This window comes from Seriola aureovittata, chromosome 17, assembly GCF_021018895.1.
Source record: "Seriola aureovittata isolate HTS-2021-v1 ecotype China chromosome 17, ASM2101889v1, whole genome shotgun sequence".
Lineage (NCBI taxonomy): Eukaryota > Metazoa > Chordata > Actinopteri > Carangiformes > Carangidae > Seriola > Seriola aureovittata.
The window spans coordinates 8,095,337-8,164,621 of NC_079380.1; the positions used below are offsets into that span (position 1 = coordinate 8,095,337).

General features: G+C 41.2%; 7 protein-coding genes and 2 non-coding genes across 10 annotated transcripts in view; 4 read left to right on the forward strand and 5 right to left on the reverse strand.

The window, feature by feature from the left end:
• Positions 1-313: 313 nt before the first annotated feature.
• On the reverse strand, positions 314-5,835 carry ifi35 (interferon-induced protein 35). Its single transcript, XM_056402422.1, has 10 exons — positions 5,736-5,835; positions 5,372-5,398; positions 4,931-5,011; positions 3,897-4,055; positions 3,175-3,291; positions 2,949-3,093; positions 1,769-1,878; positions 1,490-1,673; positions 1,097-1,203; positions 314-979 (listed from the first exon to the last, which is right to left on the reverse strand). Exons 2-10 carry the CDS (start codon positions 5,384-5,386, stop codon positions 773-775), a joined length of 1,125 nt encoding a protein of 374 aa, XP_056258397.1. The 5' UTR covers positions 5,387-5,398; positions 5,736-5,835; the 3' UTR covers positions 314-772.
• A 1,572-nt stretch (positions 5,836-7,407) lies between these two features.
• Positions 7,408-10,911, reverse strand: rpl27 (ribosomal protein L27). Its single transcript, XM_056402424.1, has 5 exons — positions 10,842-10,911; positions 10,235-10,317; positions 9,178-9,347; positions 7,957-8,067; positions 7,408-7,492 (listed from the first exon to the last, which is right to left on the reverse strand). The coding sequence occupies exons 2-5, from the start codon at positions 10,313-10,315 to the stop codon at positions 7,444-7,446; spliced, it is 411 nt and encodes a 136-aa protein (XP_056258399.1). The 5' UTR covers positions 10,316-10,317; positions 10,842-10,911; the 3' UTR covers positions 7,408-7,443.
• A 638-nt stretch (positions 10,912-11,549) lies between these two features.
• On the reverse strand, positions 11,550-18,357 carry rundc1 (RUN domain containing 1). Its single transcript, XM_056402460.1, has 5 exons — positions 17,818-18,357; positions 16,044-16,202; positions 14,877-15,075; positions 14,674-14,769; positions 11,550-14,117 (listed from the first exon to the last, which is right to left on the reverse strand). The coding sequence occupies exons 1-5, from the start codon at positions 18,208-18,210 to the stop codon at positions 13,255-13,257; spliced, it is 1,710 nt and encodes a 569-aa protein (XP_056258435.1). The 5' UTR covers positions 18,211-18,357; the 3' UTR covers positions 11,550-13,254.
• A 1,726-nt stretch (positions 18,358-20,083) lies between these two features.
• grna (granulin a) lies at positions 20,084-32,245 on the reverse strand. The gene is made up of 16 exons (XM_056402019.1): positions 31,968-32,245; positions 31,183-31,323; positions 30,374-30,511; positions 30,145-30,273; positions 29,264-29,345; positions 27,566-27,672; positions 27,205-27,358; positions 26,954-27,085; positions 25,615-25,712; positions 25,279-25,515; positions 24,944-25,180; positions 24,592-24,828; positions 23,743-24,135; positions 22,500-22,736; positions 22,000-22,257; positions 20,084-21,011 (listed from the first exon to the last, which is right to left on the reverse strand). Exons 2-16 carry the CDS (start codon positions 31,321-31,323, stop codon positions 20,868-20,870), a joined length of 2,724 nt encoding a protein of 907 aa, XP_056257994.1. The 5' UTR covers positions 31,968-32,245; the 3' UTR covers positions 20,084-20,867.
• Positions 32,246-33,658: 1,413 nt separating this feature from the next.
• On the forward strand, positions 33,659-42,679 carry slc25a39 (solute carrier family 25 member 39). Of its 2 annotated transcripts, XM_056401190.1 has the most exons (12): positions 33,662-33,902; positions 35,991-36,096; positions 36,553-36,612; positions 36,827-36,877; positions 37,992-38,101; positions 38,225-38,292; positions 38,895-39,019; positions 39,702-39,875; positions 40,248-40,357; positions 40,897-40,978; positions 41,096-41,176; positions 41,259-42,679. In XM_056401190.1, the coding sequence occupies exons 2-12, from the start codon at positions 36,000-36,002 to the stop codon at positions 41,363-41,365; spliced, it is 1,065 nt and encodes a 354-aa protein (XP_056257165.1). In that variant the 5' UTR covers positions 33,662-33,902; positions 35,991-35,999; the 3' UTR covers positions 41,366-42,679. The 2 variants fall into 2 exon arrangements, with proteins under 2 accessions (XP_056257166.1, XP_056257165.1); XM_056401191.1 differs by lacking the exon at positions 36,827-36,877 and having other exon boundaries at positions 33,659-33,902.
• A 535-nt stretch (positions 42,680-43,214) lies between these two features.
• On the forward strand, positions 43,215-46,767 carry rpl3 (ribosomal protein L3). Its single transcript, XM_056401189.1, has 9 exons — positions 43,215-43,296; positions 43,801-43,993; positions 44,339-44,507; positions 44,877-45,012; positions 45,208-45,394; positions 45,517-45,779; positions 45,875-45,970; positions 46,189-46,308; positions 46,631-46,767. The coding sequence occupies exons 1-9, from the start codon at positions 43,294-43,296 to the stop codon at positions 46,673-46,675; spliced, it is 1,212 nt and encodes a 403-aa protein (XP_056257164.1). The 5' UTR covers positions 43,215-43,293; the 3' UTR covers positions 46,676-46,767.
• LOC130185937 (small nucleolar RNA U83B) lies at positions 45,046-45,137 on the forward strand. The gene has a single exon (XR_008830236.1). It is a non-coding gene; the product is annotated as a small nucleolar RNA U83B (small nucleolar RNA).
• Positions 46,416-46,547, forward strand: LOC130185935 (small nucleolar RNA SNORA54). The gene has a single exon (XR_008830234.1). It is a non-coding gene; the product is annotated as a small nucleolar RNA SNORA54 (small nucleolar RNA).
• An 11,554-nt stretch (positions 46,768-58,321) lies between the features above and the next one.
• Positions 58,322-69,285, reverse strand: part of cacng2a (calcium channel, voltage-dependent, gamma subunit 2a) — a 65,226-nt gene continuing 54,262 nt past the window's right edge. Inside the window, exons 3-4 of the mRNA XM_056401369.1 lie at positions 62,008-62,148; positions 58,322-60,360 (exon numbers count right to left, since the gene is read on the reverse strand). Coding sequence (XP_056257344.1) covers positions 59,825-60,360; positions 62,008-62,148 — 677 coding nt within the window. The 3' untranslated portion in view covers positions 58,322-59,824. The remainder of the gene's footprint in view (positions 60,361-62,007; positions 62,149-69,285) is intronic.

Sequence of the window (69,285 nt, forward strand, 5' to 3'; positions counted from 1 at the left end):
CAAAATGCCCCAAAGCTAACATGTTTTGTGTCTCCTTAAGTTAGGGCGTCCTGTAAAGAGGAATGGGGGGGGGTCTTTTAGCGCATTCATATTCTTCCGTCAGGCAACATATATGCTCAGGCAGATTTTGTTTTCCCTAAGGGAGGCTAGCTGCTCCCCCTTTTCTAGCCTTTCTGCTAATCTAAGATAACGAGCCTGTGACCTTTTCCTTAACAGACCAATAATCAATCTTCTAATCAAACACTCCACAAGGCAAATAAGTTTTTGTTTTTAAATTTTTTTACACCAACAACAAAAACTTGTTAGTCCTGTGTCATTTCATTTCTTACACCAGTTTAATTACACTGTGCCAAAATGTACATGATGTGTTACATTTTTATTCCATAAAGTTTGACCAGTTACACACAAAAAAGAACAGATAACTTGTTGATTAATGAGGTTATTGCATCATTGTAGCTACACAGTAAATATAGAGATTACTTTTAAGTTATATTTTTTAAATAACTACACTGAATTCACCCTCTGACAAATTCTATAATTCTCAGAATTAATATCACCAGGTGAAGCCTTCTTGAGGCAGTTTTATCGACACCAAAAAACATCCCTAAACAAGAACTTTACTCTGTAATGTACTGACGTCCATCACAAGAGGTATGAAAACAGAAATGGGACTAAAACAGATTGTGTTGACAGGGGTGTATCATTACATCAGGTAAATGGTATCACATTGAACCCGAGACGCTTCTTTTTGGAGGTTCTGCACACCTACAGTCTACTTCTCCTCTTTGTTTTTGGAGACGCTCTCAAACAGCGCGGAGGTCTGCTGACCCAGCGGGTTGTAGAGGAAGGCTTCGATCTCTCCGCCACCGTTGCTGCTTTTCTGGAAGTGGATCTCCAGCAGATCCTGCAGGGTCTCGTGCTCCATGACGGGATGGATTCCCGTCATAAGCACCGTCCGAGGACACACGGACATCTTGGTCTGGAAGGGAAATCGCCGCAGACAAAAGAGGGTGCTGCAACTTTATCTAGACTTATTTTAAAAACATCTCTGATGGTGGGGAGCCTTGTGCAACCCGGGCAACTGGCAAATGCTTACCTTTAAGTTTGTAATTTTTCCATTCAGAAAAGGAGTCACTCTCACTTTGTGGATCTTATTTTTTATCTTCACTTCATGGTACTCTGTTTCTGTCAAACCTCCGGCAACTGATAGAAGAAAGTTTTATTAGTGGGGATTAAGACTGAAATGGGGTTTAGACAGTGAACTTTACAATTGAAAATACATAAAGCTGTCTGTACCGTAGGAAATCTAGAGTTCCCTTTCAGGTGCATAGCCTGCAACTCATGTTTTATAATACTAATCGTGTTTCAAAATATTTAAAAAGAGCTGTAGTCTACAATATTCCCCATTACCTCCAGAAGTCCTCTCAATCTATTTCCACTGAATAACATTCATCTATAACTATATTCCAACATAATCTCAGTAGCTCACTGTTATTCTCCACGAATGTGAGGACCATAGTCCCAGAGTCAGGCAGCATCTCGCACTCTTCCACCTCTCCGCCTCCGTGTTTTCCCTTGGAGAAGTAGATCTCCAGCTTGTTCATCAACATCTCTGTGTCCATTTTGGGCAGGTCGGAGAGTAATATACGCTGAGGACAAACTTCAGAGTCGATCTGGAAGGAGACAGAGACGGGCACAGAGCAGTTAAAGGAAGTTATTGCTGCGACTGAAACTTCAGGCTGGGCTCACTCAGTCTCTTTGTTTGCACCTCCACCAGCTTGGGCATCATCAGTTGAACCGGCCTGGCCTCCACAGTGATGCTGCACTCTCCTCCCAGATCCACCCGATGCTTCTTTATGTCCAGGACCTTCTTGGCCACTAATGACAGAGGGAATATAGATATTCAGGATTTCAGAATAGCTGCCAAAACCGGTCCAATATAATAAAAAACATGTCAGTATTTCCTGTGTCTGAAGTCTTCAGATAAATCAGATGAATGATAATAGGGCCTTAAGGTGCATTTAACACCTAATGCCCATGGTCTAACCTAACACAGATTAGATGCTGCTTTCATCTGTGACTGACAGGTACAGTACTTAGAGATGAAGGGACAGAATCACTTTTGTTTCAGTGCCCCCTGGTGGTCTCATCTGGCCATGCAGGCAAAGCTGCACCCAGACATGTACTACCTGTATCTGCTTATAAAGTAACCTGATGTTTTCAGCCTCAGTACGACAAACAAATTTAGCAGTTAGTAATGTTACTTTTAAATAAGTGAACAGACTCAAAGAATCAGACTTGTCTCACAATTACAATTTACAAACAAACAATTTGAGCTGTGTTGTTGAGAGAAGCATTAACACTTAAGTACATGCAGCAGATGACAATATTGGTGTTTACTAGCACATAGGTTTACAATTTCCTTAAATTTTGATATAGAGTCCCTACTGACTTTTAAACAAACACTACAAACGATCCCCAACAGTCAGACCCCCACTTCCCTCCATGGATTCTACGGGAAAACGCGGAAATACAACAGAAGTCAACTTAGGTTTTAGTTGATTACTTTCTAAATTTTTCTGATGTTTTATTTTCTAATTCTGCACCAAAAGCCTTTGAATCTGGCAGCCATGTTGACGAGAGGAGATCATGCTTTTAATGCTTCAGCTCCAACACTGTGGAAACCCCCGACCCTTGGTAACAGATTATCTGTATCTCATCTAAAACACCATGTGTAAAGGTTGGCTTTTTTTTAATTCCTTTTTACTCCAGTGGTTTTATGTTTTTTATGTTTAATATTTAGTTTTCCATACTTTTGATCGCTCCCTGAAGTTCTTGTTGTATTTTATGTAAACCTGTGAGGCACCTTTAAAAAATAATATAGAAATTCACTACTTCTAATAAACACAGATGAATTAATTTAAACAGGGGACATCAGGCAAACTCACCGACTTCATCCTCAAAGGTAATGAGCGCCGTTCCCTCCTCCATCGGATAAACTATACGTGATTTCATTTCAAACGTTTGTGTTTGGGCTGCTTTTACCGTCTGCCCGAGGAAGACGACCTTCTTCTCTGGCACAGCGGTGAGCACCTGAAACCAACAGGTACAAGTTTACTGGACACGTCGTGGATCAAGCTGCAGAGAGCGGCGTGTGCTGCGAGGTTCACGTACATGAGTCTGCTGTTTCAGATGGTTGTTTGTGTCCTCTTCCTTCCTCAGGGCGGCCTCCACTCTCTTGATCTCCTGCATGAGTTCGAACTCCTCCCCCTTTAGTGAATCCAGCTTCGCCTAGACGACAGACATTCAGACAGTGATAAGGCAAAGAAAAAGCAACCTATTGTTTTATTAATGGGACCCACATTTGAAATGATCATATGTGGAAAAAACATATGAAAAATGCTTTTTTACAGTATTTTATCTCATTTTTTCTTTATATTTTCCTCCCTTTGATGATATTCTCTTTTGCCTTTATTGCTATTTTACTTCAAATATTTACTTTTAATGATGCATCATCTCCCTGAAATCATAAAACAGATCTTCTCGAGTCAGTGTCCAATGAATATAATGTGGCTGTGTTGATTCTTTACATGAGAATGAGTCCAGTGTCATTTTTAAACAAGTGAAACATAATGTGTCTTGTCAGAAAGTTAATAAACCTATTTCCCCAAACGTTAAACTATTCCTTTAAGCTAAATTTTGTTTTTAGAATATCATGTATGTTTGTGCATTTTATTTTATTTTATTGTTTTCAGTGTTGTCCTGTCCTTGTCCCAACAACGTGTGTGATACCCTCAGACCACGCCCCAATCAGTGGTATCACAGTGGGTGTTTCCCCAAAACTGTAAAAGATCAAGCACCAAGGATTCAGATCGTCCTCAAATAAAGAGCCATACCTTTTCATTTTCAATCTTCTGCTTGTTGGAGTTTTGTTCCCCGTCCAGATCCTGGCTCAGTTTGAGGGAGCGCTCCTTGAACTTCTGAATCATCTCCTGCTGTTCGTCTCTGGCGATGGCCAGCTCTTTCTGCTCCTCGATCAGCTGATCATATTTTTTCTATGGATACAGAAGCAAAGCTGCGTCCATGAGGGCTGCAACTAATGTCAGAAAAAAAAAGAAGTCCATCCCAGTTTCTCAGAGCACACAGTGAAGTCTTTAGATGTCTTGTTTTGTTGGGCCAGCAGTTAAAAACCCAAATATATTTAGTTTACAGTTGGAGACGACCAAAGATGCTTAAAAATGATTAAAACTTATTTGATTAACAAACAGTTAATTTGCTGTTGATCTACTAATAGACTGTCTACCTATAAAGTCTATTGACATAGCAGCCAAAAGCATGTATAGAACACGGCTTTTAAATAAATTTGATCTCTTCTCTTCTGTAATAACTTTTTTGCAGGTCTAAAATTACTTTCAATAACTAATTTAAAATCTCTCCTGTATTTATCTAAAACCACATCTGTATATTCTGTTTACATTCTGGGTTTTAACATCGTATTCCTCATTTAAATATGTGAATCATCTGTGAATATAAACCTGTTACTTCTTTGTTATTGCAACCTTCTAATTGTCCCAAAGTGAAGTTTCTGCTTTTTATTTTATGCTAAAAGAGAGACTTTGTCGACAACATGAACACTTTAAACTCTTTTCTCGACTTCATGGCTTCTGTAGCTACAGCTCTCGGCAGAGTATTGTTCCAGTTTTTTGGATGCCGTCATGAATGTGATAATTCAATTCCACGTTTTAGCACTGAGTCATAGTTAAAGGTGTGGTACTAAATATCATTATATCAGAGGTGTTTCTTATATTCTGCCCTTCTCATGTTTCAAAATAGGCACGATGAAATAATGCACTGAATTGCAATGTACTGTATTACCAGCATTACCAGTCTCACTACACCACTGTCAGATCAATCATGAGTTTCAGTGCACCTTGTAGTTGCTGATTAAAGTCTGGATCCCCTCCAAGGTGTCCTCTAATGGCTGTGGCTTGTCCACCACCAGAGAGAAATCCTAAAACACAAGGACACACGATTACCTCTCAAACAGAAAAACAGAGAGGAAAACCACCTCCATCTCCAGCACCACCACCATACAATCATCAAAGCACAGGGTTTAAAAAAACAAGGGAGCTGTGATTTAAATAGACAAGTTTATGAGGATAATTCAGTCATTTTATAAGTGAAACTAGTTTTACACTTGTGTAACTAAGACTAAAACCCAACAGGAAAGTTACAGTAGTTCCACAGAAAAAAGTGCTGTAACAGAAATATTACTGATGCATTTGATCAATTATTTTATTGTGTAATATTTATTTTTTAACAACATAAATAGAACGGAAATGACGTGACAACATGAAGAAAGACGTCTCACCTCATCTGAAGACATAGTGAAAGTGACCTGAAATAATATACAAAATATTGGAGCTTTGACATGCTGTTAAACTAAATCAGTGTTTCTTATTGTAGCGTTGTTAACACATGTACATACTGTATGTAAAAAAAAAAGTTAAACAGAACTTCTATTAATGTACTGTAGGCCCTGAACTCACATAAACAAATGGACGTCCTAGCAAATCTTTAAATACGTCAGAATGACTTCAGTTACATCAAATTACCCAAAACTAATGGCAGCTGAAAACATCCACGTTGTATCTACACCATTGTTCTGTTGTGTTTAACTAAACTTAGCGGATTTAATTTATTTCTAATTTTAAAGCAGCTCAGTGTAAACTCACCTCCTTTCGACGATCAATGCTCTGAAGTCAAATAATTCTTTCAGTTTCCATTTCTCGGCAGAAGGAAGCCCTGAACGTCTCACTGTTGTCCATCCGGGGGCGCTAATGCGCACCATGTGATGCCTCGTTCAGGTGCTGTTGGAAATATAACCTCTTTACGATGCAACAAACGCGAAGCACAAGAGGAAATAAGTACTCTGTGTGGAATAAAAGTTTAATAGCTGCACATCTGATTGATTTTATCTGTGAGGATTCGCAGATCAAACTTAAGTGGGGAATATACTTTTTTTTTTAAACTCCATCTTATAGCTATAGATTTTTTTCATATACACAGTGATGAAGAAATATCTAGACCTTTAACTTATAGTACCACCACATTAGAAGTAACCTATTATAAAAGTCCTGCAATCAAACAATAGAACAAACAAAAGTAATTACAGTGTCAAAACGCTCCAAGAAAAAGTGGCTAAAGTGACTGTTAGTATACATTACTGATAAATTTGTTCACTGTAAGTAGGATTTTACATAGTTAAGCTGAAGCTATACATTTTTTAATATACGATTTATTTATAGAAATTTCAACTAGCTGAAGCTATATTGAACTTGTTTAGTTTAGAACAAATATTCTTTGCATTATCATAATCTGAAAGTAACTGTAGCTGTGAGATAAATGAGTGAAAGTCTAAAGTAGCATAAAATATGAATACAAGTACCTCAATGATGTGTTTAAGTACAGTGTCAGAATTAATGTTTGGTTACTTTCCACCTCTCTTCATCAACAATCCCGTTTAAGCCATTTAAAGATACATGTAGTAGAGTATCCTTACATGAAGTATCCACGGCAGTAAAATATCAGTCAGCTTAAAGAAGCCAGTCATGTTTTTAATGGCTAAGCACACCCTCAGTGTTTGCAATTTTCAAGATTCAAAGCGAGAATTACTTGACCTCGATTTACTGGCGTGTAGTTTGCTCCACTCTAAGGTTAAGATGCAACTAAGCTTTAACAGGAGTCAGGGAAAAGGCAATAAGTTGTTTCTTCATTGTGGTATTCCTACATTAATACTAATTTGAGCAGCTCATATAATTTGTGCTTTTTCCAACAGTAAAATTACATTGTGTCCTTAAGTCACCATGTAAAGTAGAACCGTTAGGTTTAAGCTTGGAGCCAGTTAAAGGTTTATTAGCAAGTGGTCTGAGGTAGATCCACTGAATGACCAATGTAAGTGTGTGTAGAGAATCAACTTATTTGGTGAGAAATTATGGATGAGGTGTTTGGATGTTAAACTGTAAATCTGTCCCATTACAATAAAAATCTATTTCTTGTCAACACATTTTGCGAAAGAAAAAAGGTTGAATTCCCACACTTTCAGTGTGTTAGTTAGACAGACAACTGCCGACCAGGAGATTTAATAACATTTTGACTTCAATGTCACTATATCCTACCTCACTGAGATTATTAGCATTTGAAAGAGTGCTGAGGTATCAAAATGTAGGAACCAGACCCATGATCCTGCTCAGTCCACAGCACACCACAACCTAACTTTAACAATAATTATTCTCACACACAAAAATATATAACATTGACGGTTGGCACCACAGTAAATTTGGTTATATTCACAGGTTTTGTCAATTTCAATTCAGAAAGATAGAAATCAAAAAGAAATCAACAAAGTCCATTTTTAAACATTTATTGTGAAACCAAGTGAATTTAGAATCTGAGCTTCTGGAAGAACCACTTGTTCTTGCCCGTCTTGTACCTGGAAATAAAAAACAAAAAAAGTTTTAGCAAATACTAGAAAATTCTTTAAGCATAGTTCATGAGTGTACATCTTTATACAACAAGGCTGCATCAAGTCTAATCTAAAGCAGCAAACACGCAACTTGACACTGCAGCAGTTTGAATCCAACTTGTGTCATTACTGATGGTAACTCCTGCACTGCTACGTGACAATTATCCTATTACAAAAATCAACAATCATGTCACCCAACATGACTGGTGAGGACAATATTTCTGGCTGCTGGTTTGTACTGATATACAGTAGGTATATAGCATGTAGGTAAGTGACAATGTAGATGTCTGAATTGCCTTTCAAATACATGTGAAATTATCATTTCGGTTGTCTTTTTGGCCTTCCTTTATTGAAATATGAACACAGATAAGTGATGGTAAAGGAAAAAGAATCCAACAAATCTACATTTATTCTCATGACTAGGGACTCACCTCTCCTCAAACTTGATCTTGGCCTCCCGCCTGGCTTTGCGCTTGAGAGCAGGATCCCTGAAGACGTCCTTGTTGACAACAGTTTTGTCCAGAGGAATATCCACAGAGTATCTGAAGGAAAATAAGCACAACAACAAAAATTATGTTCATATCCTCCAGTTATCCTGTGAGGTGATAATGACCACAGATGTCTCTCTTGTGTTTTATTTAACTTTGTACAAGTACTCATTCATATCTGGAAGCTTGTTGACACAACTGAGCAGTTTCACTGTAGAAACTCAAAGTGCCTTGCACAAGAACAGCTAGAACAATGAGCTCATGATCCAACTGTGGACATCGAATATAAACCTGCTCATTGATTCTTGTGTTGTCAGTCCACAGCTCATACAGAGAAAGCTGCAGCTAATTGAATTAGCAGGCTTTTAACAGGCAACATCTTTACGCCAACAGCCATTTCAGGTATTTACAAGTATCATGGTGTAACGTTCAACATTGCTCCAGAACAACAACTAGTGTCCAGGGAAATTCAGACATTTCCTCACAAAAGCATCACCCAGTTCACTTCAAATCACATTTCATTTCTTATTTAGTCTCATTTCGACAACCAACTAAAACAGCCCAACATCTATCAAACATGAAATTAAAGCTGATTCCTGCATCTGGACTGAAACTAAACTGCTCTTAAGGAATCAAGTGTTTCCTCAACACTGCACAATACCTCCTTCGCCGGAGGAAAGGCACAAAAATCCTGATTTATTCATTTTTACGCAGCTCCAGGTAAAATGTCCAGAGACGACACAAACATGCTGTGGTCTCAGAAGTGTGTGTAAAGAGGCAAACTGCTGATATAAGCCAAATCCAAAATCCAGGCTAGTTTGAGTATATTGTGTTCACACTGGAAAAGTGACAAATTTAAGTGTGTCAAATAAGATAGTATGCACACTATACAGTCAATTTCCGAGTGTGTCATTAATGCACACCATTTTCCCACAATGCAATGCATAAAGAGCTGCTCACTCTGGGGGGAGAAAAAAAAATGTGGATGATGGTTAAAAACATATCCAAAAGACTTTTGTTAGTTTGGTCAGCAGACTTCCCCAGTTTCCCACATGCAGTTTGATGTCACATTAAACAATAACACAACACACAGACAATCAATAAGTCTACAGTATATACTGTATAGAACAAGCAAGTATTACAGATTTGTGTGGGTCGTCTCACCTGGTGGGCATGAGGTGGTTGTAGTTGAACACCTTGACAAAGGCCTTGATCTTGGACCTCTTGGCGATCTTCTTCTTGCCCATGGTTGTAGTCACCTTACGGGGATAGCGGTCGATGCCTGCGACCAAAGCGTGGCTGTAAGGGCGGTCAGTTGTGCCATCATCAATGTTCTGCAAACAGATGTTAACAGGTGACTGTGAGAAACTGCAGCCACAGACCATCCACAGTAAAAATAAACAAAAACACAGCTGTGTTACTTTGATGCAATGCCTGTTATTTTAAATGAATGCATCGGCTCAATTGTAAGATTTTTTTTCCCCCCTAGGATTATATTCAAAAAGTGGGGTTCATCTTATGGCCAAGAAGCAGACGTCAGATACTGTTTCTGAACGGAGAGAGTAGTGTTGTCATCAATAGTCGTTGGTAGCCATAATGTTGCTGGTAGGGTTTTCAGTCTGTTAATACTGATTCTTTCAAAACATACGTCAACACCCAGAGTGCTTCTGTCGTGTCTGAAGGCTAATATGACATGTTGCTGCCATGGAGGAAATAAATTCAAATGAGTTTTGTAAAAATGAGTGCTTAGAGTCTCAGCATCTTTACTGCAGAAATTAATTAGGGGGGAATATCTGCTGAACAGCCAAGATAAAAGGCAGATTGATAAATATTTGCTGTAATAAAATGATTGTGATGCTTCAATAGTCTGAAAGGAGAGATGGTGAGTCTGCAATCGATAGCCAAGATACACATGTGGGTTTCACAATGTAACAGTCTTTAATGTTTCACTTCTACAAAAGCAAAAAGTCTTCAATGATGAGGCATCTCGTCTCCTTGGATTAATCATATCTCAGGGAAACCTCCCCACCAGGACAGGTGTAAAAGTACTTTCTATGATCACAAAGTCTTAGATGTTGGAAGACATCCTCTGTTCCTCATTCAGGCCAACATAGCACTTAACATTTCAATGTGGTTAAACAGCTGCTGATTTTGAAACCAAGATGAACATAGGAGAACTGGCAGTGACTGGCAGACATGTAGCATCAGAGCTCTGGCTTACCTTGACGATGACAGCTTTTCGCCCGGCGTAGCGTCCAGCTAGGACCATTACCACCTTCCCAGGCTTCATGAACTTGCCCATGTCTGCCACAAAGAAAGCACGGTTAAATACTGTGGCACTACAGTGAGTTCAACACTTCACAGGCAACATTACTGACGAGAACGGGACAAAGATAAACACTTAACATGTGGGGGTTTTCCTATGGAGTTTGACTGACCATTACTGCCTGGCTAAGTTAGCATTAGCCTCGAGTCACTTTCTAGGGCTTTAAATTTACTTACAAGTTCACACACACAAACAAAATTACTACCAATGATCATTTACTTAACACGAGACCAAAAGGGGCATAATGCGCAGGCGAGATATTTAACAAAAGCCCCTTTCACAGGCAGTTCAGATGCAAACTGAAGCCGCCATGTTGAAATAAGCGCAACGAAGTGCTTGCAATAATTATCCCTTTTCTATCAAAGCCGATTGAAATACACGAAAATATCTATCGCATCTCGGATAGAGGAGTGATTGACACAAGCGTGGAGTGATAAAAACTGTAAATATGGCCAGATTTAGAGCGATGGTTGAAGATTGTTTGAAGGGAAGTTTCACTCACTGATGCTGTTCTACGGCCGCCGCTAACAGGAAAGGAAGTCCTGTAGGTTTTTGTCAACTTTGACCCCACCGATCAAGTACGTCACTTCCGGAAACATATATATTCTTTATTTTTATGAATCTATTTCTTTAAATTATCGACTGAATCATAATAATAACATTAAAAAGATTATCAGTGATATAGGTTCATCCCTCATCTGCCATATTGTACATTATCATTGTTTTTTTTAATCCTTAGCATTTATTCAATGATTATTCTGCGACAACAAATACAGTATACTACATTTTTTAATAGTTAATTTTATTTGTGTGAAATATTCAAATCTGATTAATTAATAGAAAAATGTCTGAAATGGAAATAAAAATCTGCTGCAAGACATCCTGCTGTTGGCGATGACCATGTTTAGACATTTGTTCTTGTTTGATACATGACAAAAAATAGAAAGTGGTGTAACATCCTATCAAATGCAAACAAACCAAGACTAGTTCTGTTCTTAATTATACTGCTTCAGCTAATGTGTTATTATGATAATAATTATTATTATTACAGAGAAAACAAAGGCGTTCAAACTGTTACTTAACTTAACATTTTGTTGATTTAAATTATTGGCTGTATCATATACTTGACTGCTAAGATATTCTTTGAAGGATTCTATTAAAAAATATAGATTTTTAAAAACGGACATAACGAAGACACATAAACATCACAGTGGGTCATTTATGTTTAATGTGTTTACAGCTGTAATTATACATTAAACATGATAAAAAACAAAAAAAACAAATTAGACCACAATTCATATCTCCAAAAGAGATTATTTTTCATTAAAGTGATTAAATAAAAATAACATCAATAGAATTTAACGTAATTTAAATGATCCAGTGTATCTACAGCTACAGTACAGCAGCTACCATAGTGTTCTGATATGTTCCACAAACTTCAGTGTTGAGCTAAAACATGCCATCAAATAAATAAATAAATGTCTCTGTACATAAATCACAATGTAACAGTTTAACAAAACACAACAAAAATGGGAAAGGTGAGCAAAATCCAGCATTATATGTACTAAACATAGCGCAGAACAGAACACAAATTTTCCATTAACATATAATAATATGAACAAGTTAATAATAAACAAATAAACAAGATAAAATGTGTATGCACATGCACGCAAGTCACAGAGTGCGCCAACATGGAATCAGGTTTTTATCTCAGGAAATACAAATGTAGTGAGCTTTTATCAGCACGCCTGCTCTCAATGGTTTGATACGTACATGTACACGTGGGCCCAGGAACACTGAAGTTTCATTCCCATAAACAGAAGGAAAACATACAGCACGTATAAAGTAACCTCAGTTTAATAGCATCTATGGTTTGTACATTCAGTTTTTTTAAGGACATGATTCGTGCAACTCAGCTGTTTCAGGAAGATAAAATCTAATTTCTCTGAAAAACAAACTGGACATAAAAGTAAACTTTTTAAATACAGCATTAAATACAGGATGTAAGCCATTACATCATGACATAAATTGTGGTCAAATAATATCACTGTCAGTTCATTTTGATTTTAACTCCACCTGGAACAGGAGAAAAGCAGCAGTTCATACAGGGTCTAAATGCTGTTCACACACCTGAACGCAACATGCAACAACTGATAACAGCTTCAGAGGATTAAAAATTTAAAATGGAGTTGAGAGCAATGTAAGTAAGTTGATAACTGCATATTTGTAGGCAACGTTACACAACACTTTAACTTCACACCCCGATGGAAACTGTAAGATTTTCTTCATTTCAAGTTGACCTGAGTGCTGATGTTTAGCTTCACGATCAACCAGTCTGCTACATGGGATTTACTGCCTCAATAATTCAGTCCATGACAGAAGAATGGAGCAGCACCAGGACCAATACATCACAAGCTCTTCTCTGCTCATTCATTTTCTTCCTAGATTGCAACCACGTTACAGTTCAGATTACTGTACAAATCCAACCTCTTTCTTTGATGCATAGGCCAGGAAACTATCACGTAAACAGGGGAATGATACTGTATGATGAGCACAGGTCGTAATGGTCAGGAAGGCTTTACTAAAGATGAGGTATCTATCTCAATCTCCCCTCTAAGGCAGGGTTACAGTACAAGTGACATTGTCCTCTCGTCATTTTGGCATCTTAAACGTAGTGGGATATGCCATTGATGGTTGCTCATGGCTGAAGCTCAATCAACATAATCATCCATGCATGTACTGTCGATTTCACTTCAAATGGGTGGCTGCGTAAACAACTTTTAAGAGGTTACCTACTTGAAGCACAAAGACATGCTTTTGGTCCTGAATGCAGGTAAGAGCTGTGTAGTTTAGCTGATAAAAGACTTGATTTTTTAGACTGGTGTTTCTCTATGTTTCATGGATTTGTTGCCTCCTCAGAAAGCATCCTTAATGTTCTTCAGCTGCCGAACAGCCAGGTCCACTGGGAGGTTGAATTTGAGGTGGCTGATGCGGCCCAGAATGCGCAGGGCCCCTTCGAAGCCGGTCTGGGCCATGTAGCTCCAGGACTGGTAGTGCGGGTGTATCAGAGTCCCTGACTTACACAGCAGATTGAGCCATGACACCAGCCGCTGCTCGTTCAGAGCCATGCACACCAGCGCTTTGAACTCTGTGTCTGGTCCTCGCTTATAGCGTCCGTGCTCCTTCAGCACAGTGTGGATGGCCCACAGCAGAGACTGTTTAGGGGTGACGGTCACCGGGCCGCCCCCCACAGGCAGGCTAAAGGACTGTGAAAGCTGGCGGGCTGGTGACTCCACAAAGGCCTTCCCGTTTTTGGAGTGGTAGTATTTGACAAAGAGTTCCCATGGGTGCATGGTCTGTGGGGCCGGTCTGTAAGGCAGCAGGCAGGAGATGGGTGCCAGCACTAGGCTCATGGTCTGAGAGGGCGAGAAGAGGCCGTGAGCCAACAAGTCTTTCAGAGCAATCGCCAGCTCCTTCCTCACAGACGACGTCAGCTCATCTCGGGGGCCCAGGGCCGAGTTGCTGGTGTAGTTGACGACATGTTCGAGGGAGGGCTGTCTGCGTGAGCCCAGCACTCGCACCTTCTCTACAGCTGCCTCCAGACGCTGCAGCAGGGGCCCATAGTCCTGTCCTGCAGACTCCTGAGGCCACATGCTCTGGGGGACATGGCCGGCCGCGCAGCCGAACTGGCTCGCAGCAAAGATCTGCAGCACGGCGAGGGCCTTCTGGATCAGCTGCAGGCCGGTCTCTCGCATCTTCTGGGCCTGTTCTGGATCCACTGCAGTGAGACATCAGAACATATTAACGTTGGACCACATCATTAGCTGCTGGTTTTAAACACCATCTCAAGTAAACAGGCCTTTTATATAATGTTTATTAAGAGCTTGCTAGTAAATAAATCTTTAAAAACAAGCTCTTGTCATTGGTATAACACCCTACAGGCGAGCAGACACTGTCTGGATTAATACAGATTTTGGCCTTGAACTGGTTGGCCCAGACTAATTTTAGAATCAGGCCGGATTTCTGCCAGATCAGCTGTCATCTGACGTGCGGTTGGAGAGGGTTCACAACAACTGATTAACAGCCTGAATGACCACAGATCTGGCTCTCAGACAATCGGTGGGATTTCTGGCAGGTCAGAAATTTTGTGTGTCTGCAGTTTGAATGTGCAGATTTACAGACAAATGAGTATTTCTGCCCTGACATGTGGCTCAGAAATGCATGGACTAATAATCTTTATGCACAATGCTGTAAGCCATCAAAAGGGATCATTACAGTACATTACAGTACATTACATTGTACTTGCAGTTGGAGTTTGATATGAACTGACTGACCTTTCCTCTTCTCCCCTGGAGTTCTGGCATTGGTCCCTGCTGCTTGTGGCTGCTGGCTGTGTCCAACATCTGACAAAAGAGGATTCCCCACCTCATCTTTTGGAGGAAAAGGCAAATGTTACATTTTAAAATAATTTTAAAAAAATGTCAACTTACAGATGCCAACAAATCACTGAAATCATGCTGTATAAAGGTTTGTGTACCCTGGATGAAGTTAATGAACATCTCAAGGTCCCTGATTTGGGTTTTGAGCTGCTCCACCAACTGCTCCTTCACTCTGGCTGGGTTCACTATCTGAGCAATGGCAGCGTCGACTCTCTGTCTAAGCTCCTCCGGCGACAAGTTCCCAATGTCTTCGTTCAGGTTCACATCCAGCTTTTCGATCAACTCGTCAATGATGACCTGAGACAGATTAAGGGTTAAAGGTTTTGTAGGATATATCACACATTTAAAGCAAATATGTCAAACTTGTTAGTAAACAGTTTCTTATTTACACATCCAGCAGTTACAGAGCAACGCTGATCATTAATTTGGAGTCATGTTTCCGTCACCTGATGAATATAAGTCCAATATTCACTCTATTTTAGCTCTGTTTTTGGTCTCCACTACTTTCTGAGGGAAATATCTGGCTCTTTAGCTGTTAAATGCTCCACTATATTCATCTGCTGGTCTCTAACTGTGTGTATCTGCTGTTTGCTACTGAGCAGGTAGAGTACAGTGGGTTCAGAGTTGTTTATGTCTGTTACGGCAACAACATGATGAGTGAAACAAAACAGTAAATTTATGGACTAGACAGTTAAAGAATGAGCTGAAGTTCTGAAGCTTCATGAAGCCAAGGCGAGCTGCAGATTCAGATGATAATTCGCTGAAGGTTCATCACTACGTGTCACTGTCATTGGATGCATTATTTATTATAAACTAACTGATTACAGCTGCTTTACTGTGCTTGTAGGAAGCGCCATCTCCCTATACTTAAGAGTTGGGTGCAAACAGCTTTGTTTTCAGAAGCTAATTTCTTATTAGCAAAGTTCTCAATGTAGAAGATTTTCCAACCACTTTTTATAAAGAAGGAAATAATAATACAAAGAGAGAGAGAAACACAAGAATATACAAACACTGTAAAGCCTGAAGCATTTTGAGGACAGATGTTTGACTTGTTACACCTGATCTAAAACAAGCAAACACCTCATTATGTGTTCAACATAACAGACACTTTGGATCTTACAAAAGCTTTTAGACTACAATCGTTTGGCTCTCTCATCTGGGATGTTGTAATCATTATTTATTCTCAGACACCAAACAGTTACTGAATAAACATCAATACGTCTTCCAATGGCGATTATCATACTTTTGCGATTCCACATTCCCACCTTCTGTCTCTCCATGACAACAGACTGCGGTAGCGAGTCGTAGCTGCCCTCCTGATAGGCGAAGCGCTCCAGATCATCCAGCTGTGTCTTCAGCTGGAAAATGAGATCCTTCTGTTTTTCCCTCTGAGCCTCCAGGCGCTCCCTCTTCTCCCTCTCAGTCTGACGGCAGAAGAACACACAATGATTTAATTTCTACAGACAGAGAGTGATAAATGGCCACAGTAACACAATAAACAGCGTGTACTAAATGTCAACCAATGTGGGGTTTTTGCTACCACTAGCACTATCAATATTTACGATTGTGAGGGAGCCGATTCTTTGCAAAAACATTTAATATTTACTTTGAAAGCTAGAAGCAGTTATCAGTTAAGAAGCAGTTTATCATATAGAAAGCTGCACCTTTTATCACGTGCGTCACAACATTTACACAAAAGTACACAAACCAAAATCTCAAAGATGCGTCAGGTGTCATACTCACCAGATCCACCTGAAAGTCAAGCATGTGACAAGGGAGAAATAAATAAGAAGACCTTTAGGTGGGATATATGATTAGCAATTATGCCATATCACATGCTAACAATGACCACAAGAGGCCGAGTCTTTACTTCAGTTAAGACTAAATGTAAAGAGGCCGAGAGTAAACAATCGCAGGAACAAAGCAGGCTGCTTCAACATTGCTGTGTACACAGAAGCCTTCATTAAAAAGATAGTGGTCTGCCAGAGGCATTTTCATTGAGCCTGAGGCGTTGTGAGTCACACACCTGTGGCAGAAAGCAACATTTTCCACCAGAGATAAGGGATCCCTGGAAACAAAACAGAGGTGGGCGCAGCAGCCTCGAGTGTGACGTAACAAGCACGCTTTAATCAGATTTACTCTGGTTCCTCACAGCCACTGAGGCGATTCATTTCAGATAAACTGACCAGGTTTAACACAACACAGACTCAAACGTGTGTGAGGCTATATGTATTTCTGTGCATCTATATCTGTTTATTGAACACTGTTTTTAACTTCAGATTTTTATGCGTGAGTGTTAATCTTTTCTGACCAGACCTGCAACTAACCACTACTTTAATTATTGATTAATATGACAAGTATTTCCTCAAATCACTGATTATTAATGGTTTAGAAATGTAAAAGGCCCTGTTCTGAATCCCTATGTAACACTTACAAATGATCCACCTTACAGTCTAAACCCCAAATATATGCAGTTAGCTTCACATAATTCAAGGAATAGCAGCAAATCGACAGTTACAATAAGAGACTCACTTTCAAGCTGCTCAGCAAAGACAGACACTTACAGATGATCATGGAAGGAAACACTACACTACAATCCTAAATCTACACAAAGATATGTAATAAGCATGGAGTGGGCCCACTGGGCACAGGTGCAGGGGCCAAAGAGGTCAGGCGGGCCCTGGACCACAGCTTTTGGATGAAGTGACTTAATTTTAGACAGCAAAATGACCAAAAAGAGACACAAAAGGGCAAAAAATGGCCAAAAACAGGAACAACTCATGTAGTCATTTCTTGTCTCTTTCGGTCTGGGGGTCCTACATAGGAGGGAAGTGGAGTCTTGTAGGCTATACCTGTGCCTGTGTCTTCTCTTATTCTGTCCATGGTAAAAATCTATATATACATATTAAACCAGGGATAACTAAATCAAAGATATTCCATAATGTCATGTTATTTGATTTAGACACCTGTCATCTTTCGCTGGTATGTACACTGAGTGTGTGGGAAATGTGTGGAGGTTATGTATTGAGGTAGTCTCACCGAATTCTCCAGCTGCTTTGCGTCCTGAGCTCTGCAGCCCACTACATGCGGACAGCCTCTGAAGGCGAACTCCTCCAGCTCGGCCAGCATCCTCTCCTTCTCCTCGCTCTGGGCGTGAACTATCTGCTTTAGTCGGAACTGAACCTGAGCAAAGTGGGAGGTGAGGGCGAGCAGAGAGGAGTTCAGCAGGTCCTGCTCCTCTTCCAGCTTCTTCATTTTGGTGGCCATTTCCTCCTCCGGTACAGAGGACGAGCCTCTCTGCCTCGGCTGGCCAGCGCTCCTGTTGCCGCTCTCATCCTCGGGACTGGCCACAGCGCCCACCGGTGCCCATCGCTCCCCTGCGCCGGCGAGGACAGCCTCGCTGTCCGAGGCTGACAGCTCCTCTGTGGACATTTTGGACGACGGAGTTCACTCCAGCTGTTTAACTATGCCGCCAGTTTATTAGGAGAAGTTTTACTTTCGGTTGTTGCGCAGACAACAATAAGGATCACCGCCGGAGAGACAGGTGTATCGCCATCTTGGGAAGAATGATTCATACGTCAAAGCGGAGACAGGAAAACACCGGAAGTATAGCACGCGTGTCTTCAAAATAAAAGCATCTCCATTGCATAAAAAGTCTCACCTAGGCTGAATTACCAATCGAGGAATAGGCCCCCAAATCCTCAGGGGCCCCAGAAGCCCCATATCATATGGGTATAAATAATTTGATTAACTGCAAAGTTGTTTTTAATTTAAATCAAAATAATTTATTTTAGTTTATAAAACAACAATAACAAATAATAAAAAAAATAATAACAATAATAATAATGAAAAGTAGATTAGAAATAAAGAAAGAAATTGTAAAGGCACTATAGGAAATCTAGGCATTCATAGTTTTAGTTCATATAATGCTCATTTGTTGTAAAGTTGTGTTTTATTGAATTGCTTACATGTTTTTCAGGGAAAAAACAGAAGACCAGGGATGATGGTGTAACTAGTTTTAGCTTCTCTACTCTGGCTTCAGTATGTTTTAGAATTGATTTTAAGATCTTAGTGAAGGCTATTTATGGCCTTTCTTCCTGTTACATTTATGATCTTTTAGTACCAGATGTGCCAGTAAGTAGTTCAAGAGCCTCAGACAGATCTCTTTTATCTGACCCCGAGGCAGTCTTATAAATCCTGCTCCTAAAAAGATCTTTTATCTTAGCTTATCTTTAGCTTAAGAGAGACACACTTCACCCTCCACATGGGGATGAGAGGGAGATTTAATTATATATACAGTATATACAGTGTATATACCTAGCTTTCTAATTTCTTAATTCATTTTTTTAATTTAATTTTTTTTTAAATTCTGTTTTGTCTTTGCTGAATGGATATTTTTTATATTATATATTTTAATTAACAGTCAAATAGAAAGGGTGGGCGGCTTGATGCCCAAAGTATCCAGACTATTCAATCAATACTAAGTGTTGTTTTAAACATATTCTAGCATCAATAGATACGATGCCAAAAGAAAAAAAAGGATCCGTCACATCTTAGATCACATCCTGGGAACACTTCCTTACAGGACAGTTGGGTGCTTTAAACAATAGAAAATGTCAATATCAGAATTGATATTGGCTGACTGGTTTCAAATCGAAACCAAATTTTGCGGTAGGCTATTGCCAGCCACGAGAATCTAATTTAGGCTTTTATTTTGAATGGCGTGACCGGAAGTTTTCATTTTTACTTCTACTGTGCTTTACACTGTTCACAAAGGGGAGGCTCCGGGTAAACCCATATGATAAACTACAGTGTGACGTAAAAAAAAGTTCAAACAGTACAACGTCAGCCTGAAAAGAAGGAATCCATGTCGGCAGAGAAGCTTCATGGATAAAGAAAAACAGGCAGCTAACATAATTTTGTCATCATATACATACATATTCATATTCTAGTTCACCTGTTTTATTTCTTTTAACAGGCATGGCACCCAGAAACCAACAGTCCACAAAAGAGCAACAAATGAGCTCAATAAACTGAAACAGTCAAGGTCTTAAAACTAGATTTGGAGTCACTAGTTTTGTGTCTCCTTTTTGTCATTTTGTGTCTTTTTTGGTCTTTGTTTCTTTTTACAACTTTGTTTGACAAAGGACTAGACACATTGCTATTCGGTACAAAAGAATAAAATATAATAATGAAGATTATTAGGAGGAAAAATTGAAGGATTCTAAACTAGTGTTTAATGAAGACAGTTCTTTTGACAGAAACCTTATTATAATACTCCCAAGAATGATTTGACAAGTTGTAATGTTGTAACATCATATCTTGTTTATTTGTTTTATGGAAAATATAGACACCTCTCTGACTCCTCAAGAGGTTTTAAGCTGTGCAAAGCAATTATATCTCCATGTCTGCATCATGGTGTGTGCTGAAACTCAAATTACCACAGAATGCACAAAATTAAAACACTTTTCACAAAGTGATCGAACACTCAGATAAACCAAGTGTCGCACATTTATGAATGTGTGAAAATGTCAGACTGAGCAGGAAAAAACAAAACTGCAACTTCCCTCATCACAAGGTGGAACCACACAGCAGTTCATATCTGTACCTTTCAAGATCATAAAAGGTGCTTCATTAAATTATGCCCAAAACTGATTATTGATGAAGGAGTGGATTTTGCCACAAAAGGCAGCTTAGCGCAGAACGTACAGTAACAGAATAGATGAGTGTGATCTTTGAACAAAATCACATTTCCTTTGGAGTGTTTCAGTTGATTCTTTTTTACAGCTGAGTAAAGTTTCAAATAGCAAACTGTGAGCTTGGAATAACAAGGATCTATCTTGTTTTTAAAATGAGTTGTGAACCTGTGAACAGTATATGTCAGACATGATACGGAGGCTTGTAGATAGAAACTCGCAACTCCAAGATCACAGAACCTCATAACCCGAAGTCCAATTCAATTTCCCCCTCACCATTTACCCACTGTCCTCAAAGAACAACACATTTAAAAATGATCATAAATCCCTTTACATTATTTTCCATTAGTGCAAGGCATGCAGAATCGAATGACAGTGCAGGGGTGATGTTTGTCAGACAATCAGAGCTCTCTTTTTGTTGGCGAAGAACTCGTGCCAGTTGTACCAGTGAAGCTTGGTGTTCTGGATGCAGGCGCCAGCTTCAGTGCAGGTGTAGCCGGTGGGACAGCAGTGCATCATGTCGCTGCAGCACACCGCCTGCGGAGAGGACAGAGGGAGGGAGGTATGCAACACTGTCAGCTGCTGGTGGAGGAAATAATCAAGGGCTTCAGTTGAGTATAAGTTGCAATATGATGATATAAAAATACTCTACTACGAGTAAAAAACTGCCTTTTATTTTTCTTAAGCAGGACTATAAGCACCAAGATGTATTTAAAGTATCAAAAGTACTCATTATGGCTCCTCTCAGAGTGTTAAATCATAACGTTACACTACTGGACTATTAAATGATGCATTAACATGTAAGCAGCATTTTATTGTTGTAGTTGGTCAACGTGGAGCTAAAAACCTAAATATCACAAAATTTGTGATTCGGTACCTCAATATTAAAGTTCCTACAGTATGTATAGGATTTGAACATATGAACAACTTAATCAATTTCTCTGCTATTCATTTCCATTGAAGACTGATCATATTACTAACACTGGTGCCTTAACATAAAAGCAGCATACTAATGATGCAGCTGGTTGAGGCGTTGTTGGGTAATTCTAGAAAACTCTAGAGAAATATATTATTTTCTATAAGATGATTTGTATGTAAAAATTCTATCTGCAAAATAAAGTTAGATTTTATCTTACCTTAGTTTGTATTTATCTTTGTTTTATTAGCGATGTCACGATTCTTTGCTTTTATGAAAAGAACTTTGTGTTTACGGCTGCAACTAACGATCATTTTCATTGCAGATGAATCTGCAGATTATTTTCTTACTTAAGCAACTAATCACTCGATCTATAAAACATAAGAAAACTACGAAAAAAAATGACATTGTTAAATGTCTTGTTTTGTCTGAACAAAAGTCAAAAATCTAAAATATTCAATGTGATACAATGTAAGACAAACCAAAAATGTTTGCAATTTCTGCTTTACAAAGGGACTTAGATTGCTTCCTTAAGACTGTCCTCAATAGTATTAGCTCTGCCTGATTGTTTAAGTGCAGCAGGATGGAAGATATTACTGTAACTCATACATTAGGAGAAGGACAGCAGCCCCATGTAGTGGCGGATGTCTTGCAGCAGGTCTCTCCATCTTTGCAGCTGGTCTGCTCATCACACTTGACGTCGCTGTGCTTTAAGGGCCTGGGCTGGGGCCGGTGCTCAGGCAGATACACCTGTGTAAGTGGGATGGTCTCCAGCTGCAGCATGATGACCTTCTGGCAGGAGTTAGAGGCGATGTTACAGGTGTAGCCCTCTGGGCAGCAGTGCTCCATATCTGGGCAGCACACAGCCTGCAGACACAGCATGCAGAAGGTGAGCGTAAATTACATCCATTATTTTACATAAGCAAAACCTGACAATGCTAATGTATACTGATAGTGTCTTTTATATTTTCATGTCAAAGTAGCTGCCCTTCTCCTACTAATCTCTCTGTACACACACACACACACACACACACACACACACACACACACACACACACACACACACACACACACACACACACACACACACACAGACACTGAGTGCTCACATTTTGCAGTGGGCAGCAGCCCCACTCTCCTGTGAAGAGCCGGCAGCAGGTGGTGTGCTCTGGACACTGAGTCAGACCTTCGCACTTCACAGCGCTGGGATCAGCCTGAACGTTGGTGGTGGCTGGAAGCTTGGTGTACCATGGGATCACCACTTCTCCTTTGACGCAGGAGGTCTGGTGCTCATTGCACTTGTAGTGGGTGGGGCAACAGTGGTTCCCATCAGCGCAGCACACAGCCTAGAGAGAAGTGAGAGAGGAAGTGCTACTTTCACATCATAGATCTTGATTTCCAGTTCTTCTTTCATCTGCAGTGAAATGAATAAACTTAAGACATGAGCAACACGATTGCTGCAATAACACATCTCCTCAAGTAAACCTGTAATATTTAGTTAGAGTGGCCTGTAGGTAACACAATACAAAACAATTCCAGCTTTAAGTAATAGGCAAAACAATGTCTGCTAGACAGAGTTCCTGAGGAGAATGATCTTAACATGCTGTCACTGTCAAACCTTTTATTTACTTTCAGCTTTTTGACTGATGTTAGAAGTTGACTGTTTGTTCTTTACACTCAACTGTCTACGGTTGGTGATTATTTGGTGATATTTCTTCATGTCGGAGACAATGAACTCCTGTAGAAAGGTTGATGGACTGTGATAAAACCAGGGACAACGATGGACATGAGTTTAGGACTTATCGTTCTATCTTTGACAAAATCTGATATGTTGTATTTTAAAAACATAATGGGGTGATGTCAATAAAAGTGAAACGGTAACTGAAAGGTCAGATGATTCCACCGCAGAAAAGGAAGTACATCCTCATGCCATATAAGGATAACATTGATGGCACATGCCATTCTGGTATTTCTAGTACCGTCCCCTCCGGCTGAACATTCGAAAGTGTGCGCAGGTTTGTCGTGTGGGAAGGGAACCGCAGTCAGAGAGCACAGACCTCTTTCAAGGCCAATGTCAAACCACTATTCAAAGAAAAAAATTCAAATTCATAGTAAATGATCCAGATCTGCCCCCAGGGTAATGGGTCCTTCCCTGGCTCATGCCCCATCTCTCCACCAAGTTTGGTGCAAATCAGTTCAGTGCACAAAGAAACGGACACAGGTGAAAACATAACTTCGTTGGGAGAGGTAACCAATCACATTGGATTTTTTAGCTGTTGTTTAGACAAAATATGCAGCTGGAAGATGACACCTTTATCTCAGTCACTGCTGATGTGAAAATACTTGGCTCACCTCTGGCAGCGGGCAACAGCCCCACTTTTGAGACGAGGCCATGAAGCAGCAGGTGGTGTACTGAGGGCAGCTGGTGTGGGCGTCGCACTGAATCGTGCCCATATTCTCCTCCTCTGTCTTCGGTGTTTGAGTCGCCTTGACCTCCTCAGGCTCCTCCTTAGGCTCCTCCTCAGGCTCCTCCTTAGGCTCCTCCTCCTCCTCCTCCTCCGTTTGCATTGTGGTTGATACCTGACTTTCGGTTGTAGGGGCCACTGTGGTGAGAGCCGGCGTGGTGAATGCAGGAGTCTTCTGTTTCAAGGGTGTTGAGCCTGATGGGCCCAGACAGCTGCCGGTGGTCAGGTCACAGGTGGTGCCGTGAGGACAGCAGGTTTCATGGTCGTCACAGCAGACTGCCTTTTATACACAATGACAACACTTTAAGACAACACACTAAGTGACAGTTGGATGTATGAATTTGGAAGAGAAATGCAGACAAAATCTGAGCTAAGGAGAGGGACAATGCTCGGGTGAAATGTTGTACAGAATAGAAAAGAGGTCAAATATATGATATAACTTATATATAACTTATTTTCATGTGCTACATTATTGTTGTTGTTCTAAATACACAGAGTCTGGAGCAGTGGTTCTCAAACACTGGCCCCTTTCAACTTAGATTCACTCCATATTTTCTATTTGTCTAGTAGGTGTTTCAAGGAGACAATCATTAGAAAAAGTTTTTCACATTTCCAACAGCTGAATAAAGAGCAGAACTTTATTTAAATGGAAATTGGCAAGTTATTTTGGGAAATGCACTCTAAAAACTGATGCTTTAAAAAGTGGTTATAAATCATCGTGTACATGTGTGTTTACCTCAGGTAGAGGACAGCAGGCCCAGAGACCCTCTTTGTTTTTACAGCATGTGGTTCCATCTGGACAGCTGGCGGTGGAGTCACATGCAACCTCCCCCACCTGTACGCCTTGTTTTGGGATCGCAGGCACCTTCTCAACCCACGGCATGGAGCTTGTGTCGCCATCACACGTCTGGGCAGCCAGGTTGCACGTCTTACCCTTTGGGCAGCAGTGTATAAAATCCTCACAACAGACAGCCTAGGAAGAAGATCAAAGATACAGAAAATCATTAATGCATCTGCAATACCTCTTAGAACAAAGTTTTATACATTTCAGGAGGGAGTTTAAAGAAAAATGACAGCTATAATTGCACCTCTGGTAGAGGACAGCAGGCCCAGCCCCCCTCTTTGGTTTTACAGCATGTGGTTCCATCTTCACAGCTGGTGGTAGAGTCACATATAACATCCTTCGACTGTACGCCCTGTTTGGGGATCGCAGGTACCTTCTCAACCCACGGCATAGAGCTTGCGTGGCCATCACACGTCTGGGCAGCCAGGTTGCATGTTTTACCTTTTGGGCAGCAGTGTAAAAAATCCTCACAACACACAGCCTGGGGATGATATGATCGAACAGACAGAAAACCGTTGATGCAAAGTTTTATACGTTTCAGGAGGGACTTTTTAAGAAAAATGACAGAAGTAATTGTACCTCTGGAAAAGGACAGCAGGCCCAGCCCCCCTCTTTGGTTTTACAGCATGTGGTTCCATCTTCACAGCTGGTGGTAGAGTCACATATAACATCCTTCGACTGTGCGCCCTGTTTGGGGATGGTGGGCATCTTCTTGACCCAGGGCACAGAGCATGTGTCATCCTCACAGGTCTGGGCAGCCATGTTACATTTCTTACCTTTTGGGCAGCAGTGTACAAGATCGTCACAACAAACAGCCTGGGGATGAAACCATCAGACAGAGGGAAAATCATGAATGCATCTGTAACCCCTTTCACATCAAAGTTTTATACATTTAAATAGGGACTTTTGTTGTACCTCTGGTAGGGGACAGCAAGCCCAGCCACCGTCTTTGGTTTTACAGCATGTGGTTTCATCCGCACAGCCTACTGTGTCATTGCAGGGGATAACATTACCTGAAAAAAAAAAATCCAAACCTGTTTCCTGCTTATCTGAAATTTGCCCTCATGTTCACTCAAAGAAAATGAACAACAAAAGCCTCAGTTGGCTGAAGCTAGCAAGAATTGCAGCAAAAAGTAGCTAGCAAATGTGCATGTAAACAAAGCAGTATTAAAAGGATGAGGCTGGTGATTTTCTTCATTTTTCTTATTGTCAACAATTCTCATGAAGAGACCAAAACAACAAGGAATGTATCCTCCTAACAAGTGCTGTCTTTGTATGCAAAACCTGAACAGTAGTTCATCTATAAACAGCTCCACAGACTAACTCTTACAGTCAAGTGTAGTTCCTGTGAGGCAGAGCTCACTGCACAGATACTGTGAAGGTGGTCGTCGTTATAAGTCTGCATTTTTTAATTTTGTGAGACATGTCACCCATTGCAACAGAGTGGCTCACTGGAAAACAATGGAGATACGTGAAACAGTGTAATAAGCTAAATCAGGTTTTGGATACACAGACAATACTTGTCTAGGAAACATTTGTTGTTTTGAGGTTTTCATGTTTTTTTTTTTTGACAATATCAAAATAATAAATAAATCGCCAGAAGCTTTATCCTTTAAAATATTATAAAAACGCGACTTTGTAAACACAATACTTTGTGGGGAAGAAAATGCACTCAATGCACCTCTCAGAACTTAAGGACACACACAATGTGTTCTAGCGGGAAAAACTAAATACAATCTTACATAATAATAATAATAATCTTACATTAAATGTTAAAACTAAGTCTGTCAGCATTGTAGCATGTTGATAGGAAGAAATGCAATCTGGACAAACTTTTAAAAAGTTGTTTTTGCGTCAGATTATCAAAATATGATACATTACTGAGACAAATACTGATGCTAAGCAGTCAGTGGTAATGGTACAATATTACTATCATACAAACTGAATGCTGTAAGAACTGAACTTAATTTTAGCTTTGATAAATTTTCTGCAGAATTTTGTCTTTTCAAAGTAGGAAATGCTGTAACTTATAACATTAACATTTAGCTGTGCCAGTAAGCCATGCACTCACTGACACACCTACATCCCGCCAGTATTAATGTCATTAAACCAAAATATCTATTGGTGAATTTGTACTTTTGAGGTGGATGAAAACATACGCATCTGGCCTCATTATGTACATTTTTTGATATATCCGTGAAACTCTTCTACTTTTTGTAGAAGGAGCTGGATAATTAGATGCCTGAAACCTCACCTCCAGCTCCCTTAGTGACAGATGACACAGTTACTTCTTGCTCTGTCGGGGGAATTGTATTCGCTGTGGTGACTTCTGGGGCTTTTTCTGTTACACCATCATTAACTGTCTCTGCAGTCACTGGTTCAGCTTCTGAAAGTGGAAACGTGCACAGATGAAGCTGCGTGAACACACACACACAGATTTAGACACTGACTCATTAGAATGAGGAAGTAAGTTGGCTTTTTTTTTTTTTCACAAACTAATCTGACCTTTCTTGTTCTCCCACTCTGCTCTGATCCTGGCAGGCAGTTTGGCCCACATTGGCATCTCTTTCTTTGTGGATAAGGAAATGCATTTGGAGTGCTCCACATCACATGTGCTCTCTTCAGGGCAGCAGTGCAGCTTGTCCTCGCAGCACACGGCCTGTTCAGACAATTAAGACACACATGGAGTATCACCTTCAAACCTTCGATAAGACACCATAAAGTCACGATAACTGGTCATGGCAGCACATGCAAATCCATCATTTGACTTTTTACTCATTCATGATCTCACTCATGCTATGGAGGAACAATAGTAGTTTAAAGCTGTCACAATGTGAATGCCCATAAAGGAAAGATTATTTCGCACCTTTGGTATGGGGCAGCATCCCCAATTGCCATCTGGGTTTTCACAGCAGGTGGTTTGATCTGGACACTCTGACACTCCATCACTGCACAGAACCGTAGTCACAAGCTCTGCAGCAACACAACAGGAACATCCGAAACTTTTAAAATAGTGTGAAATAACTTTAGGGACCTGGAGATGAAAGTAAACCCCTTAGAAACACATGGAAACATAAAAAATATGTTGTGCAGAAAGGCTGCTTTAGTTGTGACTCTGGGAACAGTAAGCAGACCTGTCCCAGGACACTGGATGTTTCATAACAGTAATGTGGTGGATATTCTGGTGAAGCACTGGACACAAACACAGAAATGAAAACATAGACATTGACTGACTGGAGATTAATTAAAAAAAAGACTATTATAATATTGCTTTCACGTTATTTTGAAATCAGTTCTCAGGAAGCCAGTGCAGCATTTTGAGAACTGAACTGATGTTATCCACTTTTTGGTCTTTCTGGTCTTAGCGAGGACTGTCACATGCTTTATGGCTGTTTTTGTCTATCTTTCGACAATTGTTTCCTGAACTGTGTGTGAGTACAATGAGGGCAACAAAAAACAGAACTCAAATTCAAACCCTGAGCTTCAGCTGTATATACGTTTTAGAGAGACCTGCGAAGACCCCCAATACAGTAGTCGAGCAACTGAAATGGGCAACTTTTTCTAAACCCTGCTCAGACGTCAGTCCTTTTATTCTTGATATATATAGAAGGGTTTCTGAGCCAGCTTCAGCTTCATCACTGATACGTGTACACAGACCGGAGGCAGAAAACGGCCCAAATTGACAGAGAGCTTATGAGAAGATCAACGTGAAAAGTTGAACAAATTGCAAAAGTAAGAGGAGGACCTCAAGAAGGAAACCTGCCTGTTAGCTCAGAGATGAGAATTAGCTATTAGCACCAGTGATCAGAGAGAGAGAGGTCAGAACTCTGGATTTTATGAAGGCTGTGGATGGTTTTACACTGAAACTGAAGGAATAGACTCCAGCTTTAAGGTCAGGAAGCTCACACTGTGACTGTGTGTTTTTGGCTGGTTAATAAATATTGCTGAGACTCTGTGTTTGATATGGGTTTATAGCTTCAGTTTGGGAATCTGTGACAGCCGATAGAGGAACTTTGGATCGAAAATGTGTCACGTTGCTATTCAAAGTCTGTTTTCACGATCCCGTGTGGCTGATCAGTAATACTGATTAAATCTCGCATTGACAGTTTGTCACGAGTGAAGCTCGCAGTCATCTCTAATATGAGTTTTTGTATTAATATAGCAAATCTGGCATTTGTCCAGTGTCTTCTACATGATGAGGAAAGAGCAGGGTTTTCCTACATGCTAATGGTACGAATATAATAACAGCAACAAACAGCATGACAACATTAGTTTTGAAAGCCAACATTTTGCTTTTAACTTTAACTCCTGCTGTCGGTTGATTTCTTTCTACCTGTGGATATAACTTGGAGTTATCATTTAGCATTATCACTGCTAGTAGCTGCTGTTTCTCACAGGACTATGTATCATGTTAGCAGAGCTGACAGGTGTCTGTTAAATGTGGTGTGCGATTAAAAAATGCAAAGGATATGACTCACATACAGTTCACCCTATGACAGAAAGTCTCAGACCGCTTTCCAGTCTGTCGAGTAATATGTTGTGGTTGTAAGTAGAAGAGATTCACCTTGTCTGATGCAGGACCGGCTGTCTGCACTGCACTGATGGCTCTCTGGACAGCAGTGTTTGCCATCAGAGCAGGGGACTCCCTGTCAGTGGTCAGGAAATCAAGAACACTTCACTTCACAAATACAATACAAACTGAATAGAATGACTTTTGCACTCCCTCCTGAAATCAGTTTTACTCTATAATTCATTAATGAATAGTTTTAAGACCAGGGAATTTAGAATCAGGGTTTCAAACTCCAAAATTGGCAATTAGAAATGTGAAGTCTGCCTTAACCTGTCTCTGTGCTGCATTGTATATTGCTGCTGTAAAACAATCAAGCAGATAACTTTACAACTAAAAGCAGGAAACTGCTGCCTGTTCTTTCAGTGCAAACAGAGCTACAGCTTCTATGTTAAATTTCACACAATGACAGAAATCATTTCCAACATATGTATTGTCTTCTGTAAAGTCAAACATCTTAGCTAGTAGATCAAAGAGCCAAAGGTTTTGTTTGTGACAGGAAGGAACTGCGTTTTTGAAAAGCAAACAGTTTTTCATAACATACAGTAAGCACTAACACCACTAATACCACAACCAGTATTACTCTACCAGTGGACTCCATCATAGACTTGGGTTTGATCTATATTTTCCTGTTTTTACATCTATTTTTCTTTTCTGTTTCTCCAGTTTGTCACTTGAAAGACCTTTAGTAATTATTTTGAAAGAAACCCCCCCTCCACCCCCCCCAGAAAAATTACATTCATCAACACAATCTTTGCAGTTATTGTCGTTTTTTCCCTCAATACTTCTGCTGAAGTATCAACATTATTTCAAAATGTCATACTGATAATTGAACATGCTACAGGTTGCATGTTTTCTGTTGGACAACGTTTGAGTACCTGAGCTAGGGGACAGCAGCCAAACTTTGTCAAGGCCTTCAGACAGGAAAACTCAGGTGGGCACCGTGATTGATCAGGACAGATGTTGTCATCATCCTCCCCCATGTACGCCTTGATCATCCTGAAGGACTGCAGTGGCAGGGTGGGGAAGAGGGACAGCCTTACTGAGGGTATTCACTTTAAATATGTCAAATTGTGATCTAGTGTTTCATCTGTCTGTTAATCTTACTTTGGAGAGTCTAGGTTGAGCAGCAGAAGCTCTTTCCGCCCAGGGGATGGACAGAGTAGCGTTCACACAGCTGGATTTGGCTGCATCGCAGATTGTGTCGGCAGGACAGCAATGGGTGTGATCCGAACAGCACTCGGCCTGTGGAGACAGCAGTAGTAGAAACACTTTGACTACCAAAGTTCTAAAATTCCTATCGGCTTTTATCTGGCTCATAAAGTAGTAAAACACCCCTGAGGATGAATAGTACCAGTGTACAGTCTTAATTCTTTTAATTTTAGAGTATATAGGAATGGTTATCTCATGTATACATTTAACTATATGATGTACAAGAGGGTCAAAGTATATTACTGAAGCCAAAGTGCCTCGACTATGTTATCTCTTTACAAGGTTAGCTCAATTGTGAGAAAACCAGGGTTTAAAGTTTTCAGGCTGGTGGCTTTAACTGGATTTGGTGCTGTTGCTTTAGCTTTGTAGCTGCCCGTTTGATTTTTAGTTGTGTTTTGTTGTTAATGCATATTTAATATGCTATTTCCTTTGAAATTGTGTCAGTGTAACTTTTTAACTTAGACACTAAATATGGATTAGGTTAAATAGAACTGTGCAAAAAAATGATGCACAAAGTACACCCATCACTAAAATACATGGCATCTTCACTTGGGAATATTTCTGCTAAATGATTAACAACATAAATGTATTCACACAATCCAAAAAGTAGTGTTTCTACAAAAGAGGAACTGTTGTGTTTACTCAAATTCAGTGCTTGGCAGAAGTGTCCTGCTCAAATGATATCAGGTGATACAACAATCTACCTGATCAAACGGGCAGCACTCATAGCCGTCTGCCGGGTCGTTGCAGCAGGTTTGACCTTCTCCACATCTCCCTCCATCTGGACACTCTTCAGCAGCAACCAGGGCCAGGAGAACCCAACTGACCACAACCCACTTCTGCATCTGCTCACAGGGGGAAACACACACACACCCACACACACACACACACACAGTGCATCAATAAAAGGAAAGAGGAAAGTGAAAATGTGCATGTGGAATCCCCCTCTTCACTCAACATCAGAAATAGTGTTTTTGCATTGAATGCTGCAGACACTGGTGTCACAGAGAGTATAATAAGCACGCTCACATCATTGTACATGCCCATATGTCCGTAAAACCTAATATTGCCTATCTGATGATTAAAACGTCTTTTTTTTATAATTTACTGGAACTGAAACACACTAAAAGTCAGAGAATTTCGTTTATTTCCTGAACTCTTTAAGACATTAGAGGTTTGTTCCTTTTTCTTTAATTCGCAATGATTAAGCAAGTCAGACAAGGTAGGGATATGGATGAAATGAATCAACTCACTTTCAGTTTCGTTACCTTGTGTACAAGGAAACGCGTTTGATCTAAAAAATGAATAAACTGGACATTTTACAAAAGAGGATGACAGTCTGCAACCCATTTAAAGATTTAAAAAAATTGATCTAAGCAATCTCAAGCGTAAAGTAGTTTAAATGTGAATCACCTTCTTTGCAATTCACTCACAGAAAGTATAATATCAGATTCTCCAGGCCAAAAGAAGTGGTTTATTTTGCTCTTACCTTGTTAAAAGATTGGAGCGCTGTTGTGCACAGTCAGGTGTTTCACAAATGTCTCACCACAAAGTAACACAAATGATATAGACATGCACTGTGTTGAACACGCCCCCAAAGAGAGAGAGAGAGAGAGAGAGAGAGAGAGAGAAAAGGGAGGTGGTTCACAATTTCCCTAAACACCTCGCAGCGCCTCTCCTGGTCTCATCTACTCAATCCGATATATATATTTTTTTAAATGTATAAGACTGATAAGGTTTAGTGAAACTTATCCTGTTTGTTCGTATACTTCGTTGTAAAGGCTGCAGTTCACCGACGGACAAACATGTTTACACGCAACAGCTGCAGTGCACCACAGTGTTGCTGACGCTGAAGTTAGATTCCGATTCGACGTTAAGGGGAAAGTTAAGGGCAACTTAAGCCAATGCATTGCTGTTAAACGGTGTTAGGGGTCCTGGTTAAAGCCTTCACGCTGTTTAGAGTCTACATGTGTACTTATCAACCTGGACTTGATTAACAAGGCGACTCCGGTAACTGTTGACAACAGGGTTTCATATTTGTGAAAACCTGTGAAAATATGAGGGCAGGTTCAGTGCTTTCTCACATCCAGACCACATCAGACCAGGTCTATGTCAAAAACCACTGTACTTCTGAAAATCTGGACTAGATTAACAGGAAGTGTGTAAAGACAGTTTAAAACGCAATTTCAAATTTGTGAAACTTATTCTATTTGTGCAAAGAAAAAAAAAAAAGGCAGTTTCAGTGTTTTTCTTCCTTTCTAGACCAGATCACATCAGGTCTAGATCAAGACCTGATCGCAAAGAAGTCAAAGACTGATTTTCATATTTATGAAACCTTTATTCTATACGTGAAAACATGTAAAAAGGGCAATTTCATTCTTTTTTCTCCCCTTGACCGCATCAGATCAGGTAAAAAACACCCCTCTGAGACCTGTCAGATCTGGAATATATTAACAGTGAGGATGTAAAGACAGTTTAAAAAAAAACAAAAAAAAACAATGTTTCAGGTTTGTGAAACTTATTCTCTCAGCAAAAACACACAAAAAAAGAGATTTCACTGTTTTTCTGTTTTCCACTCATACCACATCACACCAGGTCTGTATGAAAAAACTCTAAACTAGGCTTGTCAATTATGGACTAGATTAATAGAGAGGGTGTAATGACAGTTTAATAGTTTCAGATGTGAAACTTGTAAAAACGTTTATTTTATTTGTAAAAACACACAATTTCCCTTTTTTCCCTTCCATCCAGACCACATCAAACCAGTCCTGGTAGGATTCACAGATCTTCACTTAATGGAGTCCATCAAGCACTGATCCGACAAGTGTAAATATGCTTTGTTGCTTTTTAAACCAGACCTGGTTTGATGATGTTATCTGGACAGAGAAAATACAGTAAAAACAGCCATTTTTAATTAATTTTTTTTTGATTTCATGAATTTTGAATCAAATAAATGTTTCACAGATCTAAAAGTTGGTTTTGTCTTAAACTATGATGTCAAACACATTCACAATAATGCATGGATGAAAAAAGAATAAGTGGTTCATCATTATTTTCCCATGTCCTTAACTGTCGAATCAGAAACTAACGTCATGGATGCTGACGTTGTACCACTGATCTTCAAAACACACGCACCGGGCTCTCTCGGCCAGTCAGACACGACCATCGCTGGATGTAGTGTTGTACAGATCTATGAAGTATGTGTGCAGCCTGGGCACATATTGTGACTTGTATCTATAAACGACCCTGACCAGCTCGGTCCAAAAACATGTTTACGGCTTATCTACCCACCATGGAGGAACCGAGCGAGCTGCGTCGCGGCAGAGAGGCTTAACGTTAGCTCCTACATGTAGCAACGTGATGCTAATTTAGCTGAAATGGGTGAAGACGCCTGCATTTCACGACACTGGCAGCTAAAGTAAAGGTGAGTAACGTTAGTGAACTCGTGATCTTAAAAAACGCAGTGCCTGAAAAGCTAAGCTAGCTACCCGTCTAACTGCACTCATGCTGACAGTTACATGAAAATATGTCTCGACACATTTGACTCAGTGTAGCTGATAAATTCATTGACTACAACCTTTACTGCTCTTCTCCAGTGTGAGCTAAGATATATTAATTTAGTCTGTCAAACGAAGTTAGCTAGCTAATGGTTGGTTCAGAGTACATGATGTGACAACACTGAATTTCACACAGTGTCCTTTAGGTTGTGGCAGGGCATCTACAGGTATTGAAAACCCTTTAAAAAAGGGTCTTAGAAGATATATGTCGTTTGTGAAATTCTTGAGTATGTTTTCTTCTGTTCCTAATGAAAAATCAATGTGTAGGCATGTCATTGATTAATCCATATTTTTTGTGCTTCTCATCCAGTTCGTGTGAAATGACTAGAAGTTATTAGAAATTACATACTTCTGGGAAGTGTTTACAAAATATATATATATATAAAATAAAAATAAATAGCTTTATGCACGTGGTAAGTAGTATTACTCACTAAGTGCATGATGATATTTTTCATACTTTAATGAATCAAGTATTACATTACATTGCATTCAAAAAATGTTGAGTTTAACTTGGTGAACCCTGTTTTTGAGTTGCAGGATTCAGTGAAACGTTAATCTCATGTAATTTGAAGTTAGTTAATGTGTCCCTGGTTTTTTTTCATTAACTTGTGTCCTGTCAGTGTAATGTGGGTGTAAAATATACAGCATGAGATTACATGATGAACCTGCTTACACTGTTGAGTAATTTAGGTGAAGGTGACAGAAAGAGTCCCAAACATCAAACTCTCATTTTAGGACTCTCATTTAACTTGAAAACGTGATTGTTTTGGGCTCTCCTGTAGTAAGTTAGAAGGGCACTTATTTGGCAAAGCAGCTTGTTGGCCAGATCAACCTTGAGGGCCAAGTGCCTATAACTGTCACACTAAAGTGTCATTAACTCCTGAAATAGGATGAGCCAGGAGAAAACTACAGGCAACCACGCAGGTAGAGAAACAGGAAACTTTGAGATGGCTCAAATGACAAAAATCCTCCACAAAGAACATTTCCTTTAATAATATCCAGTCAAACCATATTGGCTGGTAATGATAGATTTGTTGTTGTTATTATTGATCTTCCCTGAGGGAATCTCTTGATTTACCGTCATTAGTTATTGTTCCGTGTCACTACTGGCTGATTAAATCTTTATTTATCTGCTACTACCCACTTTCTCATTCAGGAATGGGTCAGGAGGTGAGACTCTCACTGGCTGTCTGGTGAGATTAGAGACATGCACATCATAGATAAGCTATCATAATGTTTCAACGACCCCATTATAACAACTCCGCCTACACTCACCCAGCTCACTTAAATGAGCAACGTGTGCTCTGACTTTTAGGGCTGCAGCTAAATATTATTTTCATTATTTATTAATCTGCATATTATTATCTCCATTAATCTAAACCTATAAAATGGCAAAAATGAATGAATGGCCATCACATTTCCCTGAGCTCCGGGTCACACTTTAAATGTCTTGCTGTGTCTGAAAAAACAGACCCCAAAGATATGCAGTTTAAAGTGATATAAATAGAAAAACAAAGTCCTAGTACCTTGCTTGAGAAATGACTCAAATGATTAGTTAAGTAATCATAATGGTTGCAGAGTCGTTTTCAGTCTAATTGATTAATAGTTTAATAATATTTACAGTAATGATCAGTCTGAGCTTTCAGTGTTTTAGCCTTTCTCTTCTAGTTTGTGTTTTCATGACACTGAGGTGGAAGCAGGCGTCACACACTCAGGGTTCTGACATAACAGGACACTGACCCAGCCACAAACTTTTGGTGTAAGGTTGCCAATCCTGTGGGACACCAACAATCCGTCTTTAGTTGTTTTACATAACAGGGAGACATAGACACCTGGCTGCAGCAAACAGGGCTGAACTGCTGTGTTTAACAGGGTCAGAAAACACCAGTGAAGTTTAGTTAGAGTACATAGTGTTCTCAGTCTGACATGGTGTGGTGTTTCTCTTGGTGGGACAGGTGGGCAAGATGGGGGAGCGGGCCGTCAGTGGCCCCGTGGCTACGATCTCTCCAGTGCAGCAGATGCTGGCCTCTGGCACCGGAGCCCTCCTCACATCTATATTTGGTGAGATATGCAAACAAAGTCTTGCCATTTACACTAGCTAATGATTTTTCAGTGGATTGATAGTTTATAAAATGTCAGAAAATAATTAGCAATGTACGTCTCGGTCCACAGTGACATCTTCAAATGTCTCTTTTTGTTTGACCGACAGACCAACCCCAAAGATATTCAACTTAATCTAATTTAAAACAGAAAAATGCTTCAAATTTAAAAAAAAAAAAAAAAAAAAAAAAAAAAAAAAAATCTTCAAATTTGAGAAGCTGAAAACTGCTGTTTTTTTCTATTAAGTTACTTTATCGATTTGAGTGTTTATCAAAATAGTTGCAGATATTTTCAGTCGAGTCACTAATTAATTAATCAACTTATTGTAACAGCTCTAATTTTCCCCCACTTCACTTTATTGTTACCAAAGTCTTACGTCATAAACATGTTTGACTCAGTCAGTTTATTTGTTTGCAGTCACACCGCTGGACGTTGTGAAGATCAGGCTGCAGGCTCAGCAAACACCGTTCCACCAAGGTAAGACGAGGTCTTCATCTGTTGTCGAACATTAGCATTGATACTGAAACACTGACTTTCGTTTTACCAGCTGCTTGTGGATGCCATTTTTTATCCTGATGCTTTTCTAACCTCACTACACCTGTCCTTTGTGCTTTTTGTGCTGCCCTCACCTCTGGATTATTGTGCTCTGTCTCTTTCTTTTATCTGTCCTGCCTTCTGGTTTGTTTCACAGCTTTAGCTTGTGAGTCTGCTCCGTGGGGCGGCGTCATCCGCCCTTCCAAGTGTGAGTATCTGACCTGCCGTCGCTGCATGCTAAAACTTAAAAACACACTGTTGTTCAGCACATCTTCGTGTGCATGGCCACGTGCTCGATTAACAAACATTTCTTGCCAATAAAACCAAACAAAAAAAAAAGCTTGTTGCCTTTACGTCCACGTAATTGATGAAAGTTGAAATGTGCATGTTTTTGTTTCACTGCTTGGTACTGTGTCTTATTCATTAGTTGATGTTTGGCCTAAAAGCTACAAAAGTAATTACAAAAACTAAACCAAAGCCAATTCATTCATTTTTTAATTAAACTAAAATGAAAAGTCCATATTTTAGTATCAACTGCAACAAAAGTCAGTACGACCTTCATTAGTGAGATGTTATTGTTAAAATGTTAATGTTTTGTATGTCCACCTTTATGTCCACTTCATACCAAATTTATTTAGCTTTCATCTGACCATCATTGTGCTGCCAGCGTTCATCAGGTCTCTCTTTCTTCTTCAGGTTCTTTTGCAAAGTGTAATCTTGCAGTTTTAAGAGCAGTGGTTTTCTTCTTGAACACAGTCCTTAGAGGACGACTTTGTGTAATATCCTTCACACGTATTAATGATGTTGCACAGGGTTGTACTCAGGTTTGTTGTTAACTTTGTGTCCTACTGCTCAAAATTCAACCTTTTAGAAGATTTTGCTCACCCGTGACACCCTTGCATGATGGATATTATATTTTTGTTTGCTGTGATATTTCCATGGGGTAAAATCTGTAGTAGGAGTTGGTTGTGAAATTATGCTTTTTTTCTTAGAGTTTCTTTGAAAGTTTTGTCAATAGTCTATATTTAAACCAGCGATAAATAAACAGGCAGAGTAAGCAGTGACAAGGACAGCCTTGATCTTATCTGAGTGGCTCTGCTGTCATTGCCTCCACGTGTCATTAGTCACTCTCGTCTGTTCAGGATTGTTTAGCTCAGTTTAGAAAACATGAAAACCCAATAGGTTCACGCTAATCTCACTAATGTGAGATACCTGTTTCATTAATGGGTTTGTTTTTAGATTCTGGACTTTGCTGGGGTCAGGTAGTTGCTGTCTGCTTTTGTTGATGTTTTTAACTCTCCTGGCTGCTCTGTCTCTCACAGGGAAGTGTTTCCTGTATTGTAATGGACTGATGGATCACATCTACGTCTGTCAGAATGGAACCAGCTGCACCAGCTGGTACAAAGCACCAACACATTTCAGCGGCACTCTTGTGAGTTTTAGTGCAGCGGCTGGAACCACTGGCAGCTTTACTTTACATTTTTGTCCCTTTTTAAAGTTTATAAGAAATATTATAAGAAATATTTGTTTGTTTGTTTGTTTGTTTGTGCCACAGGATGCTTTTGTGAAAATCAGTCGACATGAAGGACTGAGGTCTTTGTGGAGTGGGCTCCCACCGACACTGTGAGCCTCTAAACTCTGATCAAGAAAATGTTTAAAATACTTGAATTGAATATCAGGTTATGGTTTTAAATATAATGCATCTTCAATCCATAACAAACTGACGTGATTGGCCAACTAGGGTTTACTTCTCATATTTATTATTTTAGCAGTTCTTACTTGCTGTGTCATAATCACTAGGATAAATCATTAGCTCTGTAAATGTAATATTTTCTGAATATAAACTTTAGACTCATTCATTTTTTGAGCGTTAGATGACGGGTAGATTTTTACCTCCACCAGTTATTTTTTTTAATTAATTCACATCAATTAACAAAATGTCTTTAATAAATGATTACAGATAATGTCTCAATAATTTGGGTTGTTGTTAGGCAGCTGCAGTCATGCAAACCTTCATCTTAGCAGTAAACAACACTGAATATCAGGTGGTGAGTTATTTCATGAAAGGCAGTGTATCTAACCTTCCTGCAAACTACTCAGTCTCACTCTCTAGTGACACATTTACATGTTTTTTGTTTTTTGTTTTTATATGAAAATGTTCTACTGATATGGCATACAGTGTTTGAAACGTGTGTGTGCGTGCGTGTGCGTGCGTGTGTGCTCAGTGTTATGGCGGTACCTGCCACTGTCATCTACTTCACCTGCTACGACCAGCTGCGAGACTTCCTGAGATACGGTCTGGGTTTTCAGGGCAGCCACGTCCCTCTTGTTGCTGGTGGTCTGGCGAGATGTAAGAGCATGGAAACACAAACATCTACAGTGCAACATGTTAACAGTGTTCAGGCTACCTGCAGTGTTCACTGAAGTACATTTAAGACTTTATTAATGCTGCTTAGAATGTAATTCAATACCTTTTTCATGGTCGTACAAAGGGTAGAAAACAAACGATAACAAAATATTATTTATTTCTTTATAACAATAAATAAAAACAATTGCCATAACAATAATTCCTAGTAATGTTATTAATTAATTAATGTGACCTGGACCCATCTGTGGTTTACAGACCCCCTGACTCCCTTGGGCCCCCTGAAAGAGCTCAGTTAAAAGACTACAACGACGAAGAGTTGCAAAAAGACTACAAAGACACACAAAATGTTTTTCATTTTCTGTCTCTTTCAGTCTGGGGGTTTTACAGAAGGGCTGGGGGTCTTTTTACTTGTCGATGCCTCATAATTCTTTGATAAAATCAACAATAACTTAGCTTCCTGACCACTGTCTCCTGTCAGCCAAAGATAATAACTAATGTTACTGTCTACAGCAGGAGAGAAACATATTCAAGACCTTTTGTTAATGAAATTTAAGACTTTTTAAACCTGCTCAGTCCCTTTTCTTAAAGGAAGCTGAATTCAATGCTTTTTAAGTCTTTTCAGGCTGTCTTTTCTTGACTTGAAGCGTGTGTTTGTGTGTTGTAGTGGGGGCTGTGACGGTGATCAGTCCTCTGGAGCTGGTCAGGACTAAGATGCAGTCCCGTCGGCTGCCTTACAGCGAGCTGCGAGAATGTATCCGCTCTGCTGTGGCCCAGGACGGCCTGCTCTCTCTGTGGAGGGGCTGGGCACCCACTGTTCTCAGAGACGTTCCCTTCTCTGGTAAGAGCAGCACCACAGAATATAGTAAAATATGATATAACGTGGAAATCCTACAGAGCATTGAGTTGAAATATGGGCGTATAAAAATCTCATCTGTGGGTTTATCTTGACTTCATGTTGGTTCCAGTGAAGGTGGAAAATACGTTTCCAATCCTCCATATAAACTTGTCAAACCACTCCTGCAGCATATTTCCTTGTTTCATCAGAACATGGCTGTAACAGATTTTCAGGATGCAGACAGCACAACATGGAAACAGAGGATGAATCTTTTTGTCACAGTGCTTGTTACTTGAAAAGTCTAAGATGACTGACTGTAAGCAAAGCAACAAAATGGTAAATGAACCCTCGCTTTATGTTTATGTGTCCTTGCAGCTTTGTACTGGTTCAACTATGAGCTGGTGAAGGCCCAGTTATGTGAACAGTCCCGAGTGCCTCAGGCCAATTTCTCCATCAGCTTTACTGCAGGAGCTGTGTCTGGAGCTGTGAGTACTCAGCATTTATGTTAACACACACCTGCCCTCTGCTGTAATAATTAAACATGTTTTAATTATTGCTTGGTAACACTGACTGTAGCATTGACATGACCAGTAGAAGGTGGGACGCTATAATTGTTAGTCTAGCACCCTGATACGATCATATCAATGACTGGATGTAATCAAAGCGATTTTCTGCTTCAAATCTAGTAAAATAAAATGAAGCCTTGAGAGACGTCGACGCTTTCTTTGACACACTGACTACTGTTACCTGTACTTGTGTAAATATATCCGAATCACTTCACGACATTCAAATATTTGGTAACACGGACTGACAATAAGTGCATTGTCAGAGGTACGTTCAGAGAGTCAGGCCAGTGTTTGACCCACATTTCAAATTGCCCTGTTTCTTGTGCAATAATTAAGCAAACTCCCTTCCTGATATGAGTGGTTATTCTTCACACATTGATAATATCTAAGATCTTGACGTGTAACCACTGGCTGAACCTGTCCAGGATGTGACTGTTGGGGTTTTTCATGGTGTTTAGATTGCTGCAATCCTGACGCTGCCTTTTGACGTGGTGAAGACTCGGAGACAGATCCAGCTGGGAGAGATGGATACTCTGGGAGGTCTGTGCTTATCCATGGTGATGTGGGCAGCGTGTCAATGTATTTAGTCAATGTATGTACTTACTTCTTATACAATATGGAATATTCTAACTAGTATCTTATGCCAATTCCTCCTAGTTTCCTTTAAGAGAACCACATCTACATGGCACATAATGAAGGAAATATGGGCTGAGCTGGGCTACAAGGGCCTTTTTGCAGGTAAACACTTATGCCGTCTTAGGTGAAATAAAAATAGTGTGTAAGATTTACTCAGAAGTGAAAACATGTGAATTTTCCCCAGGTTTCATGCCGAGGGTGATCAAAGTGGCTCCAGCTTGTGCCGTTATGATAAGCACATATGAGTTTGGAAAGGCCTTCTTCCAGAAGATGAACCTTGATCGAGAGTGACTGGCATCCTGAGGGCTGTTTGTGTGGCGCTGGGTGTTTCTCAGAAGCACATGCAGACATAATCATCAGGAGACTTTGTCCCAAATGCCTGTTTTCAGCTTGAGGAACAGGCGGGTTTGGATTTGGTTTTGAATGAACAAAAAAAGATGAGGATTCCTGCACATTTCAGGGATGTCACTCCCTGAAAATCTGTTCTCTTGAAATGTTCACAGACTGATAAGACGGAAATATATCTACTATAAGGAGCTTTGACAACAAGCCTGGATAGTGAAGGATACACTGGGGCCACAGACTTCATGTGTTGATGATTCGAGTAATCTTTTTGCATTGTGCAGGAAAGTTGTAAAAGGTTTAATGCTTAATGGGAAAATTCCAACCCTCTTAAAGACTTTAACTGCATCAACACTGTAGTGCGAGGAAAATGTTCTCATACCAATACGTTGCATTGCCTGACAAACTGCATGGTGTGTACATCCCCATTCAATACAGACGCTAGATAATAAGCTGCATTGGCGTAACTGCATCATCCTGCATTCCCGTAGCAGTAAAGCATGACATTTTTGACATTTATCTGCCGAGTAGATGACTGACAAATCTGTTTTGTATGCTGGATAGATTTGACCATTTGTAGCACTTTACATTTGCAACACAACTGTGAAATGAAACCATAAAAAATAATTACAGGTAGGTTTTATGTTGAATGTACTCCTCTTTTCTGTCGTCATAACTGGAGGAAAGCCATAGTTTAAGAGACACAGAAGGTCTGATGGCTAGATTGGTGCATGATTTAATTTTTTACATTACAAGAATAAAGTATAGGGGCACTCAGAGGACACAGACCTCTGCCATGGCCAATGTCAACCAACATACACCAGAGTTCAGAGAAAATGATTCAAATTCATGGTAAATGATCTGGAATTTAATAGTTTCTTCCCTTCAGTGGAAATCGGTTCAGTACTTTTTGCGTAATCCTGCTGACAAATAAACAGACACGGGTGAAAACGTGACCTCCTTGATAGAGTTAATGACTATTTGACTTTTCATCATATGTGAAAACCACTGCAGCCAGCTTCCCAAAAATCCCACAGGTTTCCTTACGTTTTGCCAAGTCTTATTACTTCTACCTGCTGGCTTTCTCATTATGAAATACTTGTTCAGTCCTCATTAGACATAACATCAAAACTTGTTACAACACTGGGACATAAAACAAAATATTGCTGCCTTAACCTAAAAGGTGTAAATGTATGTACTTGTCTTTTCTTTCTCTTTTCTTTTTTAAAGAATGAAGTGGTAATAAATGTTATGACAGCTTGATTTGATGCTATGTGTGATTTATTTATGAGGGAGTTCTTTGATGGACCACCATTATTTAAAAGAAAAAAACTATACTTTGGAATGGGTATTTATTATAGGACATTAACAATAATGAAAAATAAGAAAAATGCACTACAAAAAAATGTACATTTAGTTGCATACGTTCATTTAAAGACAATCTTCTGTTTAAGTGGAAAATAAAATCGTACTCTATTATAAATTGAAACTGAACTGTGGAAGAACTAAAATGCATATTATTTCCATTAGTCACAAATATAATTAAACTGTACAGTCATCTTTTGACTGGTGCTGTATTTAAAGACATACAATAGATAAGATTTACATAACCTGAATTATATAGATATTTAGCCATAGACTGTTTGTTTTAAATCAAAGGTAAACACTGAAAAAAAGTTTTAATAACTGTAACTCAATATTACGCTGTAATGTTTTAATTGTAAACAGCGACATCTAGTGGCTGCTGAGTTTAATACATCTGCAGGGTGAAATTCCGGGGGAGGGGCCTAGCTGAGGATAGTCTCGCGATATTTGGTTGGGTATAAATCGGTGGTTTGCCCCTCAGTAGGCCTCTTTGAATACGGACTGGCGACAAAATGGTGAGTGAACAAATCGAGCAGCAGAAACTCCGGACTTCAATCAGTGTGTTATCTGAGCAATCAGTTACCTTTCACTGACTTCAGACACTATGATTACTTTTATAGACATTCTTTACTTAAGTTTAATGTTTATTTTTATGATATTCAGCCTGAAGCGCAACCTTTAGTGCCAACACCGGCGACCAAAATGGCTGCTTGACGTTGGCTGCTTCTTACACGCTGTTTTAAATTATCTGTCTTAACACCCATTTTTACAAATGTGGTATATAAGTAAAAGTGATGACTACTTGAAGTCAAAATTTAAAGCTGAGGGTTTGCGTCGTTGGCTTCAACCTCGTGACCATGCACGCTGGAGGCGGCTAACCACGCTAACATCGTGGTGAACTCGAGGCCTTTTTGCAGTCTTCATTAGCTATAATTCACATAGACTTGTATTAACTCTGCAAAGAAAAGTTTTTTACTCTGCATAAGCATGGACCAGCTGACAGTGTCTTCCCTCCACAGTCCCACCGTAAGTTTTCGGCTCCGCGCCACGGATCCCTGGGCTTCCTGCCCCGCAAGAGGAGCCGTCGTCACCGCGGTAAGGCCAAGAGCTTCCCCAAGGATGACCCCAGCAAGCCCGTGCACCTGACTGCCTTCCTGGGCTACAAGGCCGGCATGACACACATCGTCCGCGAGGTCGATAGACCCGGCTCAAGTGAGTAAAGTCAGGCTTAAACATTGTAGTTTGAATGATTATAAAATGTTGTAGACATTTTTTGAGTGAGATAGAAGACTCATTTTTCACAGTAGATGTTTTGGCTTTTCACAAGAACGTGTTTCCGTTTTGATTGAGTAAAATGTCTGCTGTGAAAGGTCATGTTTTCAGTATGGTGTTCTGCCTGTGATGAGACACTCGACGGGCGGACAGAATGGGTTTAAACCCCTTGCTGAATGTCGAGCACTGAGCGCAGTCTATACCATAAAATGGTCACTGAGTGCGTTAAGCAAGAGTTGAGATTATGATGGGTGTTAAACTTAATTTCTTTCTTTCCCCCTTCAGAGGTAAACAAGAAGGAAGTGGTTGAGGCCGTGACCATTGTGGAGACACCTCCCATGATTGTTGTTGGAGTTGTGGGCTACGTCAACACTCCCCGCGGCCTGCGTTCCTTCAAGACCATCTTCGCCGAGCACGTCAGTGACGAGTGCAAGCGTCGGTTCTACAAGAACTGGTGAGCATTACATGAAACGATAGCCTAAACCGTAGTGTATTAAGTATTTGAAGCAGATGTTAGTTGCCCAGTGGAAATGAAATGAGTCCTATGTTTTCACTGAGTGAGTCTAACATTTCGGTGGCCACCTGTGGCAGCTCCGCTCAGGTGCCATGTGCCCTGATGAGCTCCGGGCTCCTCTGGCCAGTGGAAAGTGCTTCTTAGAAACTGTGCCATGAGCTGAAATCTTCATTAGCTGATAGAGCCCATCCACATGGAGGGAAGGGCGAGCAGCTATGCACTGTGTTCTTCCGCTGGCCCTCCGAGGTTATGAAGGACCTGTGCAAACCTATGTGTCCTCTCTCCCGCTGCCACGCTGCATGCGCTCAGGTACAAGTCCAAGAAGAAGGCTTTCACCAAATACTGCAAGAAATGGCAGGATGAGGAGGGCAAGAAGCAGCTGGAGAAGGACTTTGCCGCCATGAAGAAGTACTGCCAGGTCGTCCGCATCATTGCCCACACACAGGTTAGTACGTTCGATTTAGTTTCTTATTTGCTTGTCTGTCGGTGATGAGACCACGGAACTTGCGTCAGGCATGGCGCCCGACACGTATGAGGATATCTTCCATGCTGCCTTCCTTCTGAGACTACATAGCTGTCATCATTCCACATTTAAAGTCTTTTTATGTTTTGTATTGACTTATTTTCTGTTTCTGTGCAGATGCGTCTGCTTCCCGTGAGACAGAAGAAGTCTCACCTCATGGAGGTGCAGCTGAATGGAGGCACCATCTCCGATAAGGTGGACTGGGCCCGTGAGAAGCTGGAGCAGGCTGTTCCTGTCAACACCGTCTTCACTCAGGACGAGATGATCGATGTCATTGGTGTAACCAAGGGTCACGGATACAAGGGTAAGAGCAGTTGCAGTTTAGGCCTGTCAGAATTCAATCGTTCGACATTTAAACCAGTTTTCACACGTCGTATGTATAGATCAGAACTTTATCTTGACTCTTACCAATGTGTTATCTCCTAGGTGTCACCAGCCGTTGGCACACAAAGAAGCTTCCTCGCAAGACCCATCGTGGTCTGCGTAAGGTGGCCTGTATCGGTGCCTGGCATCCTGCCCGTGTGGCCTTCTCTGTGGCCCGTGCCGGTCAGAAGGGCTACCACCATCGTACAGAGATCAACAAGAAGATCTACAAAATTGGCCAGGGCTACCACACCAAGGATGGAAAGGTGGTGAAGAACAACGCCTCCACTGAGTACGATCTGTCCAACAAGAGCATCAACCCCCTGGTAAGTGATGTTCATGCGCCCTGTAAGTGGGACTATTGGATGCCGTCCTGTCTTGACACAGATGTAATTCAATTGTTTTTTTCTTTTCTTAAAAGGGTGGATTTGTCCACTACGGAGAGGTGACCAATGACTTCGTCATGGTGAAGGGCTGTGTTGTGGGAACCAAGAAGAGGGTGCTGACTCTGCGCAAGGTGAGGGCGAAGTTCAAGGCCTTTAGTTATGTTAGTTATTGCAAATTGTAGGAATTGCTTTGTCAAACTGATCTAGTGCAGCATGGGATAATGTTAGTGTAGGTGTTAACCATATCTGAGGAACCGGCTGGGAATATTCAACATTTTTCCAGGGAGATCACATTATTTTACACATGTGTAGACTTGAATATCTAAATGTTTACTTTCTGTTCCTTCAGTCTCTGCTGGTGCAGACCAGCCGTCGTGCCCTGGAGAAGATTGACCTCAAGTTCATCGACACCACTTCCAAGTTTGGGCATGGCCGCTTCCAGACTGTGGAGGAGAAGAAGGCGTTTATGGTAAGACGTTGTACTTATAGTTTTGTATCTGATCTTCAAAATTGGAATGCAACTTGTACAACATTTAAAGTCACAGACACTGTCGCTTACGGTCGGTTACTGTTGCCCCGCACTGTTCGTAACCTGGTTCAGTCTCCAGTGTGAATTTGGGTTCCATTCCAGTGCCATAGTGAACTCCAGTGAGGCAGGGGAGCAGTGCCTGTTTGTGCTGGCTCCCTGTTCACTCTCTGGGAACACTGGCTGCCCTGAGCCAACACAGACTGCAGGTCACAGCCTGTTAAGTATTGACATAACTGACTTGTCTTATTTCTGTTTTCCACAGGGACCACTCAAGAAGGACCGCATTGCCAAGGAAGAGACCGCTTAAAGTCCCTGTCGACAAACGCCGTCTCTGCTGCATTTACTGTCACCATCACTATTGTTCTGCAGTTATTTAATAAAAAAATTTTAAAAAACTAATGTGTTTGTGGTGAGAATTTTGGCTGTTAATGCAGAGATGGGAGGAAAGCTGGTTATTTGTTGTTAACCCTGTAGTTTGACTTGAGTTGGCATTGTTGAAGATGCAGGTGACGGCTTGGTCAATAGTTTATTCACAAGTTAGTAATTGGTAAATTACAGAAGGCATTTGAGGCACATTTCAAATGTCATGAAATGCACAAGATACTTTATTGTGCTAGTTATCTTATAAACAAAAGCCACAATACTACTGAGGTTTTTAATATACAGGTGGGGGTAGAAGCCAGATCCTTTTTTAAAAAACAATGTAAAAGTTTTGCATACAGATACATTTCTAAAAGACCCCTATGAATCTGAGGCTAAAATTTAAGATTTTTATAACAGATCAGTTTAAGAAAATATTCCTGACTGAGCGCATAAGTGGCCTTCAGTTTTTTTTGTTTTTTGTTTGGCTCAACAGCTGTCAGTTGAGTTTACTGACAAGAACAAGCAGGTCATATTTTTTGCATGAAGAGACAGTAGTTACAATTTTTTCTTTTATTTAACCAAGAAAAATCAGTTATTTTTCAAGAGGATGGCATTTGTTGCAACAAATTGAGTAGAGATTGCACTCACACACTATAAAGGGTGAGCACACTTCAGCAGAAATGTGAGGATGAAATGAGACTAAAGGCAAAATCCTGTTATGGAGCAAAAACAGACAGTTATCAAAACAGTCTGAAATACAGTATAAATGCATTTGCTAAAATCAGTAACCTATTAGTTTTAATTTTCCATACATCCAATGAGTTCTGCTCTTAACTTTATATAGTGTTTTGTAAAACTAGTTTGACCTATAACAGCGTGTCCTTTTATATAAGCTTGTCACATGTTTGTAAAGTATCTAAAGTTGTGTTCGGCTGTAGCAGAGTAAACAGTACATTCCCTCTGAGATGTAGTGGAGCGTGAAATGAAAATACTCAACAGCAGTACTATTACCTCAGATACCTGGTGTGAGTGTAGATATATACATTCCAGCTCGGAGCTTGTTGAACGTGATTGGCCTCCGAGCCCGGCCTCCTGTCTCGCAGCTGAAAAGGTCGGCGTCAGCTATGATGAGAGCAGCCACCTATGCAGAACTGATGGACAGCCGCTCAGTTTAGCTAACATTGCATGTTTCAACAAGGCTATATGTGTCCTTGAGCTGTAAGGCCTGTATTCGGCTGACACCAGAACTCCAGCAGTCACAGCACAGTAATTAAGCCCCAACATCATCCATTCTGACTCATCACTGCCAAAACTAAAACCTCCACTTCAGCAGGTAATGAGGAAGACCCTGAGAGGGCTCTACAGGCCATTTAGATGTCCCGCAGAACGCCTCTCCGAGACATCTCTGCATAATATTCAGCACTCTTAGCAGAAATGTGGATTTCCTGTAAGGATTTTCAAGGTCCCTCCTACCTCCTATTAACCTGCAGTCCAGGGAGTTGAAGGACAATTGTTCTCTGTAGAGCCGCACTTCAACAATTTGACATTTTCTCTACCAAAGCAGTTCTACAGCGAAGAGAAAATATCCTCTAAAGGACACTTACGGTAAACTGAGCCTTAAAAAAGAAAGGCCTGCTGTACACCGAGGCAGCGGGAGGAGGAGGAGGAGGAGGCAGGGTGAAGCCCCGCGTCACTGTGGCATGTTTTCATTTTTTGGTCAGTTTGCTGTCATTTGTCGTCATTTTGCATCACTTTGTGCTTATTTTGCAACATTTTGTGGTTTTGTTTCTCCTGTCTTTTTGCATCGTGTCATCTTTTTTTGTGTCAGTTTGTGATTGTTTTACATCATCTTGTGGTCATTTTGCATCAGTTTTATCCAGTTTTTGTCTCTTTGTGGTTGTTTTGTGTCTTTTGTGATCATGTTTACACCACTCTATGGTCATTTCTTTTGTCTCTTTGGTTGTTTTGTGTCTCTTTGTGGTCATATTGCGGTTGTTTTACACCACTGTGGTCATTTTTGCATCAATTTATTCAGTTTTTTGGTCTCTTTGTGGTTGTTTTATGTTTGCGGTCATTTTGTGGTTGGTTTTGTCTCACTTTGTGGTGGTCTGGTGTAGAAAGTAGAAGCGGCGGGTGGAGGAAGCAGGGTGAAGCCCTGTGTCACTGTGGCCAGAGGACAGTCATGGAGATGGCCCTGCTGTTACGTAATAACCTCCAGAGGCTCTGACCCCTGCCCTGCTGCAGCACAAGCAGAGCTGCAGTTCAAAGCTCCCGCAGAGCTCTGTTTTACATAATGCCCCCTGCCTGCTAAATGTGACAGTTAACAGTCCAAAATTATGCCATTAATTGCTCCCTCTGTCCCGTTCAGGTGAGGTTAGGTGTCCCAGCAGGTGCTCTCTTTATGACCCGCTGCATCTGCTCAAACAGCATCTCTGTGCACTTTTCATAAAGGCCTGTCCACATCATTCCACCCTATTAGTTCAGTCCTCCATCATCTCAAATGAGCTCCTCACAGCCAGGGACAAATGAAGCAGGGGCGGGTTCAGAAACCCTGCACGGAGGGCTCAGATTTAAAGAGAGGGGGCACGATGTTAAAATAAGAAGAAATGTGTTAAGACTCAGACTTAAAACGTTGATTCTTGGCAATAATAAACTGCACATTATTAATCGTTACATTATTTATTCAGTGTAATAAATCAGCCCCAAATAATCAACTTTAAATATTCTAATGTGAAAGAGAGAGACACACAACTTTGCATCATTTTCATGGTCAGTTTGGGTCTTTGTGGTTGTTTTGCATCACTGTGATCATTTCACATCATTTCATGGTTGTTTTGTGTGTCTTAAGTTGTGTCATTTTGTGGTTTTGTGTCTCTTTTTAGTTGCTTTGAATGACTTTGTGCTTGTCGTTGTGTCTCTTTGTGGATTTGTTTGATTGACTTTCCAACCAGAAATGTTTAACAGTCACTTCATACAGAGGTTTGGTCGGAGGGCCCCTGGTCCTGCACCCAGTCATCCATCCATGATGCTAACAAGCCAACTACCTACCAACTACCTCTGGCCCCGCCCCTGATCGGTTCAGTCCTCCATCATCTAAAATGAGCTCCTCAGGGCCAGGGACGAAAGAGGCCAGTGCTGTTTATGACTCGACTTTATATGACTGCGTGTGTGTGTGTGTGTGTGTGTTTCTGTGTGTGTGTGTGTGTGTGTGTGTGTGTGTGTGTGTGTGTGTGTGCGTGCGTGTGTGTGCGTGCGTGCTGTCATGCAATGGAACCTCCAGTCCTGAGGTAGCAGCTGTTGCTAGTGGGACAGCAGCCAGGTAACCAGGGTGCATGCTGGGACAGCAGAAAGGAGGGCCAAGCATTTGATTTATGTGAGAGTGTGCATGCAGTTGCTTGTACATGTAAGTAGGTGTGTGCATCTGTGTGTTGGTGTGTGTCCTGGCATCGTCGCTGGCCGGCTGGCACGGACTCAGCGGCAGGCTGTCTTGCAGAGTGAGGGAAGTGGCTGGGTGGTGCTGCGGCGTGGCGTCTGACAGGAGGACAGACTGTAGGGGGGGGGACGACCACATACTTAAGACCATTATTAACAGGACGGAGGCCACAGGCTGCTGCTGGTCCTGCAGTGACTATCTGACTGCTCGACCACTGTTAGGACCTGCTATTGTGCCTGCACTGGGAGGAATTTAAATCTGAGATGATCACATTCTGTTAATCAGTCGCTCATTTAAAGTTCCCACCATCTCCTTCCTCTGAGCAAAAGGCTCCTACATGAGCACAAAAAGAGATTTCTGTGTTTGTGTTTTTGTCTTTGCTTTTGTCACTGATTTGACAAAGGTCCCCGGCACCAATCAGGATTTAGCAACATCTGAATGTTGAATCAGTTGATTAACTGATTTATCCAAAATACAATCAGCAGATTCAGTGACGAACCTGTGATGAAAATAATGACAATGTGGAGCCCCAGTGGAAGTCTTTTATTTTTACATGGTGATATCAAATGCACCGCAGGCTGCTGCAGGGTGGAGGAGCTGTGGAGGACGCTTGATTTATATATGTTCTATGCTAGGTGGATGAATGGCTTTAACGTCAGGGCCTGTTTTGCGGCTTGTGTTATTGATCACAACTCTTTTGGCTGGATTCCCAACAAGAGGGTTTGGAAGAGTGTTTATATTTCACGCTTTTTATAATGAGAACAGAGCAGGAGTCAAGATGTAAACAGGTGGAAATCATATTTTTTTTTAATCCACCTGTCAGACATCAAATGATGTAGATGCAGTTTTTGGGTATTTCTGCGTGACTCATATGTCATATACACTACTAACTAAAGCTATATGGTCTCACAGACGCGTCAGTAGTCCTCCCGAGTCGGACTCTGTGTAGAGGACAGTGAATCTGAGCGTTTCTCTTGGGCCTGCCAGACTGCAGCTCCTGCACCCCTGCACTGTGGCATCAGTATTCCAGGCCCGTTTATGGACACAGCGTTCCCTGAGCTGACGGAGGCAACAGCCCTGCACCCGGTCTCCCATCACGCCACCAGAGGGCAGAGCACGGCGCTCCATTCGCTTCACGCATCCCAGAGCACTTTGTGTGCTGTAGCCCACTTTGGTTCCTCCTCTTTATCTCTCTTTTTTTGAAAACTGCCCTCTATTCAGAGCTGGATTTAAAAGCTTCAGATGATTTGTAAACCAGCAGCGACACAGCTCGGACTGCTCTTAGGTCCATATGTTATTTTATGCAGGAAATTATGAAGCTTCACACTGCTTGGATCAGCAGTGGGGGTGATGTGAACGTGTCATTTCAGACTATGTTTGCTCCAATGGTTTTTTTTTTCTTTTTCTTTTTCAGTTGGTTGACCATGCTTATAGCTCTGTGTTGCCACTCAACTCTGCATGACCCAAAAAATAACCCGGGGTGAGCGCAGTCAGCAACTGTTCTCTGGTCAGCATAAACAACAGGCCTCAACTCTCTCAGACACACACACACACACACACACACACACATACACACATATAGGCTTGCACATGCAGATTCAGTGTTTGCATGCACAGGAGCAAGATAAACATTCCTCTGCACAGAAATCCTCGCACACATTTCAGGTTGCATTTTGTTTCCACAGCAGTAATCCTAAGAGAAGGAACGTCGAACGCTGCAGCTTCTTCTCAGGGACTTAAAAGTTTTGCTTTGGAGGCTTCGGGTGACGTGCCCCCACACAGCTCCCATGGGTGCTCGCTTCTCTGTCCCAGAACGTTGTCCAGTAAAGTCAGAGAAAGGTCATTAGTCGGTTTGATGTGAGGTTATGTAACCTCACAGCTTGCCAGAGACACAAAGCCAGGCTCAGGCAGAGAGAGAGAGAGAGAGAGAGAGAGAGAGAGTGTCTGTGTGTTTCCTCTTAATATTCCCAGCCAGGAAGGGACAGTGTGTTCCTCAGGCCTCATCTCCTCACCCTGCCACCCACCCTGATACCTCACCCCCAACAACTTTCACCACCACCACCAGGCTGCCACCCCCCCTCCCACACACACACACACACACACACACACACACACACACACACACACACACAGAGCTTCTTCTCTATTGAACAGCACTGCAGACACACTGATCACGACAGCAGGAGCGAGAGAGCGAGAGAGCGAGGGAGGTAGAGAAGGCACCAGGTGATGAAGTTTGACTTTTCCCAGCATCAAAACGCAGACGTCAGGGCTGACTTAAACTTACTTGGAGAACAAATTTAAGAATGTCAATTACCCCCAATGTCCTGTTTGTGGAGATGCAAGGACTCAAAGTTAGCATGATTTCATTATAAATTGTTTCATGTCATGTTTCATGTGTGGTCTCGCAAAGTCAAACATTATGATAAATCATCCATTTTCAAACTGCTGCTGCCTTAAATCCAAATCCTCCTCTGTCTGAAGCACTGACCGTTGGATGAAGAGATGGTGCAGAGCGCTGTGGGACAGTGTGGATGAATTTTTGATCAATAACGCAATTAAATAAAACAAGTAAAGGATGATTCTGGTTTATTAAACCATCATTTCTATCAGTTAGGAGAAAAAATTGTTAATCGTTGTTATTTGGATGTAAACCTGAGAGGGAGAAGTAATGCAAGTTTATAGGTTGAACCAGAAAGAAACATTAATGATGGACAGTTTGAGTTTCTCCTCCAGGTAAGTTTGACCCAGCAGCTATAATCAATATTTTTACTTTCAGTCTTTCAGTTCATTGTTTCGGTTCACTCTCACTGCTCTCGTGGCTTCATTTTCGGTCAGATGAAGCAGCTGTTTCCAGAGAACAAGCTCTTAAAACTGACTGTACACTCAGCAGCAAACACAAGAGAGGCACAATCAGAGACCAGCTGGTGAACATGGCCAGATATTTCCCTCAGGAGTTGGTAGAGACCAAAAACAGAACTAAAAGAGAGTGAATTTTGCAAATTATATATCAGCATGACTGCAAATAAATGCTAATTTTGCTATGTTGTGTTAATGGTAATGTGCAACTGTTTCCTGACTATATCAACTCATATCAACAGTTTGTTTGCGCTGCTTCGGGGGACAAAAAAATCAGTTTTAAAACCTATTAAATCCTATGAAAACTTGTGTTTAATGCCTTATCGCTTTTCTTTTTTAGCAAAGTCGCTGTGTTCCCAGATCCTTGCAGCAGTTAAGTCACGGTAGGTGAGTAAAATGTTATTATAATTGATAGAAACAGCAGCCAAACGGGTCGAAATAAGATCCAAGTTAATCACTTATGCTTTAAGGGGACAGCTGTATATTTTCAAAAACATTCAAAACCCAAATGACATGGGTTGTCAAGACTGAGAAGTGAAGGAACGGAGAACTGGGTGCAGCGAGGGACGCACAAACACATCCAAACATGTAATCTCTTTTTCTTTTTGCCCTATTTCCAATAAATTACTCTTTGTGCCCTCCAGCAAACAGAGCATGGAAATCTGGCCTCTGAGCATCATGGGGCCCCGCTCTGGCTGCACGACGCTGCAGCTGTGGGTGGAGCTATCATTAGCATTAGCTCTGGAGCTCTTGCCCTGACCCTCCCTGACATCTCTGTGCAGTGTCCAACTCTGTTATCCTGCCAAAAAAAAAAAAAAAAAAAAAAAAAAATCTAGCATTGACTCTTCAAGGGCATGTCTCGCCTCCCCTCGGCTCCAGCTCCTCTGTGTGCGGAGCCAGAGGAAGAGGGGGAGGAGGAGGAGGAGGAGGAGGAAGTGGAGGGTAAGTTTCTTCATCCTACACCTGCACAGTGAATCAACCTGTCAGGAGCTGGATGTAACATAACACAGATTAATGTCACTTGCTAGAAACACCTTTTAGTCTAGAGACTGTTGTATAGTGTTTTGTTTTTTCACCATTTCACAGTTGTTACTCTAAACCACGTGGGCTTCAAACTAAGATGCCGGTAAAAAGAATAGTTGTATATCACCATATGTGCTGTAGGCACAGGAGATCTGTCAGGCTTTAGATTATCAGAGCTGCGTCGCCCGCAGGGTGATAAGAGCAATATTTGGTCTCGAGAGAGTTTAGTTCAGAGTTTAAAGGGCGTGTTCTGTGTTCACCTTTCCAAAACAAAAAAAACACAAGAAAAAAAGTATAAGGAACAATGTGTTTATCTGCTCTAATGTGAGCTGCAAATTTTAGCATTAGCTGCTTTATTTCCAAAGGTAAGTGGCATGTCACTTATTATCATGTGGAGTTATGGGTAACAGGTGGGTTTTATTTGGCTTCATTTGGTCCTTACATACTTTTTTCTTCAAAAAGTGTATTTGAGAATACAGATATTACAAGTATAAATCGAACCACTTGTCCTGTTTTCCTATAATAAGCTTTTCCAAGGGATTAATTAGAACAACATTACATATATATAACGATGCTGCTCCTATCAGCTGGCTACAACGCCATGTAGCTTTAGCCTCACTCTTTTAGTATCATGTCATGTATGTAGCCATCACACACATATTTAAGATGCTTTTATAGGCAAAATCAATCAGCTGAAAACACCAGAGGGTCAGATATAGAGATTAGCATCAACATCTCAGACGACAAAAAACACAATCATTGAGGCCAGAATTGATGAACTGCTTTTGCTTAGACCAACTGTCTCAAAATGAAATCTGCCACTGTTCTCGCTGTAAACTGCAGTAACACTTTAAATTTCAGTGTTAGTATTAATAAGTAATAATTAAATAAAAATAAATAAGTAATCAGTGTTTAAAAACCCAGAATGTGTTTTATTGATACCAATATGTACTAAATAATTAGACTGTAATTTTCAGGCAGTAATCTAAACTTCATTATGTGCTGTGTGAGACCGGAAAGCTTGAGAACCCTTAGAGCTGATTAGAGGAATTTCTAAGTGACTATGTTTCAGTCTGACTGTATCAGTTCTCCAGGGGAGGTCAGTCACTTCAAAACAAAATAAACAGTTTAATCTCATGAATGGGTATTAGTGGGAAAATATTTTATGAACAAGTGCGAGTCTATGCAGGGGCCTGGGAGTGCCTAATCTTAAATATTAGAGTTTGATTTAAAAGGTTGACAACTCAGCCTCTCCCCACATTAGAAATAAGGGCCGAACTTGTCCTCACCCTCCCAATCTGTGATACCACGGATGATGTATTGTTCCACAGACGTTTACGGCCCTCTGTCTGCCCGCTGCCGGGCAGGTCCAACTCGCAGCAGAAAAGACGTGACAAGACAGCATGTTGAAAAAGGTTATGAGGGAAGACAGAGAGACAAAATGGGAAGGATACGCCTAAGAGGAGACGAGGAGAGAGACGGACAGAAAAACGTATTCATTCCTAAAACATATTAAAAATCTGGGGCCAGGTGCTGATTTATGAGAAAGCCAGTATCACTAAGCCTCCTCCACACACACACACACACACACACACACACACACACACACACACACACACACACACACACACACACACACACACACACACACACACACACACACACACACACACACATTTTCTCTTTAATGTAATACAGGCTTGTAAAATGACTGCTGCTTATGAATTCTGAATAAAGATGGCTATACATAAAAAAAAGGCCCTATTCATTTAGACTGCTACGTTGACATATTTTCCCCTCAAATTCATGGAGAGCGGCTTGTGTCAGAGAGCTCAGATAATGGCAAATCAGGATCTCAGCACTTTTCTAATAGAAACTTTTTTTTCTCCCCTCTCCCCCCTTATTTGATGAATCCGCTGGCCTCTAAACTTGTCCAGAGCTCGGGGAACAAGTTTAGCGAAGCACATGCTGTGCATACTATCATGCAGAACTCTATTTATACACTGAATCCATTGATTTTATTTATTTAGTCTTATTCTTGGAAGACCTCTCTTTGTACTGCGCTCCCCTTCAATCACACATACATAAAACACGCCACCGTCCTGAGGAACCGACCCCCTCTTTGTCTCACAAATAGATTTGCTTTGTATATCTGCTTCAACACCATATACGAGCGCTTCTTTACACACACATATACACAGTCGCAGGAGCATGTTAGGCCCTGGAAGCAATGCTTTTAGGGCAGTGGTGTAGAAAGGTGTTGGATGTTGTTTAAACCTGCAGTAGACTGAAGCTGGCGGTGTTATTGCAAACCTGTGTTTCTTTCTCAGGAATACTTCGTCCTAGAAAGATGCTCAGACGGCCTGTGCTTTACAAGCTGCCTTCTGCGAGGCTTTTTAGCTCAAAGAGAGAGAGAAAATGTGTTTACTGGTGTATAAAGAGCTGTAGCTGTACAGCAGAAGCCCAAAGTACCACGCAGTGTGCTCTGAGGTCTGATAAACTGTCGGTTTGAGCTGCTTTCTATTAAAAAGCAAGGCAGATATTCTCTTTCTGTACGCGCAGTAAACTTGGTCTCGTGTCTGTGTAACTGGCAAGAGCATGATGTGTGTGTTTTCTGGGCTTTATTAATCCACTTACAAGCACACACTCATGTAGACACTGGGGTTCTGATACAGGCATTCAAGAGCCAGCGCTGATATTTTTGGATTGCGGCTCCCAGTGGTCGATTACAGCGTGTTATCACCATTTTACAACAGCAGGCAGAGGCTGTGGTTTTAGCAGAGCACACAGGGTTTATATATCTGACAACTCAGCTTTTGGTTTTTATGGGTGTGTGAACGCTGAGGCCAATATATAATATTCTGTGTCGATATTCAAGAGTTTTCAAGCCTAAAACTGTTTTCTTTCAGGTCCCTTCGTCTTTGTCAAGGTCTTTGAGGTTATCTCTAAGATAGAAGTACAAAAACACACACACGAGCACACATTCGTACTGCTATACTTGTGAGGACACTTACTGCCGTAATGACTTCCCCACCCGTGACCTTAAAGGCGAGAATGTGCTTCAAAACACTAGTTAGTTTGATGCACACCCTGTACGCTCGAAAACACGTGTGACACGTGTTGTCCAACCACTTTGGAGGGCAAAATTGTTATGACCGCACTCGGGGTTAAAAGATGGCCGTCACAGAGACGTGAGACAAACTGGATAATTCAAATAATCAAATTCAATATGTGGAGACACTTTCATTCTCTCCTGGAACTGTTCATAGTGTTTGTACTTGCAAAAAGTGACAGAAGTAATTGTGAAAATTAAAAAAAAAAAAAGAGAGCTAGAGAGAGAGAAGTTCAAACCCTGCCTACTTTAACATCTGTACACAGCCATGTCGGATTGTCAGTTCAGGAAAGTTACGTGTGTGTGTGTGTGTGTGTGTGTGTGTGTGTGTGTGTGTGTGTGTGTGTGTGTGTGTGCGTGTGTGTGTGTTTGTGTGTCTACAGCTAATTCCATCCTTAATCCTAAAACCATATTTTAACTTCCAAATGTGTTCTCACTCTTAAAATCTGGAAGTTCAAAAAGCTTGATCCTCACACAGACGGAAGCAGTGCTCGCTAAATTCTCCTTCTCAAAAATGAGCTTGTTGTTTATCGGTGTTGTTCCTGATGTGTAACGAGCTTCAGTCTTGACCCTAAATAAAACTGTTAGGATGGTTAACAGGATAAGAATGAAATACATAATTACACACACTGAAGTTTTGAGGGTCAAAGTTCATTCCTGACTTTGGAGACAGAAGTTTCACATAACTCTCCTAACTCAATGTCAAGTTACTGGCTTTTTGCTGAACTATCAACCACGTCTCATGGTCTTCATCAGGTAGTTTGTCACGGAGTTGGCTGACATGTGATCACGTGATCTAACTGTAGAACTAAAAGCAAACAGCGGAAAGCTCTGAAAACAGTGAGTAAGTGGACACTGAGTTAATTATTATTATTATAAATCATTTTTTCTGACTCTGAGATTTGCTCTGTTTTATGAAATACTGGATTAGCTCATCTCTCTCGGGCCTCTGAGAAACCCTGAAATGAAAAAAAAAAGAGGTTGGGAACCACTTCTCTGTTCCACAGCTCCATGAGGCAAATAGTTGCTTTACTTTCAAGTCCATTTTTTTTGCATTGCAGATACGATGATGTGACAGACAGACAAGTGTTAGTACTGAAAACTGTTAAACAAAAAGGTGTTACAGGATAAAGTGTGTGTTAGAGACACGCAGTGAAACATGGTGATTTGTTCCCCCTAGGGTTCGTATTTTATTCATCAGGACTTGATGCATCCAAGTATAGGATCATTCGGTTTTGGCACCTTTAAAGATTTCATTTTCAAATTGAACAACACATTAAAAATCAAAAGAAACAAAGAAATGACTAAGGCTGTGTGAGTTTTAAAAATAAAATACATACATACATATATTTATATATTTATAAAGAAATCAACCAAACCATTTAAAAAAGCAGTTTTGTTCAATGTAGATTGTTTGGTTTGTCTCACAAAAGCAATAAGATAAAATGAACTAAATAAATAAAAAAGAAAACATAAGAAAAATACACATGAAACATTAATACTTTAAACTTTAGCGTCTTTGCTTTTTTTCCCCTTATAATTATTAACCTTTAAAACTTAAGTTTCTCAAGAGCAGATTTGCTGTAATTTTATAGCATGCATTTAATTTCTGAAATTGTGAGTCACTTAGCTTCTCTTGTACTATTTCATATTTAACTTGTTTTTATTTTTGTGTTTGGCGTCCTCTTCTTTTCCTTCCCCTCTGCTCCTTCCTTTTTTATTTTGTAGAAGTCGTGTTTGGAGTCTTTGCTTTGTGAACTTTGACCCCTTTTGTTGGCTCTTTCTGTTAAGGGGTTCAATTCTCCCGTTACGACCCCCCCAAAAAAGAAAGCGAACAGGGACTGAGAAAAAGACGAGAAGGTTCTGTTAAAAGAATAGATATTATTCTACTGCTGACTGTCTGTATCTGCCTCTGGCGGCACCAGTCGCTGTGCACTGCTGCTACCTAAAGGACCTTTGCTTGTTCTCGACCTTCAAATGAACAGATACTAAAAGAGTCTTTTCCTCATGTTACCAACAGCACTTGGTTTAGTTAACTTGTTTTTTTTTTTTCTTTTTTGCTTCGGTAAAGTCTGTAACTCTTGATTATTAACGTAATAATTTATTTATAAAAGTAATACATATATATATAGTACCTTTGTTAGAGATTACAGATTGGGCTAATTCTTACTGAATCCCAAGCTGTAACAATTCACAGTTTTAATGCAAAAAATGAACAAATGAGTCATTAAATAAAAGAGGTGTATGTCCGAGCGGTGGGCCGGCTGCGGGGGAGCCTGACCTGTTGCTCCAACCAAACTGTGGGGCAAAACTGTCAAACCAAAGGGCAATGAAATCATGAAATCAATTCTTTATCTCATAAATGCCCACTCCCTCCCACCCTCCCTGTCAGTGCCCCGAACCTCACAAACCTCGTAATGACAGACCTCACTCTCTCGGTACAACCTGACCCATTCTCACTCTTCTGCCATTCAATCCAGGAACACAGCAGACTTGTTGAAACTCTCTCAACAATGGTAATGGAAAAGTCATGCAGCTGAACAAAAAGAACAAATGTCTATAAACATGGAAATCCATCTTCACCAGGGGCGTACCGCACCCACAGGGGTTCCCGTGTCTCCTGGTCTCCGCTCTCCACCGGACCAGCCTGGCCTGTGTCGACTCCCTCATACCGGCGTGGTGCGGCGGTTCGCTGTGTTGGTGTGGCTCGAGTCTTTCAGGTCCTTCTGGATGCAGTTGTGGACTTGCAGGAAGTTGTGGTCCCTCTCAGAGTTGTAGGTGGCGGTGGGCGTGCCGGAGGACTTGAGGGTGTCCCGGGGCAGCGTGTACATGGAGATCTCTGTGGATGGCAGCGCGCTGAAGCCCTTGAGGCCCACCGGCGAGGCGTCACGGGAGTGTGATGGGTCTGTGGAGCGGGAGGAGGAGCGCGAGCGGCGTCTGTAGCGGTAGCGGTAGCTGGGGATCCGCGTTATGGCCGAGCCTTGGAGGTAGTCGGCTGCGCGCGCCCCTATTCGGAGCTGTCGATGACGGTCGATGAACATGTGCACGGCCAAGACGCCCACCATCTCAGCCATGATGAAGGAGAGGGCACCGAAGTAGAAGGACCAGCCGTACGAGTAGCTGTTCTTCTTCGAGTCGCTTTTTGAAGGGTCCCCTGCGTTGGCTGATATGTACACGATGATCCCGATGATGTTGCTCAGGCCTAAGAGGTTGTGAGATGCAGGATGGGCGCCATACAACAGGAGAGGGGTGGGTTATGGGTAATGAGTTCATGAAGAAACGGGCAAAGAGAGGAAAACGACAAAAATTGCATCATTCAGGATGAGCTCATAGAGTTATTCTTGGTGCATGGTTAACTTAATACGCAGTATCATGCCAAATATGTTTAGAGTGCTGATTCATGCACTGTACACAGTGTACTAATCCTGTCCAGGCCGGAGTGACTGATATTAGACTCCTAATCTTTGCCCTTGCAGCAAGAAACAGGGCGGCCCCAGGTCTTGATGCAGATCATTTGGGACAGAGTACAAGATAATCCACATTGGAGCTGTGTTCTGCATTAGAGCCCATCATATATCCACATACCTATACTTTGACTTGTTAGTTTAGTCACACACAGAGAAATGTTTGACATGGTATATCTGGGAAGATGGATCGTAGGGAAAGTGTGTCAGGGACACCATATTTTTAGAGATGAGTCCCAATGGGTGGCTTTTAGCCTAGCAACAGGACTGAGAGAAAAGAAAGGAAGACAAAAGAAGAAGGGACTTGTATCTGCAGTACAACCAACAGCCGGAGACAAAACGGTGTGTACACAGCCTTTTGATTTCATGCTGTGGTGCAATGTTAATTACAACAGAAGTGTGTAATGACAGCTATTTATAGAAATAGTTTTACATTTTGGGACATAAGTTTTGTGCAGGGGAATAAGTTGATAAGATCGATACCACTCCCATATCTGTAGAGTAAATATGATTAGCCTGATTAGCCTAGCTTAGCACAAAACCTGGAAGCTAGCCTCAGCCACCACCTCTATATTTACGTTTTTGAATGTATAAAATAAACAATATAAAGTATGTAAATTAGTTTGGTTCAGAGGTGCTGATAGGTAGGCAGGTTTTTTTTTAACTTTTACAGATGTTTTCCTCAGTTGCCAGATGTTGTGCTAAGCTAAGCTAAGCTAAGCAACTGCTGGCTGTAAATACATGAGATCATTGAATGATCAAATTTTGCAGAAATGTCAAACTATTCCTTTAAAGGAAAAAGCCACCATACAACTACATTTTTAAAAGTCTGGATTATAAAGTTGCTAAATTCACTGTTAATAAAGTCATTAGATAATTAAACTTTCAAACCATGTCCAGTCTTACTCTGGGAAATTTTGTTGATACTAGGACTCCAGAGATGTCCCTAAACAGAGCTTAACACTGCTAAAGTCAGTGTTCAAATCTACAAGCAGAAACACAAAAAGGCATCCATGAACTTGTCTCTGGGTAAAAGGAATAAACAGTAAAATTACCTAAAAACCAAACTATGTATTGGATTATTCCTGCCAGAAACTGGTCAAACATGAGGGTAAGGCTGCAGAAGAGCTTGAAAACATGAAACCTAAGATTCATCTAAAAGTACTGCTGAAATTTTTTATTTTGGCAGTGACTTTTTTAAGCTACTCTTCATGAACCACTGAAAGGCTTTTATTGTGAAACAGCTGCAGGAGGTACTCATGGAGTGTAGTGGCAGTAGTTCCAATAAAAACTGCTCTAATTCAAGTACACAACTACAAAATGAAGTTTGTGCCCATTGAATGGACGCCTGCCCCTTTGTATTATTTTGACGGGGTCTGACTCACCTGCAGACACAAAGAAGATCCCTGCGCTGAGGATGATGTTGTGGCGTGACTTGTAGAACTCACTGGCAGCTATACACAGGCCTCCCATGAAGAGCAGGATGACGCTGAGGATGGGGAAGATGCTGGAGGCTCGCACCGCACCTGGAAATCAGCGGAAGACAGCAGTGAAGAGAAAAAGGGGTTTGGGAGGGGGGGTTGGGGATTGGGGTGTGATTTGGTGTTCACACAGAGAGGAGGACAGCCAAGGGGGCAACAAAGAAAGAGGGGGAAATGGCAGGGATGAAAGGAGAGATGGGTAGAAATCAGAGGGAGCGAGAAACAAAGAGAGAAAAGCACATTAGAATCCATTTCAGCATCTGCTCCTTGTGTGTGAGCACATCCTAATCAACACCCCATCAGGCCTGTGAAAGACTCCATCAACACTGTCTAGTGAGTGTGTATCCCCACAGTGAGCCTGTTATCCAACCTTATGTAATCACACCGCTTGACTCTCCCTCTGCCCCCCCCCCCCCCCCCCCTCTCTCAGCACACTGCTCCGCAGACCACAGAGCAAACTGGCTGCTTTATGTAGCATCATGTGAATGGCAGTCAACAAAAGTGCTACGGGGCTCTGGCATGTATATGAGCCAGGCCGCAGTGCAGAGGGACGCCCTTGAAACGAAAGCAGCGTCCTTGCAGCTAATTATGAAGAAGCAAAAACTGTAAACTGGAAAACTGGAATTTTTGAGGTCAAGCCAGGGTCAAAAAAAAGGAGCTGTGCTGCACCCTGAGGTGTCGGGTGAAATTAGACTCACAGAGTCTTGGAGAACAGACAGTTGTTGTTTGCAAGGGAAACAATGAGGAAGTGTCCCACCTCCTGCTTCCTGTTTAACATGCACGCTTAAACTTTCATCATGCTGGTAAAATTTTCACCACTTCACCTCATCTCCCCACGTGCCTGCCGACTCAGCACTTTTCCCAGCTTCTCCCCAAAGTGCTGACGCCGGGCCGGGTGGCTCTGTGCTGAACTGGGCCACCTGCACCTCCACAGGGACCCGCCGGGGCTCCTGGCGGCCCATCTGCCTGCCTACCTGCTGCCATTCATCGCGCCCTTCTCCCTGTCAGGAATTCGCTTATCGTCAGCCCCCCCTCAGCCTCCACCCCCCCAGCACCCTCAGTCTTCAGTGGGTAAGCCACCCTGAGCCCACAGGTGGGCTGATAGGTTGAAGTGAACAGCTGCAGTGTAGGAGAGCGCTGAGCGGTGGTCATGGTTGTGGCTGGACGCTCATCAATCACTTGGGCTCTCAACAGTAACTAAAGGAAAGACCAGGGTGCTGAGGCTCCTTCATATGTGCTGTTACTGCAAAGATCCATTATTTGCCAAATAATGTGCCAAACGTTTTCAGAGTGCCAGTCCCAGCTCTGATGAAACAAGCTGTTTAAGCTTCATTAACAAAACACTGGCATTATTCAAGACCCACCACACTACTGCTTCCCAATCCTTTTGCTCTCTGTCACCTTAAAATGAAGTCATGACTACTCGGACCACCTCGTCAGATATTGAACTCATTAATGAGTTTTAGGCTCATTAAACCACCATAAATAGTTTTTTCTTTCTCAGGTTTTTAGACCCCTGAAGATGTCAAACTATCCAGTCCTTCATTATATGAATATAAAAAGGAAAAATAGGTTAAAGAGAAATCAGAAAAAAAAGTAAACAAAAATCTATGTTATATATGAAATCGGACACAAACAAGATAAATAAATAAGAATCAATAAATTGATTCCGTCCTAATGACCCCATGGCCGTTTCCTCCTCTAGCCCCAACACTGATGAAGTGTGTAGAGAAAAGTCATCAAATGTTCCAATGTCAAATGAAATGTGATGTGGCTGTAATCCATTCTGTAAATGAGCTAGTGTAGATTTTTGTGTATAAAACCTTTAAACTTGACTCAGCCAATCAAAACAGAAGTGATCTGTTTTATGATAATAGGATTGAAAATGACTGAAGCTGTTGAGCCGGAGTTTAAGAGCGCCGCGCATCACTAGCTAGCACCTTTATGAATGTGCTTTTGACCTGACACTGTAATGTCTCTGCTCCCCGTCCCACCTGTATCCATCATGTCATCGCTCAACATCATGATGTGCTTATCGCTTTCTTTAACCTTGCCTGAAACAGCCCGGCCACTGGCCTCCAATCTGTGTGATGGAGAAGACTTAAATGCCGTTATTCACCACCTTCCATTTTTCTTCCATCTGTCTGTCTCTGTCTGCTGCACGCGGTCATCTCGCCGTCTTTGTCACCCGGCAAACGTCCCGTCTCATCTTGTCTTTCTCTCTCCTTCCATCTCTCTCTCACTTAATTCTCACTCAGTCAAAGCACAAGACGATTTGAAAGATAAAGTGTCGTCTCGCCCTCCCCCCTCGTCTTTCTCTGGTTCTACTCCCCCCTCTCTCACATGTCTCCTTGCTTGACCAGGGGGGATTGTGGGGTTTAGGGTTACCGGTGAGGTGGGTTGATTAAATATTAAGTTGTCCTGAGAGTTGACCCTGCTCCTGTGTCCTGCTCTAAATGCATCATTCTTCCTAAATCCGCCCCCCTGCTCTGCTTCCACCCCTCTACCCCGTTAACCCTGAAGGTATTGACATGGTCGTTCACAGCACATTACCTGGGAGAGGGCACTGGGGCTCTTTTTCATCCATCAGCTTCATTTGGAGAGACAAAAGAAGGATAGAGGGCCAGCCAAATTTATTGATTGTTGACAGTGGGGCTGTTTAATAGTGTGGGATCTCAAGGTGACACTAAAGTTGGAGAAACCTCAGAGAGGCTCGGCTGCAGACAAGTGTAGAGAGAAAAGGGGAACATGTCCATGCATCTAGATTTTAGCAAACAAACTGTGTGGCTTCAAACACAAGGTGACTTTGCCTTTCTGTTTCACCACCCTGATGTGCATCGTTTCATTCACAAATCTGATCTCATTGTGTTCATCACACAAAAAATATCAGTGTGAACATCCTAAAGCTGTTACTGTAAGTCTGTAACATGTAAACAGCCTCATGCTCTGCAGCCTCCTTCATGTAAAATACTCGCGGCTGTGATTAACATTGCAGTGCTGGAGACCGTCTCATACACACACACACATTTATATATATATATGTATGTATATGTTTTTTTTTTTCTTTTCCCTAGCTTGCGACTTTTTAGAGGTACAAACATCTGATGATCTTTAAGGATATGATGCATTTCTGCAGATGTACCCAACAGTACAAAAAGAAGTTAAAATAGTTCAACATTAAGCAGTAAAATCCAACACACACATTAATGCACCAATAATATTAATCCAAAAAATAATATTTAGCAGTAAATAATATAAAAATGCTTTACTTCAAGTAAAATTGCTGATAATGCTGCTTAAGAAACTTTTTGAAACGTCTGCAGAAACACTTGATAGTTTTTTGTAAAAGGTATTAATGTTTTAAAAAAGAGTAAAATATTTGCTCTTTATTACAACTATATCAACAGTATTAGTAACAGTAAGACCTCTGTGTGGCAGCTAGTCGTGTCTCAGATTTGAAAGCTTCGGAGAAATCTTGAAAGCAATAACAGGGTTTGTGATGGATCCAACTCATTTGCATGGCTTCGAAGGATCGGCTGGCCTGCAGTGCTTCTCCAGTTCTATGCATTCTCTGTATTAACATCCATGTTTAGCAGCGCGCTGAAAAGTGCAGTGACCTTCACAGTGACCTCCCAGCATGCACTGTGCCTTCCCTGGGATCAGGCAGCAGTTTGCTGCGCCAACATGCCCCTGGGTTTGGCTGACCATGCTGTACCTCGGAAGAAAAGGCTGAAGTCCCTGCAGATTTTTCATGCCAGGATGCACTCTGTTCTCCTGCATAATACTGAGTGTGCCAGTGGTCACATAGCGTACGTATGAAGCTGTGTCTCCGAGCAGCTTGTTGCCTGCAGTGAGGGCCGATGATGGGGGCTGCTGGAGGAAGACGGGGCAATAACTATTTCCCAAGGTGGTGAAGCTGCTTCTTTCTGAGAAGTCACCTATTTAAAGTCCTTCCTCACCACATTCTGGAGGTTTCACATCTTCACGTTCCATCTTTTAAGGATCGGCTGAGCCCCTGTCAGAGTTTTGGATCCTGCCTGGAGGGATGTTTAAACACGGCCCCCGGGGGCGAGGCAGGCAGAGAGACTGACAGGCTGACAGATAGACAGGTCTGCTGTGGATGGGTTAGTGCAGAATAAAGGGCAGGTCCATGATACACCATGTTTAGTAGTGCTGCACAGGGCCAGACAAATATATTGATTTGTTGATATATTGAGCTCATGTTGACCTTCGATTAAACTTTAGCTCTTGGCTAACAATGTCAGCCACCTCTCACATAGTGATGGTTTCTTACTGAACAGAGATGTGCACAAAGCTGCAATGAAATTAGATTTTTCTGTTCATTCATTGTTCCAGCAGATATGATAGATAATGCCAATTAAAGACTTCAAACACTTAATTTAGTCTTGAAGAGAGGGATAATTTGTTTACATTTGGTAGAGGAGTGAATCACAACTGTAGTGTTATCAGCATTATCTCAAACTGAAGAAAAGAAAACTGTGATGATATTTGACAAATGCTGATTATCTTAACCAGGGGGACTGCATTTTGGCATCCTAGAACAAAATTACAAAACCTAAATCATTAGCATGAAGTATATAAAATTAGACACAGTCCATGTGAATAATGTAAATAAATAAATTATAGTGGGTCACATTTGCACCCATTTTTGGCATACTATAGCTTTTGCCACCATGGTGGACAAAGCATTTAGATCCTTTAAGTAAAATCAACAACAATGTGCTCAACTGCAAGTAAGAGTCCTACATTCAAAACCTTATCGAAAGTAAAAAGTATTAGGGGCAAAATGCACTAAAAGTATCAAAAGTTAAAGTAGTCATTCTGCAGAAAATGGCCCCAGCAACTGATATATTATAATATATGATATTATTAGATTATTACTGATGCATCATGAATACATAGTATTTTACAGTTGGTTAATATGAAAAAATAAATCAAGGATTATTAGGCGTATTTATTTACTTAAAATTGGGATTAACAAATTCAAAACCTTAATTTGTGGTCCAACTCTAGTTTCTCTGCATGTGATTGTTTGTGCACATTTGGTTGCAGACTGAATTGCCGCTGTCATCACATCATCATCTTCTCAAACCAACTGTGATACTCATTAACTGCACATCTGTTACAACTTCACAGTGCATCAAAGAGGCCCGGTGAATGGAGATTATCTCAGCCAGGGTGACATTATTCTGACAGAGGGCTGTTGGGATGGCTACAGTCCTGAGAGAGCGAGCAGTGGTGACTCTCCTGTGTGGTAAAACGCTGTCAATCTCCGGCTGCTGGAAAACAGCGACCCCGTCCAAATGAAAGCTTTGACCTCCGCGCTAATAGCCAATGACAGCGGCGACCTCGGTGGCGTCTTGTGTTTCTGAAGCTCTCGACTCGGCCCACATGAAAGGATGCTCTCAGGAGCCCTGTGATTAGCCCTGAGGTCGCCGTTTTGATTTGGGTCGAGGTCACGATCACAGAGAGTGGCGAATCTTCTGTTTCCTCCCCAGTGACACCCACATTAATGTGACACCCAGTTAAGGACAGTTTCTGGTGCTGAGCACCCATTGTACCTCTCCTCACTGCTACCCATCTCTGTACTCCCTCTAACATGTTACATCATTTTTTCTGGTAATGAATTTTGAATTAAATTGCAGCTGCTTTAAATAATTTTGATTATGACTGACTGTTTGCTATACCCCTCCACAAATAGCTAACAGCTAAGCAAACATCACTGGGCACGGCAGCCTTAGATTTCTGTTAGTGTTAAGTTTGCCAAATGTATCGATAATTCCTCATCTTCAAATGCTTTTCTATTGTAAAAATGAAAATACAAACACCAAGTATAAATCTAACCACTGCGTTGCTTCTCCGAGGATGTATGCACAGTATGTAAGGGAACAACAACCTATTCAAGGGTCACACTAAAATTTGAATTACATTGCATGTTAAAAATCACTGTTTTAAAACAAGTCAACTGGAAACATTAAAAAGTCAACCAGAGACTTTTTCAGCATTAGCCAAAGATAGCTGCCTACAGCTGATAAGATTTATTAGCAAAAGTTGTACTTTCAGGTGGCAAAATCCACAGTCATTGGCTAGAAATTAGAAGCCTATTCTTGTTTAATATGCCAGAACAGAACGATTCACAGACAAGAACTAACGGGTGGGGGATACAAAATGGCCAGACTTTTCTGAATTTACATTAAATTTTCACCAACAGAATCATGTTTGTCTGCAATTTCATCCTAAGTGAAGTCCCAGTGAGATATATGTATAGTATAAATCACTGCAAGTTGCACCAAAACAATGTTAGCCCTATTCAAATGAAACAAAAATGATGCTTTTCTCAACTTTGATTTCTATTTATTCTGGTTGGTGGCTGTCTGCCTCATGATGATTGGCACTTTTTCTATTTACCACCACTATCACTGGTTGTTTTCCTGTCAGTAGCCGAAATGAGAATTGGCACATAAGTTTACTTACTCCAGATGGAGGAAATCTCATCTACTTTGTTTTTATTGAGCAAGAACTCTGAATATTGTCACTATTTGGTTTGGTCTGATCCTTCGTATACACATGTTGGAAGAAGCGAAGTGAAGAATAATGAGCCACACATTCATTTTCCCAGTGATTGAGTTACACTGGCTGCATTTAGCCCTTTCTCCAGGTCTGCACAGTATGAGGGCATGTACCCAAAGGCAGCGCCGCACTCTGCCCGTCCTGGTGGTGGCTGCACCAGGACGGGAGTTGTAGTAATGGGTGATGGAGGCCGGTTGGCCCCGCCTGGCCCTACCGTCCTGCCAGCATGCGTGCCAACCTGCTCACAGACACACAGGCTGAAAGCAGATACTGTGTGTACTGTATTGATTGGCGCGGCTGCAGCTCAGGCTGGTGTCCGAGCGCTGGCACTCTTCAGTGCTGGCTGACAAACAACTTAATGAGACTATCATCCATGCAGGCCCACGGTTGCTGGGTTTCTATAGCAGCTAGTCCTCCTCATCACTGCGGTGGCTTCATTCATGCAACCAAATGGTAAATAACCTGAATTTTTAGAGGCATCTGAGCAGCTCTGTGTCAGATCTGAGGATGCAGCTGATCAGCTTCATGCTCTGCAACTGAAACTCACACTGACTGGCAGTTGCTTTAATTTAGTTAGCTTTATAGAATATC

What these genes read in the sequence shown, in the direction of transcription:
- rpl3 (XM_056401189.1), top strand. An exon ending in GCATCATTGCCCACACACAG is followed by an intron (nt 45,013 to 45,207) that starts GTTAGTACGTTC and finishes GTTTCTGTGCAG; the next exon opens with ATGCGTCTGCTTCCCGTGAG. An exon ending in ACAAGAGCATCAACCCCCTG is followed by an intron (nt 45,780 to 45,874) that starts GTAAGTGATGTT and finishes TTTTCTTAAAAG; the next exon opens with GGTGGATTTGTCCACTACGG.
- slc25a39 (XM_056401190.1), top strand. Translation starts at nt 36,000, where the DNA reads ATGGGGGAGCGGGCCGTCAGTGGCCCCGTGGCTACGATCTCTCCAGTG. An exon ending in CAGGAGCTGTGTCTGGAGCT is followed by an intron (nt 40,358 to 40,896) that starts GTGAGTACTCAG and finishes CATGGTGTTTAG; the next exon opens with ATTGCTGCAATCCTGACGCT. An exon ending in CTACAAGGGCCTTTTTGCAG is followed by an intron (nt 41,177 to 41,258) that starts GTAAACACTTAT and finishes AATTTTCCCCAG; the next exon opens with GTTTCATGCCGAGGGTGATC.
- rundc1 (XM_056402460.1), bottom strand. Translation starts at nt 18,210, where the DNA reads ATGTCCACAGAGGAGCTGTCAGCCTCGGACAGCGAGGCTGTCCTCGCC. An exon ending in TTGTCATGGAGAGACAGAAG is followed by an intron (nt 15,076 to 16,043) that starts GTGGGAATGTGG and finishes AATCTGTCTCAG; the next exon opens with GTCATCATTGACGAGTTGAT. An exon ending in GTTCATTAACTTCATCCAGG is followed by an intron (nt 14,770 to 14,876) that starts GTACACAAACCT and finishes TTCCTCCAAAAG; the next exon opens with ATGAGGTGGGGAATCCTCTT.
- grna (XM_056402019.1), bottom strand. Translation starts at nt 31,323, where the DNA reads ATGCAGAAGTGGGTTGTGGTCAGTTGGGTTCTCCTGGCCCTGGTTGCT. An exon ending in AGTGCTGCCCGTTTGATCAG is followed by an intron (nt 30,512 to 31,182) that starts GTAGATTGTTGT and finishes CTGTCTCCACAG; the next exon opens with GCCGAGTGCTGTTCGGATCA. An exon ending in CCTGCTGTCCTCTACCTGAG is followed by an intron (nt 24,136 to 24,591) that starts GTAAACACACAT and finishes TGTGTATAAAAG; the next exon opens with GCAGTCTGCTGTGACGACCA.
- rpl27 (XM_056402424.1), bottom strand. Translation starts at nt 10,315, where the DNA reads ATGGGCAAGTTCATGAAGCCTGGGAAGGTGGTAATGGTCCTAGCTGGA. An exon ending in GAAAAGCTGTCATCGTCAAG is followed by an intron (nt 9,348 to 10,234) that starts GTAAGCCAGAGC and finishes ATCTGTTTGCAG; the next exon opens with AACATTGATGATGGCACAAC. An exon ending in AAGATCAAGTTTGAGGAGAG is followed by an intron (nt 7,493 to 7,956) that starts GTGAGTCCCTAG and finishes TTTTATTTCCAG; the next exon opens with GTACAAGACGGGCAAGAACA.
- ifi35 (XM_056402422.1), bottom strand. An exon ending in AGAAGATTGAAAATGAAAAG is followed by an intron (nt 3,292 to 3,896) that starts GTATGGCTCTTT and finishes TCTGTCGTCTAG; the next exon opens with GCGAAGCTGGATTCACTAAA. An exon ending in ATCTGAAACAGCAGACTCAT is followed by an intron (nt 3,094 to 3,174) that starts GTACGTGAACCT and finishes TGTTGGTTTCAG; the next exon opens with GTGCTCACCGCTGTGCCAGA.